Raw genomic sequence first — 72,089 nt, 5'->3', positions numbered from 1 at the left:
GGATTGTATCAGAATCCGGTCCTCTGGCATTGATTGGCCTGTCAAGTAAAGAGCAGATGTTACATGTTAATCAGCAGCGCTCTGCCACACTTCTGTGCACACAGTAAACATATAGCCAGTTTTCTTGACGCCATTTAGATGTTTCTCGCCCCAATGCATTTTATTGGTATGAATGTGAGGGTTGCTAACACTTTAGAACCTGGGGTAATGATTAACCGTGCCCAGAGCTCCAGCACAATGGCACAGCTCAGGGACCAGTTAAAGAACAGCCAAAGCTGGAGAGGACTGCTTCATACAGGACTTCAGGAGTCACCATGATACACTTTTTGCCTTGTTGGTTTTCACCCGGGCACAGACATCTCTCCACTTTAGCTATGCTGAGCTGCATTACATAAACCTTTCCGGCTTTCACAGCTTCCCCTTTTCTTGTTTTCTTGCCACATGTGGCAGTACCTTCTTGGCCCCAGAAGGGAATATATTTGGCCATGCTGTCCCTTAAGGCCATGTCACATTACAACAATAATTTATTTCATGTACTGTATAGCCCAAAATCACACAAGGAATGCCTCAATAGGCTTTAACAGACCCTGTTTTTTGACAGCCCCCCCAGCCTTGACTCTCTAAGAAGACAAGAAAAAACTCCCAAAAAATTACTTGTCCAGCAATTTTCAGTTGTAACCTTCAAAGTCAGAGGCAGTCCATAGTGCACTCCTGCGAAGTCCAGTTGCATAGTCTGACATACCCAGAAACTCAATCCAGCTAATCCATGACTTGCCCGATTTGGTCTTTAATCGTAACGGACAGCTCTGAGCACATGACAGCTGACAACCAATGAGTGCTCATCTGGAAGTCCAATGCGTAGAATGCAGCAAAGAGAAATAAGGAACGTGGGTGTTTTGGACCTCACAAACAGAAGAGAAGCTTGTCTGCCTGAAGTCTTGTGTTTTATGTACCACGATAGAATGGAAAAAAGAAAAAAAGAGAAAAGAAAGAGATTGTGGCCGAATGCACTGTACCTGTTAACCATTCGTGTAGTGCAGCAAATTATTGGCTCCCACAAAGAGTGAGCACGATTGCGCTGGCAGGTCATTAAATATGAACAGCCAGTGATTTTCAGTCACGTAAATGGACATGGTCCAGCAGTGAGATCTGAAACTACGGCAAGTCTGATAAACCCTACGACTAGAAGTCACACAATGTGACATCGGCTTTAGCTAGTGCAGGTAGTTGCACCGGAAGACTAACTGCTTAAAGGAAAATGAAGACTCTGGGATGCACGGACAACATCCATTAATGGGAGACCTAGTATGGCGTTCCTGGATCATGTGGAAAGCCAATTGTGGCTATGGATATGATTTGGAGCCTTGGCAAGAAATGACCCGAGGATGTGAATTACACCCTTCTAGGCAAGGATTTACAGAGATGAAGGAGGAGGTCAGGGTTTAGCAAGAGGAAGAGAGAGAAACAAAAAAGAGAGGAACACAGAAAAGGAGTGCTTTGGTGTAGCAGTGTGGTGGGCAGGTGCCATTGCCACCCCACCAGACAAACAAATGTCCAGGACATGTTGATTAGGCCCAGACAGGCATCAGCTGTCTAAATCGTCTTTGTTTACATGTACTTTGAGTTCTCCCTTCTGTGTATCCCTCCACTGTTGCAATGTTTGCCCTACTGTATCTTCTTCTAGGGACAGCAGACTGCCACAAAGACCACCTCCTATTGCAACAGACACAAAAGAGACTGGGCCTGATATACACACTGACAAGTGTTCAGGTTGTGAACCACAAGACTGTACTGCCACTTGGATAAGAAAGGCAGACCACGGAAGGCAAGAATGATTGGGCTCAAAAGATGAAGCAAAGTCGAAACCCAAAAAATCCTTCAAACCAAAGCATTGAATCCAGAATGTTAAATGGTACTCACAGTCAAACACCTAAATCAGATACCAGAAATGCTTTTAGAATTAATAGTTGTTGAAAGTTTATCCACAATCTCGGACACTGAATGGCACGCAGTGCTACCATTTAAACCAGGGATGTCCAGTTCCGGTCATGGTGGGCCGCAGTGGCTGCTGGTTTTCATTCAAACCATCTTCTTACTTAGTGAGCCGTTTTTGCTGCTGATTAACTCGTTTTGCCTTCGTTTTAATTGATGTGACTCAGACGCCTTAGTTTTTTCTTTTTCGTTAATGAGCAGCCAAACAATAATGAGACACAAAACGAGCTGCCACATGACCAGCTTAACCTGAGAATAAAGAAAGGTGAAGGTCTCTGTCGTGTTAGTCTGCTCAGGTCACCAAAACATCTTGACGGTGATCTTAGAAAGAGAAGAAAATCAACAGTCTGCTGTGGCAGAACGAGAGCAGCAACTAGTCATGATATTCAACAACGACTTTAATTAACAGCTTCTCATTAAGAAACTGGTTGGAGTGAAACTGGTTGGATTTTGGATCCCCGATTTAGCAGGTCATCTGTTGGCTCGTTTCACATCTCATTTCTGTTTGGATGCCATTTGATGAAGAAACAAATCAATTCAGGGGATGGAATCCTTAAAAACAGGGCTATTAACATGAAGGAGGTAATTAGCAGTAAATACTGCTCGCTGATTAGGAAAAGGGTTAGAATGAAAACCTGCAGCCACTGAGGCCCACCAGGACTGGAGTTGGACACCCCTGGTTTAAACCGTTGTGCTGATGACTTTACACCGCGTGACTTCTAAGACACTTCCTTCAAAAGGGAGGGATGCAGGAGAAAAAAAATCTGAATATCAGGAGAAAAACCCATGTGGATAATAGGAGAACATGCAAAATACATACAGAAAACCTCCAGGCACAGGACTTGGACCCCCGAGGAAGTACACTTTGATCTCAACCACTTTGATTTAAAAAGCGAAATCATTATGGTACCCTCATTATCTTAATGAGGACAGAGTAACATGACAAACTCGTACGGCCGTACAGGGTGAGGCAGACAAACAGCTGGGCCAGTTGCTCTGCGGACACCTGGAGACACAGCACTGGGTGGCACTGGCCCAGCGTTCAGTTAGCCTTTCTTTCAGGTAATAGGGATGCAGACTAAACTCGGTTATTTCATATGGAGACATTTGGCTGAGCAATCATTTTATAAGATGTAGAGCATCTGTGTCTGCCAGTGTGCAGGGCGACTTTTCACTTTAAGAGTGCAATACGTTTTGGAACGATAAATGGTTTGTGGTGCGATGAGCACTTCTGCAGTAGAGTCTATACATTCTGGATGGGATGTTTGTGCCAAGAAGAGACAAAGAGAAGGCTGACAAAGACCAGTTAGTCACTTGACTGTTTTGAGTCACCCGGATAAGATGGTTGGTAAAACAACCACAATAACTGTCACATGTCTAAAAAAACATCTACACCCAAGCACTATGAATATCACATACAATAGAAAAGATGTGCTTTATACATTTAATGTTGCTTTGGGCTATCTATCTAGGTGGACAACCGGAGCCTTTACCCAGCCCTAAGTATGGAAGGACCAAGGGAGAGAGTATTTGCAAGACCCTTTCTCCCCCGAACTGACAGAGGGCAGTCCCCTTGGCTTGCAGCGGGGCTGCGGGTTGTGAGCATAGAAGCTCAACCCTGCTGGGGCCTGTGGCCACTGCCAGGGGTTACCTGGATTTTTATAAGGCCCTCTTTGGCAGCACTTCCTTCACACCCAGAAGTGCTGTTGGAAGAAGCTTGCTGGGCACCTGGAGTCCTCACGGGTGCCCTATAAAAGGAACCAGTTACCACCACACAATGGTGTCGGGAGGAAGTGGACAAAGCTCTTGAGGAGGAGTGGAGGCAGAAGGACTGGCGGCAAAAAGCGACTGTTTTATACGTTGGAGTGTTTTTTGTGTAAATAAACCGTGTGCTCCATGGACTATAAACTGTGTCCTGCCTGTCCGTGTCAGGGTTAGGGCAGCTGTACGCACCTGGGCTTTCACACTATCTATCTGGTATACAAACAAAATGCAAATAAGGTTCTAAGAGCTACAACAATTACATAACATTTATTTAAACAAGTACACAATCACTCACATCAGAAAGTAGCTCAGGAGCCAAGCCTGGACAGGACACCAGTGAATAGTCACCTACAGATGAAGAGTCTAAAGCTGGTCAACTAATATTAGCTGCAGGCTGCTGCATTGTGGGAGAAAATCCATATGAACAGGTGAAACGCTCCACACAGGGCTCTCCAAATGGGTGACTTCCAGCATGTAGCCAGGTTTTCTCTACTGGATGTTCCCACTGGTCACAGAGTGACAACCATCTTATGTATATCATGCAAAAGGGAGTGGACGTATTTAATCATAAAAATTCAAACAAAATACAAAAAAGTCCTAAGAATTACAACAATTACATTAACAAGTAGACACTCCGTCAGCCACAACAGAACAAAGTACTTACATTATAGACAACAGTTGCAAGTCTTTGTGTCGATCTCCAAAAAAAGAATGAAAAGGGCATCGGAGGAGTCCGTCTCGGGTCATTGGCTGTTCCCGAGGTGCCAGATGTTGAACAGGCCACTCGCCAAACAGGCTCAGAAGTGTCAAACCTATTGAGCTTGTGAGGAAGGCAACCACCAGAGATGAACAGCCTATGAATTTCAAGACCTACTGTGCCTACTTCAGGGCCAAGGCACGTGGGACTTTAAATCAGTAAACAACCAGGCAGAAACGGAAAGAGAGAAAAAGAACATGAAACAATAATACTCATTTTCAGCTATAAAAATGGATCATAGTTTCAATATTTTTTTCTCAATTGGTCTCGTTTTTCATGCACGTCTTGTACAAAAAAGAACCATAAATCACTGTAAATATTACAACCCAAGTGTATTGTATAAACGACAATAAATAAGGAAATACATTTAAAAGAACATTTCACCCAAAAATTAAATTTTTTTTGAATGTTACTCACACCATGTAGTTTGCACTGGTGGCAAAAGTAAAAATCTTAATCTCATGTTTTTGTGGAGAAATTAAATACTGAATATTCCAACTCAGCAGAGTCGATAGGTGGCCAATGCTGCACAATGCCAAATGGAAAAAGAAAAGAAAATTCTCACGTAACTTGCGGCATAATCCACATGTCGGATATCCATTTGCATTATCAAAATGTACGGAATGTGTGCATTTTTTTGCTAAAAGGTTTGTGGTGGAGTGACGTCTAGCATATAATTTGATGAATATTTTGTATGTCTTTATTGTACTGTAAGCTAGACTAGGCAACTGTAATATTAGCCTGTGTTTCAGGGGACATGTTTTACTTCATTTGCTGAGAGCAGCGGTGCTTTGATGTTTACCTGCCCACACCCCCCCCCCAATAACCCAACAAACCCCCCAGCCCCCCCCCCAACCCCCTCCGAGTTGTTAGGACTGACTCAGGATGAGGAATTTATGGCAGGGGAGATGATGCATCAGACCAGCTTGGCAAGGGGGACTTGTGTTTGGGCTTACATGGGCCTATAAGGCATCCCCTGCAGGAAAGCCATAAACTGACCAAACAAAGCAACTGGGGGAGGCGCTCTCATTGTTAACTGGTCAGGAAGGGACAGGTAAGTTAATTCTGTCCGTCTGAAATATGGTAGTTTATGATTGGTTCTGAATCGGAGGCCATTCTGTACCACAATTGCTCATCACAAACCACGAACCATGAGGCTAGTATGAAGTTGGTCAGCCCACCTTTACCTTTCTTTCTCACATTCTGGCCATGAGGAGAAGACCATGATGAAGACAACTCTGTCTCAGCAGCCTTATGGAGACAAACATGTGTCCATTCTCAACATAGACAGCAGACTGAAGGTGAGCTGAGAGCCGCCATTGGACACAAGATGCACTGCTACTTAGGCTGTAAGGATATGGCTTACTAATATTCATGTAGTACTCTCTTTCCTTAATATTTTTGGGCATTTTATCAATAATACATAATTATGTATAACTTAACTCCTGCCTGTTTCTTAACTCCGTCTAACTGCCTGAGGTTACAGATGTAAAAGGGAAGTGGGGAGGAAGAGCTAAAGTACCTGACCACAGAGTGCTAAGTGTATAGGATTTTCGACATTTCATTAAGCTCTACACAATAAATAGCATAAAAGAGGAAAACAGGTTCACAATAGGACCTTACACAATAAAACAAGATTACTTTCTGAAACGATGCATTGGACCTAAACATTGAAGATGTAACTCCCACAATGCTGTGGGTTTGAATTGAAGATCTGCCGCTTAACCTTTCAATCATTAGTGAAGAATTGAAGGATGGCACATCCTGGCTACAATGGGTTCTAATCCCTTTCCCAGTTGGGGAAACATTTAATGGATGGATATGTTTGGGGTCATCTGCCAAGAACAGTCATCCCTCAATATGATAGGTGGTCTGGCTCCAGTTTGGAGAACACTCCTCCTTTTTATGGCTCAGAAGTGCTCCCTGTGTGCAATGTTCTGGCACTGGAAGTACTTCAGGGTCCGACATACAGGAAACCGCTCCAGAGTCTGCGTCGGGGTAAGAGGAAGGACAAAACCTGCTGAGGGGAATTAATGATGAAGAGGAAAAGAAAGACCAGTGATGAAAGTATCATATTATATTGTGAATAATGGAAGAGGAAGTCCAGAAAAAGGTAATTCTTTATACTAAAAATGTTAATTTCAACCCAGGACTGTTGTCGTGTAGTTGCATCTGAGGTTTGGGGCCCCCTACAGTTCACTAGGCGTTTATACAATATACGTGATAGGAACTGTCCAATGATTTATGGTTCAGTTTTGTACATGAAAGGCATGAAAAGCAAGATGAATTGTGGAAGAAATGTGCTGAAATTATTATTTATGATTATAGATAAAAATGAGTATTATTGTTTCATCTTCTTTTCCCACATTTCCATTTGTACTTGGTTGTTTACTGATTTATAACACCACACGCATGCTTTGGCCCTGAAGGAGACACAAGATGCCTTGAAACGCATAGGCCGTTCAAAGAGTTGCCTTCCTCACAAGCTCCATAAGTCTGAGACTTCTGTGTCATCTCCTAGCTGTTGGCCAAGTGGCCTGCTCAAGACTGGCACCTCGGGAACAGCAAGTGGTCAGAGACGGACTTCTCTAGGTCTCTTTTTATTCCTTCCATTCCTTCCCTGCAGATCAATAAAAAAGACTTGGAACTGTTATCAGTAATTTAAGTGTTTTGAACTACTCTCTGATATGGCTGACTCCTGGTCTACTTATTTATTTAGCTGTTTATGTAACTGTTGCAGTTCTTAGGATTATTTTGTTTGAATTTTCATTACTAAGCATATCTACTGACCTTCACGTGATATCTACAAGATGGTTGTTACTCTGTGGTGACTGCCAATCCTAAATGGCGCCCATTGGGTGTGCCCTTGTGTGTAGCATGTCACATGATCAGGTGGATTTTCTCCCACAATGCAGTTAAGATTTAGCTGACCAGCATTAAACTGTTGCTCTCTTGGCGACTACTGACTGGTGTCCTGTCCAGGCTTGGCTCCTGTCCTGCATTCAGTTCTTCCCAGATAGTTGTCAGCCCCCTGCCACCTTCAAAAGGTGAAAGGTGAAGGTCCTGAAAATGGCAGTGAAGGTGTAAACTAATATGGCACTGTCTGCCTTTTGCACCATCTTACACAGCATCCTCACAGGTCTGCCTCAGGGCCTTCTGGCAAACGTCATTTCATGCAATGCCCAGGACTGTTTCTTGGTGTTTATCCGCTGGTTTAGTGTAAACACTGCCAAGACACAGACAGACACATCCAGTGGACCATCTCGTATTGTCAGGGTTCGCTTTTTCTCAGGGCAACATGAGCCAGTGGTGTTCTAGGGCAGTCATTCACTTCAATCAATCTGCGTTAAATTTAGCCTCTGATATCGTAATAATTATAATTCTTTAATTTTACATAGCACTGTTCTCACTACTCAAAGCAACTACAGTGAGTGGGGGGGGCCACTTTAACCACCACTAATGTGTAGCATCCACCCGGATGATGAGACGGCAGCCATTTTTGTGCCAGTACACTCACCACACATGAGCACTTAGGTGGTAAAAAGGTGACAGACAGAAGTAGCCAATTAGAGACAGGGGATGATTAGGGGGCCAGAATGACTAGGCTATGGTGAGCAATTTATCCTGGACATTGGGGTACACCCTGCTCTTTACGAAGGGTGCCCAGGGATCTTTAATGACCACAGGCAGTCAGAATGCCATTTTAAAAATCTCACCCAAATAAGATGGTACCATTTTTACAGCACTGTGTCCCTGTCACTGCACTGGGGCATTTGGATCCAAATTCAGACCACAAGGTAAGCAGGAAAGTGGGGAGGAAGAGCTAATGTACCTAACCATAGAGTGCTAAGTGTATGGGCTTTCAGACATTTCATGTAGCTCTATCAAATAAGGAGCATAAAAGAGGAAAACAGGTTCACCATAATATCTTACACGATAAAACAAGATTACTTCCTGAAACACTGCATTGGACTTAAACAGGGAGGACATCATTCCCACAATGCTGTGGGTTTGAATTGAAGATCCACCTCTCAACCCCTCAGTCATTGGTGAAGAATTGAAGGACGGCACATCCTGGCCACAATGGGTTCTAATCCGTTTCCCAGTTGGGGAAAAATTTAATGGATATGAGGGGGAGGGGGGTGGCTTTCATCTTCCAAGAACAGTCATCCCCCAGTATGATAGGTGGTCTTGCTCCAGTTTGGAGAACACTCCTCCTTTTTATGGCTCAGAAGTGCTTCCTGGGTGCAATGTTCTGATGCTGGAAGTACTTCAGGGTCCGACATACAGGAAACCATTCCAGAGTCAGAGTCGGGGTAACAGGAAGGACAAAACCTGCTGAGGGGAGTTAATGATGAAGAGGAAAAGAAAGACAAGTGATAAAAGAATCACATTGTATAGTGAATAATGGAAGAGAAAGCCTGGCAAGGTAAGCGCCCCCTGTTGGCCTCACTAGCACCTCTTCCAACAGCAACCCAAGCTTTTCCTAAATGGTCTCCCATCCAAGTACTAGCCGGGCCCAAACATGCTGAGCTTCAGTTTGATGAGCATTTGAATTTTAAAGACACTTCATTTCTCATTTGCAAAAACATGCAAAATCGTCTAAGCTTACATGTAAAAAAATCTGTCTATGTTAACATTTCCAGGGAAGTAGGTTTTTCATTTGTTAGTATAAACATGAACTCATCCACCTCCTGGCATACTATGCTACCTTCATGAGGTCAGAGCCAACGTTTAAAGCTGCTTAGTGGAAAGAAAGAATGACTGTCCTGGAACACAGAAGCTCATGATGGAACAACAAGAACCTGATGATAATCTGACCATCCGCTGTCTTCGATTCACATCAGATATGCCTGAATGTGCATGCAAAGCAGGGCCATCTTACTAGCATCATAGGCTCCCCTGGGCAAAGTAATGCGCTGGCACCCCTGTTTTGATAATAAAACAGAAACGTACATAGGCATCAGAAACATTGTGGGCCCCTATACACCTGGGGCCCAGAGCCAGTGCCCACTGTGCCCACGCGTTAAGATGGCCCTGAAAGCAGACTGGAGCAAATAGTGGGTGAAAGTAAAAGACCTTTTCTGAAAAAAGGAAAGTTACCTTATGTTCTACTGAAAATTACCTGTATATCTTAAACAATAAATTTCATTATTTTTTACAGCCAAGTTCTGTAAAATCGATATTTTTCTACCTTCAAAATATGCTAAATACCGTTTACCTGATGCATTACAATTACACTGAAAAAATCTGTTAATTTTACAGTGTAAAACTGTTAAATAGCGAAGGTAAACAAACGTAAAACGGTAAAGCACTGTTTCAGTAAAACCGAAGTTACGATATTTGCATAAGGACACGTCCCCTTTGACCATATTGTTCCTGGTGAACCGCAGACCTTTGAATAGTAGGGAAAAAAACTTAAACACAGTTAGCAGACGTATTTTTCCCTGCGTGCTGAAGGTTTTTTGAGGTTATGGAAGCTGATTTATGGTTGCTTGTATTCGATAAGCTGGCACACCTGTAGGACACCATACACCACAAAAGCAAACTTTTCTTCCCCACCAGACAATGTGTCATAGTTTTTTAAATTCTTTTAATTAACATCCATCCATCCATCCATTGTCCAACCCGCTGAATCCGAACACAGGGTCACGGGGGTCTGCTGGAGCCAATCCCAGCCAACACAGGGCACAAGGCAGGAAACAATCCTGGGCAGGGTGCCAACCCACCGCAGGACACACACAAACACACCCACACACCAAGCACACACTAGGGCCAATTTAGAATCACCAATCCACCTAACCTGCATGTCTTTGGACTGTGGGAGGAAACCGGAGCGCCCGGAGGAAACCCACACAGACACGGGGAGAACATGCAAACTCCACGCAGGGAGGACCCGGGAAGCGAACCCAGGTCCCCAGGTCTCCCAACTGCGAGGCAGCAGCGCTACCCACTGCGCCACCGTGCCGCCCCTTTTAATTGACATTCTTTTCAATATGTATAATTAAATGTTTTTTGTTTGCTATTGGTTGTTGTTACTTTACTGATGCAAGCTGTGTACTGGGGTTTGGCCCTGACAATACTTTCAAATGGTTTATTGATTGGCATATTTATTACAATACATGAATTTCTTGGTATGGTTTAACATTCCTTTCTGTTGGAATGTGTTGCAAAGAAAAAACAGTTTTTACTACAAAGTTATACCGTACACCTAAAAATATTGTCACCTTATTAATTACAGTAAAATTTTGGCAACCCAGCTGCCAGGACTTTACCGTAAATTTAACATTTTTTTTTAAAAGTGTACCGTGGACCTAATAATATTGTCACCTTCCTTTTTACGGTAAAATACTGGCAACCCAGCTGCCAATATTTTACCGTAAATTTAACATTATTTTTTTACAGTGTAGGCAACAAAGATCCAGAAGAAACCCCTAAACACTAACTTGCAAAGTTTTGGTTATTTAAAAAAAAAGTATTTGTATGCGACATTAAAAATTATCGTTAAGTCTGTGATGGGTGTTTCTTTGTCAGTTTATTAATTATTTATATATTCCTTGTTCCAATTAAGCTGTTGTAAGAAGCACTAATATAGTGCAGTCAGGGAGCGGCGTGCAGACTGGATTGGGGGGGGGGGGGGTCGGAGGGCTCAAGGAGATTCCGCTTAAGATCCCACTTTGGACTGTGAAGGGGGTCACGGATGCATCGAGGGTCTTCACTCTGGCCACTTCACTTCACTCACCCGAAGGGAGTATCGCGAGCGCACACGGTGGACGGACCGAGAGTTTTTACCGATAAACAGACGAGCGCACAAACACATTGCCCATATGCCGTTTCGGAAATTTCGTAATGCGGCCAGAAAGCAATGACTGTACCAGTTTCCATTCGTCTTTTGCCAACCAAAGAGAATGCGCCATTTCCCGTCATGGGTCTTAAAATGCCCAAACCCGATCGTTAAATTGATTTTATAGTGAAGTTTCGATTTGTGCCACAGAAGCCGATTTGGAGCCGAGGAGTGGGATGAGAGTTACGGGATGACGGAAGATTTGCTACAGGCAGAGACTCTCCTGATGCCTGTCTTTTGTACACTTTTGCAGTGTTTGTGTAGTCATCCCGCTGAATAACGTGAGCTCTGTCCAGTCCCAAAAAAAGAACTCCACCCTAAAATAAAGCCCACCGCAACTCCGAGCCCCTAACATGCAAGTCCGCTTCTCTTTCTTAATGGAAAACTTTTATTTACGACACTGAATGGCATCATGCGGCCATTTGGAAAAGACGACTGGAATCCACTTCGAAATCTTAAAGGATCATTGGGTATGAATCTGAAACCAGTGGTCGATTACATTGTGCACCACGCAAGGCGCTATATACACTATGAAACAGGGGCTTTCTGAATCGCACTTTGTTAATTGCCATCTTTGCTATTTGTTGTATCGTTAAAAAAAATTCACATCAGGCAGGTCCTCAGAAAACATCACCTCATCATTTTCTCCGAACTTGATTTTTTTTCGCATTACAGGGTCGATGACTGGCTGCCCCACCCGAATACAAGTCCAGACGGGACGCCATCACCGCTAATCAGATGTTATCCGGGCACTCTAGTCTTTACTTCGCCGAAACACTTTCATTAAACTATTTTTTAAAACACATTCAGAAGACCACCGGCAGTGGAGTGGCAACCTGCCTTAAGGGTTAGGCTCAAGATAAATGGGATGGATATCCCACCGACTAAACCATTTTAAAAAAGTGATGTATTCATGGAAAAAATTCTTCCAGCGTTTTTGCAAATACGGGCATTTTACATTGTGCAAAGTAAACTCGTCATTCTACCCATGTGAGCGTTTCTCAATCTTCTTTTCAAATATGTTACAACATCATGCATATCATTCATGCAGCCCAGCCCTGTAGTGGGCTGTCTGTGCCGCGGGCTAAGCCGCTTTACTGTGTCGGCTTGATGTGCAGGGGTCCGTCCAAAATGACGACTTTTAATACGCTTCCGTGCTTTACAGTAAGAATACCTGACTCTGAAATTTAGTATTTACTGGACTACCTTACGATTCGTTGTATAGTTGCTATCATCACGAGTCCCGTATTAAGTGGCACTATGAAAGGTGCTATATAAAATTTAGATCGATCAATTTGTATATGGAAACTGCAGTTCTTTCAAGAAAACCCAGCCGTGAGTATAAAGCATATGATTTCTAACGTAACTCACTCATATACGACGAAGATATTAAGGATGAATTGTATTTAGTAAAAACCTCGGTTTTTGTAAATAGGAATGTGCTTCTCAGATTAATGTATGGAGATTAAGTAAATCTCCTTAATCCCGAATTTAATTCAGATTCTTGCAACTCTTTTTGCAAAGCCTGTCACCAGACGAGGGGTTCCGTGACAAGAAGTTTTCCTTGGGTGCGCCCTTCGCCGTAACTTCCAAAACGCACCGTATACTCTCAGGTCAGCTTTGAAGCCATCAGGTAGTGTATAAAAAGATGTTTCAAATCCTCACTGCTACATTCTCAATGAAGAAGGTACAAGATCCCCGACACAACAGGCTAAACAAAACACTCACTTAGTAAAAACTTGAATCTGAAACTCACTTGAATGAGAATCCCTGGGGAAGACGAGCAGCTCAGAGTCGACTGTAGCCTGGAATGAGTGAGACTCACAAACAGACTGGGCGCTGAAAATTTCCTGCAGAGCATTCATTAGGCGCGTGGCCACGCCCCTTAGTGGGGGCGGAACTGACGGCGCCGCGCAGAGGCAGACTCTCCAGCGCCAGCAGACAATGAGGTGTACAGATGTGCGGGCAGGCGTCGACTTCCGAAATCGTTCGACCCCACGTCCGCAATTAACTTAAGTCGCGTTTGTGAAACTTCCCCATTTACGTGGGCTGATCACGTGGAAACGTAAGTACACCCCATAGAAATTGTTGACTTTTTAAACATATTTGAACAAGCAAACAGTAGACATTCATGCAAACAGTGCCTACAGGTAAAGGTGATATAACTGAACAAATGGTACAAAACTGACATGGTGTATTCATTCTCATAATCTAAATTAATAAAAATGCAGATTTGTCACATGGAAATAGTAAGTGCATCCCTGCATTTATCATCGCTTCAGATCCATAAAATTAGAATCAGGTGTTCCAGATGTGAAAAAGTAAGTACACCCCATGGGCATTGTTGACGTTTTCAACATATTTGAACAAGTAAACATTAGATCTTCATGCAAACAGTGACTACAGATAAAGGTCAGGTCAGGTTGGGGAACATGCACTGGTACAGCACATTGCCGCACCCACCACATGACGAAACATTTCGGGATCCTGGTTGGCAACCCCCCAGACAGAAACGCGGTCCAGTCCCACCCTCCGGAAAAGACCCTCTATCTGCCGCAGCCAGGTGTTACGTGGGTGTCCCCTTGTCCTGGTCCAGCCACTCTGCGAGCCGGATCACCCTCGAGGAATCGTGCCACATGTGCCTCACTCGGGACTCAAATTACATCTTGCCTGAAGAAGGGGCCCGAGTTGCCTCGAAAGCTTGCATATTGTAATCTTTTTAGTTAGCCAATAAAAGGTGTCATTTTGCTTGGCTTTTCTCTATGTTGTTTCTTTGTTATTTTAAGGCTTCATCTGAGAGGATTTGATGCAGTGGGTGTCACATTCGAACATCACAGGTGGCTGCACGTGTCTTTGGATTATTATTGTGTTTAAAGGTCCATTTCCGGTTCAACTTCCCCTTTTGTACAGATGGCCTCACATTCTCCTCAAGCACGCTTTGCACAATTCATAGTTGACTCGATGACTGCAAACTGCCCAGGCCCTGAAACAGCAAAGCAACCCCAAACCAGAGCATTTACATCACAGTTAGCATGAGGTTCTTCTCCTGAAATGCTGTCTTTGGTTTGCACCAAGCATGTCTACTGTTACTGTGCTTAAATAACTCCATTAATAGGCGCTTTTCCCTCGCAGGAACATTTTTCAGGAACCAGGAACAAAACTCTGGAACCTTTGTAGTTTTCCCACTGCAGGCATTTGGACCATTTGGAGTTCCTGGTACTTTATTTCTGCTCCTACTGCAGGGTGTGTACTAGGGAATCCTAATTGGGAGCCGGAATTCCCGGACATTTTTTATTCCCAGAAACTGCTGTAATTCCCAGGAAAATGGGAACGGTCAAGCTCGCATATCTAGCGTGTAAAAGTATAAAAATCGATCGTTATAGTTGAAAATAATTAAGGTGGCGCCATTGCTGCAGCTTGCACTTCATCAGACAACAGCTTTGAACAGCAACTTGAAATTGCAATGCGTCAGTGTGTTGCATCCGCATTATCTGTGCCAAGAAACTTGCCATCACAGAATGATGACAAGAAACTGGATGCATCAGTAAAAGTTGAAATGGCGGTGTTTCAGCGTAACGGCAAGCGCGGGCGTTGTTTAGAACAAGTGTATCAGTATCTGATGACTGTGCTGCCTACTTCAGTGGAGGCAGAGTGTGCTTTCTCAGCAGCTGGTGTACTCTGCACAAAGGTGAGCTCTCGCATGGACGATCGCACGCTGGACACGTTAATAATAATTCATTACATTTATATAGCGCTTTTCTCACTACTCAAAGCGCTGTCCACACAGGGAGGAACCAGGAACCAAACCCACAATCTTCCACAGTCTCCTTACTGCAAAGCAGCAGCACTACCACTGCGCCACCTCTGAGTACGATGTGCGTTCTACGCTGTTATTACCACAAATAAAGATACATGTACTTCTATGACAGCATGAACTGCTTGTAGATAAGGTTAGTCTTTTATTTGTGTCAACATATTGCAGTAGTTTTATTAAAAATAAGTGTCGGTCGTTCTAAAACCATTCACATGTGAGATGCCCGGGAGCCCGGGATTCCAGGGAATGAAATGCAGGATTCCCAAATTCCCGGGAATGGATTCCCTAGTGTGTACTTTTCGTTCAACTAGGAACTATCATGGGTGGGGCTCTGGCGATGAATTGTGCTGATTGGTTGACCACAAGCACTGGCGCCATCTTACAAATGTGTTACTAGTTTGGACTTTGGAGAGTTACCTGTGAAGATGAAGCTCCACACTTCACACCACAGCACTCATTTCATTAATCATCTGTCCAGAATGAATTGTTCCAGAAGGCCTGGTCTTTGCTTGGATGTTCAATGGCAAACTGTACTTGTACTCTGATGTTTTTTTTTTGTTAATCCCCGGGGGACATTGTCTTTTCACATGATCATTAGGGGTCAGAGTGCAGGGTCAGCCATTGTACAGCACCCCCGGAACAATTTTCAGATTAGGTGCCCAATGGAGTAAGATCCCTTCTGGCAGTAATGGGATTTCAACCAGCAACTTTCCGGATTGGGCTTTTTCCTCGTCCAACTAGGATGTGGCTCAAATTTGTGAAATCTAATTGTAATTGTAGATGCATGAACTTTAGTAAGAGTTACCTGAATAGCCTCTAATGAAATTTTGAGGTTCTTGCAGAGTACTTTTAGTATCAAACAGTCAGCTGAACCCTGCAGGGCCAGACAGTCCTGGACACATTAGCAGTCATTTGAAATCAGCACCAATTGTGGATGACTTTCCTTACAGTAGAAAGATTGATTTCAAATGAATCGGCAATCTTCTGAAATTTCTCGACAGAGTCTTGCCCTTCCACAATGTCTTTCTGAGACCCTTAAAAATTTTTTTATGATGACACCACACGTGTCAATAGCAAAGAGAACACCAAACCCCGGATATCTGTGGTTCCAGCTGCTCACTCCCTATGGAATTTCTCAGCACTGGCACTTCATCTGGAACACCTGATGGCTTTTTGTTAATTTAGATTATGAAAATAAATACACCGTGTCAATTTTAAACACTGTTTTCATGAAGATCTACTGCTTGCCCATTTAAATATGTTAAAAAAGTAAATAATTTCCAAGAGGTGTACTTACTTTTTTACATTTGCACATGCCAAATATACATGTGATTTTTTTAGGATCTCTCAAATTAGCCCCTACTGGGTTTGGGGTTGGGGGGGTCATTTGAAGAACTGGCATTGGTTTTTGATGCCCCGTCCTGAGTTGGTTCCTGATGCCCAGGCTTTCCTAGATTTACAGATAAAGAATGGCTGGAATTGCAGTAAAAATTATCCACCCACACTTTTTTTTTCAGTCCCCTCATTCCATTACAGGGCTGGAGACGAGCGCATCACGAAGCCCTTTACTTAGCCAAACCTCAGCTCTGGTGGAGGATGACAGATGTAATTATCCATCACGTGTGTGTGTTTGTGTGTTTGTGTGTTGCTGTGATCAGGAATGTCAGGTACCTTATTATCAAAAAAAGCTCAGCCTTTTGTGGTAGTTCAGCCCGGACACAAACAGACAGACACAGAATGTCCTGAAAACACACACATTTATTTACAGTTCCAGCACACAGCACAGTGCCCACGCACCAAACACCCTTCAAGAGTCTGTCTCTCCCGTTTGGACTTCCTTCAGCCGCCTTTACTCCTCTCCTCCCAAGCTCCGTCTTCTTCCTCCCGACTCCGGCTCGTCTACTCGAGGGAGGCGGACTCTTTTATAATCACCCGGATGTGCTCCAGGTGCTCTGTGACGGTCTTCCGGCGGAACTTCCTGGTGTGGCGGAAGTGCTGACATCTAGGGCTCCTCAATCCTCTGGGCACCCCCCTGTGGTGGCCACGGGCCCCAATAGGGTTGAGCTTCCATGCTTGGTTCCTGTGGCCCCCATACAGACCAGGGTGGCTGCCCTCTCATGGTCCGGGGGAGGTATAGTGACTCTCCTGGTCCTTCCAGGCGTCCCGGCTGGGCATAACCCCCGGCCGTCTGCCACACTTGATTTCTCAACATGGGTGCAGAAATTGTTTGTTTGCTGTTGCCATAAAAGATTGTGGGGTACCCATTCCAGGATGATCCACAGATACCCAGTGAAACTCATGAGAGTGAGTCCAGTACATGAATGGGTGGCTGCATGGTCACACAGAGACATCACGAAGATGAAGATTATCTTACTCAATACACCTTTTAACAGTTATATCATAACAGTTTTAATCGCACCCCCCTAATGTTTTTTTGAAAGGAGCCCACTAATACCAATTTGTTCTTTTTTAATTAATGATATATCATAGATGTACATTTTATTATACCTACTTAACTTTTATCGACATTTATCTAACTCTATATTTATTTTTCTAGTATCAGAATGTAGTTTAAGTTAATTTGTTTTGGTTTCAATAGATGTATTTTTCATATTTTCGATTCTTGTTTTCTTTTTTTCACATCTTTTGTTACTTCATGCCCCCCTAGGGGGGCCCGCCCCACAGTTTGAGAACCACTGGTGTAGGGAAAGGCATCAGGCGATCTCCTCACAGATCCACCCTGCTCGGTTTGAACCCTGAGGCCGGTCACTGTCCGTGAGGAGCTCACATGTTCTCCCCATGTTGGTGCTCTGGGTTCCTCCCATATGTCCAGATACAGTGCATCCAGAAAGTATTCACAGCGCATCACTTTTTCCACATTTTGTTATGTTACAGCCTTATTCCAAAATGGATTAAATTCATTTTTTTCCTCAGAATTCTACACACAACACCCCATAATGACAACGTGAAAAAAGTTTACTTGAGATTTTTACAAATTTATTAAAAATAAAAAAACTGAGAAATCCCATGTACATAAGTATTCACAGCCTTTGCTCAATACTTTGTCGATGCACCTTTGGCAGCAATTACAGCCTCAAGTCTTTTTGAATATGATGCCACAAGCTTGGCACACCTATCCTTGGCCAGTTTCGCCCATTCCTCTTTGCAGCAGCTCTCAAGCTCCATCAGGTTGGATGGGAAGCGTCGGTGCACAGCCATTTTAAGATCTCTCCAGAGATGTTCAATCGGATTCAAGTCTGGGCTCTGGCTGGGCCACTCAAGGACATTCACAGAGTTGTCCTGAAGCCACTCCTTTGATATCTTGGCTGTGTGCTTAGGGTCATTGTCCTGCTGAAAGATGAACCATCGCCCCAGTCTGAGGTCAAGAGCGCTCTGGAGCAGGTTTTCATCCAGGATGTCTCTGTACATTGCTGCAGTCATCTTTCCCTTTATCCTGACTAGTCTCCCAGTCCCTGCCGCTGAAAAGCATCCCCACAGCACGATGCTGCCACCACCATGCTTCACTGTAGGGATGGTGCCAGGTTTCCTCCAAACGTGAAGCCTGGCATTCACACCAAAGAGTTCAATCTTTGTCTCATCAGACCAGAGAATTTTCTTTCTCATGGTCAGAGTCCTTCAGGTGCCTTTTGGCAAATTCCAGACGGGCTGCCAAGTGCCTTTTACTAAGGAGTGGCTTCCGTGTGGCCATTCTACCATACAGGCCTGATTGGTAGATTGCTGCAGAGATGGTTGTCCTTCTGGAAGGTTCTCCTCTCTCCACATAGGACCTCTGGAGCTCTGACAGAGTGACCATCGGGTTCTTGGTCACCTCCCTGACTAAGGCTCTTCTCTCCCGATCGCTCAGTTTAGATGGCCGGCCAGCTCTAGGAAGTGTCCTGGTGGTTTCGAACTTCTTCCACTTATGGATGATGGAGGCCACTGTGCTCATTGGGACCTTCAAAGCAGCAGAAATTTTTCTGTAACCTTATCCAGATTTGTGCCTCGAGACAATCCTGTCTCGGAGGTCTACAGACAATTCCTTTGACTTCATGCTTGGTTTGTGCTCTGACATAAACTGTCAGCTGTCTGACCTTATATAGACAGGTGTGTGCCGTTCCATATCCTGTCCAATCAACTGAATTTACCACAGGTGGACTCCAATGAAGCTGCAGAAACATCTCAAGGATGATCAGGGGAAACAGGATGCACCTGAGCTCAATTTTGAGCTTCATGGCAAAGGCTGTGAATACTTATGTACATGTGCTTTCTCAATTTTATTATTTTTAATAAATTTTCAAAAACGTCAAGTAAACTTTTTTCATGTTGTCATTATGGGGTGTTGTGTGTAGAATTCTGAGGAAAAAAAATGAATCCATTTTGGAATAAGGCTGTAACATAACAAAATGTGGAAAAAGTGATGCGTTGTGAATACTTTCCGGATGCACTGTACTTGCAGAAGAGGACAGGTTCGGGTAATGCGAGACACACAATTGACTCAAAGCCCAGTGTTGCCAGGTACTTCCATCAAAATCTCCCCATCAGTAAGCCAATCCTCCTACATTTTCTGAAAAACTAAATCTCTTAAGTATTGTTTATTACCTAACTGAACAGATTACAATATGCCAGCTTTCGAGGCAGCTCAGGCCCCTTCTTCAGGTATGTTGTTTAGTAATATACATGCTTAATAAAGGCTGTTTCATCAATCGGAATACTGATCTGTTGTAAAGGAAGATGTTGTCACCTGTACAAGTAAATTATGTTGTCCGCACTGGTTAGCTAACTCACTCAGACTACAGTTGTACTAAAACTTTACTCCGATGAGAAATGATTACTGAATGCAGTCTGCTGCAGTGTGAGAAACATATGCATCCACTTATGCATCCACCCGTCTACCAATCCATCCATCCATCTGTTTTCAAACCCACCTATTCTGGGCAGGGTCATGAGGAAGCTGAAGCATATCCCAGCAAGCAACGGGTTAAAGGCAGGAATAAGCCCTGGGCATTGCACCAGAATACCGCAGGTTGTGAGAGTGTTACTTTGTTGTCTAAGCATTCATGGTATCCCAGTTTAGGTTTCATCTGTTAGTTCGAATTCTGTTATTATATTTGTTTCATCTCTGTCATTTGTTCCACATTATTAGAAACATCACTTTATTATTTAAGGAATTCAGCCCAACCTCAGCCATCTTTGACCGTGGCAGATGCTGAATGTTTAGCCCATCTACACTGTAGTGCCTTACTATTACGCTTTGAGTACTGAGAAAAGCGCTATATAAATGTAATGAATTATTATTATTATTATTATATAGTATTTCTAAGTCTGTTCTTAACAAACTGCAATATATTCAGAACACTGCTGCTAGGGTTCTCACTTTGCACCAAGCCCTGGGCACACATTATGCCAACTCTGAGGGAACTATACTGGCTCCCAATCAAATCTCATATTCATTACAAAATGCTTCTGTTAATTTACAGATCCTTACATGGTCAAGCTCCATCTTATCTCTCTGACCTCCTGCACCTGTATGTTCCTGCCCACCAACTCCGATCATCTCAAATTGGTCCTCTGCTTACCATTCCCAGGACTAGGAAGAGTGCAATGGGTGACAGAGCCTTCTGTGTCTCAGCTCCAGCCTTGTGCAGTGCTCTTCTTCAGAAGCTCAGAGACGTCAGGTCACCACCAGTTTTTCAAAATAGATTTAAAACATATCTGTCAACTAAATGCGTGGTGTAATTCCGTTTTGTTATCCTTTACTGGTAGCTTTATATGTATATTTGTCATGCATTGTACCCTTACTGTATCTTTGGGCTCTGAAAAGCATGTTGTTATTATTATTATTATTATTATTATTATTATTATTATTATTATGAGGGAAGTTCAAAAAGTTTCTACACTTTTATATTTTCGTTGGAAACGGTGAAGGTGGGAGGAATAGTAGTTGGTCGTGTCTGAGAGTGTCACGTGACTAGTTCTGTCTGGCAAGCCGGCCGCCCTTGCAGTTTAGTATAAGAGTTGTCACCCTGTGGTGAAGTTGGCTATGAAACTTATAAATTGCACCAAAGAGAAGCAGCGCTTTTTATGGGCAGAAGGTGTGCCAGGAGCACAAATTCATCTCCGCATGTGTGCTCAGTGTGGGGATTAAGTTCCCTCTTGTAGAGTCGTCTATGAGTGGATTAAAATGTCCAAAAATGGCTGTACTAGTGTGATGGATGCAGACCGCTACAGACGTCCAGCTACAGCCACGACCACGAGGAATGAAGAAAGAACCCTGATGTTGAAGCAGCAGTGCATCAGTGGCTACTCACTCAACCAAAAACATCTTTTGCTGATGGCGTTAAAAGGTTGGTACAACGCAGGAAAAATTGCATCTCGGAGGATGGTGACTATGTTGAAAAGTGTTGTAATTTGTTTTCGAAATTCTTAAAAAAAAGTGTAGAAACTTTTTCAACATCCTCATTTTATTATATCTGTTATGTATTATTATGTAATTATATCACTATCACTGGCCTTCTTCATGGTGTTTGGGAATTACCTTTACAAGGTATTCGATTACCAGAGTTGAGCTGATCACAGCTACTTTGCCACCTCGTAGGGCATCTGTGATTGGTGTCTTCCTCTTGTATGTGTTTGGCTGTTTCTTCAACTGCTGTCTGATTTGTACAACCTCTGCAGATTACACTCAAGATGGGTGGGGCTGGATGTATGATTGACAAAGACATGTCACATGGGTACATGGAGCGCTGCATTCCATTAACCTCAGGAATATTTGCAAAGCACCTTACACACCAGGGAAGGTTCAAGAACAGATGGAGACTCACAAAGCAGAGAACAAATCAAAGCCCTCACAGAATGTAGGGGTCTTCAGTTGAAAGCGGAAAAAGAAAGACAGCATGATAACGGAAGATGATTGGGGATGCCGGACGAGCCAATGTGATGTGCAAGAATAGCCATAGCTTAGTTTCCAGTGGATGTTTATTATTTTATGGCAGTAACAGTGGAAAGGTATACTTCTCTGAGTACAGGGTACAATCTTTCACTGTTAAATAAATGCACCTATTCTTGGGCTTTGTTATGAACTAGGAGTTCCAAAGCACATAAGTCCCAAAAGTACTTCTAAAAATGCCTACTAGAAGAAAAAAAAACGCTCTTCAATAACAATGGAGCTGTGTGGGGCACATAAGCAATAGGATTTGCACAAAACAATAAAGTCACAAGAACAGTCAAAATACAGAGCAAAATGTTAAAAATCACTATGCACATTAAATTCACAAAAGCACAAGAACTTGCCACGCCTAAGTCCATTGGACATGAACCACCAGGAACTGTGGGAGACCTGGATTTATAGGGAGGAGGGCAGCTCCAGGTGATGATTGGCTAGTGGCTCTGCCTCTTGGGTGATCACCCACAAAGGCTGCTATCACATATAGACAAAATAAAAAAAAAAAGAATGATGTATATAAACAACATACTGTAAATAGCAGAATCGAGAATGAACAAAAGAGACATAAAGCAGGAATTAGAACCCCAGCCAGTAGAGGAACCCTGGCTGAGATATGACAAGCTTAATTGTGTGTTGGTCTTTCCATCTCAGCATTCATTACAGTATCATTTTTCTCTTACTAACTTGCTCACTCTCCATTGGTTTCTCACAATCGTATAACAATGGCTTCCCACATGTCCATATTTCCAGCATTTCCTTCCAGGGACCTCAAATGAACTCTCAGGCCATCCAAGAGACATGTAGGAATGCTACCATGATGTCCTGAGTGTGCACCAACATCACGTTCAAATGTTCTGGGTTCAGCACATGTACCCTGGAGATACACACTAGTGGTCACCCTCACTAAACGCTCATACCATTTCAGACGCCTCAGTCTATCCGGGAGAGTGGGCCCAATGACCCTGTGCCAGAAACTCATTTCTGCCACTTGCAGTTGCTACTCAGAGCCTAGGAACTCTTACCTTAGAGTGATGCCTCAGATCATGGAGAGGGTGTGGTATTGTCACATCAATGGGAGATGGACGTGAAAAGCTAATTTAGGCTCATCAAGTTGAGTTTTGAAGATCTCCTGTTGTCTACCACACTTCCAAGTATCTATGGTTCTCTTGTGTACAATTTGCCCTAAATATGTTTCCAACTCTGTCCCCGTGTTCTTGACGAACACATTTTAAATTAATAGTCTCGATCCACTAGACTAATTTCCTTCATAATATTAAACACTTCAATCATGTCTCCTCTTAATCTTCCTTTGCTTAAACTGAAAAGACTCAGCGTTTTTTAATCTTTCCTCATAACTCATCACCTGTGGCCCTGGAATCAACTGAACAAGTGTGAAGAGTCCAGGACTGGCTACCAATCCATTGAGAACCATAGTCATTGAAATAGGGCCAATTTAGAGCCTCCAATCACAACTAACAGGTACTTTGGTTTTCCACTAACAGTCCTTCATTAGTTTAACTGGCAATTCCACATTGGACCTTTATGAGGACATACATGTTAAGTTAATTGGCAACCCCATATTGTGAGTTTGGGTGTCAGCGTGATTAGGCCTGTGATGAACCAGAGCAAAAAAAAAGGAATTCTGCAGAGGTTATGTGTGTGTGTGTGTGTGAGACACAGGGACAGTGAGAGGTACTAGAGCCAGAGGGACTAGTGACTCCTACGAGATCCACACCTCTGCTTAAATCCATTGGACTGGTTAGGTGGCCGCTGATGAGCATCAGGTTGCATTCTGGCTTGGATTGACTCTCAGGAGTGCAGATGGAGTTACCTCTGATCCCAAGTGAGCGGTTAAGGGCAGAGATAGGATCATGGGAGCAGTGAAGAACCAGTATAGTAATGAAATGTCAGATGAAGAATGCATAACAAAATCCAACAAAATGAAGGTAGAACAACAAATTATATTGTCAAACAGTACAACAACCAAAGGACAGTATTTAAATTATAACTCAACATATACAGTATCAGATACTCAACACTGAAAGCAGAAACGCAGAAGACTACTTATTCAGCCAACAGCGCACCACACAGCTAACACAGAACAGTCTTCACAAATTCAGACCAAGAATGTGGAATATAATTCTTTAGGCTGATGTGGTTCTAAGCATTTAATTGCTGATTTTTGTTCAGTAGGCAAAATGCTAAATCGGGTTGTACATAAATAATCACCGTGAATCATGACAGTGATAACAACTTCAAAAAGCAAGGTGTAGCTTTTAAATTACATCACAGAAAATTCAAGCAATGGTTTCTTGAAACCATCCTTCAAGCCCCAAGATGGCATTGCTGTACGTGTGTGAAGTTATGCCAAAACACTGTGCGGTCCAAGGGCCTGAAATGGAATAGCAGCTACAGGAACAAAGAAAATTTCTCAAACTCCAAAAAATAAATATTTCTCTTGATAAAAAAAATGCATTCAGCATATCATGAAAAATTGGAAAATAAATCATTGTGATGACTAAGTTGGGTTAGCTAATAAACATTTCAATAATATTTAAAATTAAAGAGGTGAGTTTATTGTGGAGGCACCACTGCATTCTGGGTTGGTTCCTGGCTTGTTCTCAGTGCTCCTGCCAACTGCCACCCTAACTTGGATTATGACAATCTGAGAATGACATGTCTTTGGAATGTGGAAGGAAAACCGGAGGACCAGGAGAAAAATCTGCATAGACTCATGGAGAGCAAGCGGATGTGGGCTTCAGGACGCTGGAGCCATGAAGCAGCAGTGCTAATTACCTGGTAAATGAACGATAAAGCAAATCATTCTCTTTGGTTGTAATATAAGATGAAATCAATGTCACTGGTTACATTTTAAAGAAAGTGAACTCATTTCTGTTAATGTCACAGTTGTGATCTGGCCATCCAACAACAGAGGAGAACAAAACCTCCAGTTAAGACTTTTGAAGAAGATAAACCTCTGAGGACAATTCAGTAGGAGACACACTGTATGTGCTCAACTGGAACCAAATGCCCAGCCCTTCTACAAATACCACACACAATTATTTTATTTTTTTGTAAAGAATAGCAGCTGCCAGTGAAGCGTGGCACAGCCACAGCACTGGGTTTCAGTGCCGGTTAAGCTGCAGGTTTTGGAGGTCGACGATGACAGAGTAGGCTGAGGTGAGAGCACCAAGGACAGTCTTTACCAAAGGAAGAAATCAAGAAGGGAAAGTAAGTAACAAAACCAAGGTGTGAATTGCTGGGGGTCCTGGGGTGTCTGGGACCCCCTAATTAACCCTTCAGACCCCCTGAAAGTCAAAACATCAAAATAGTGAAGTTTCCCAGAAAATAAGTTTTTTAACTTTTTTATGTTTTTGTAGTGACGTTGCTGAACAAATAAGATTTGGGGGGCTAACCCAGACAGAGATCAACTAATGTTACTGGGAAGTGATCAGAGAGGGCCTTTGCATGGCTGACTAATGGACTTAACTCCTTTAGCTTATACTGTAAGGAAATCACCTCTGACTACCACAATGTAGATCTTCAAACTGAGAGGCTTTGGGGTGTGAGTCCATGGCAATTCACTTGGAGACAAAGTTCGGATTTCTACTGTGGACTGGTGGAGTGTAATGGATGATGCTGTGTAAAAAAGATGGAGGCTGATGCAGGGAGAGATCAGTTGATGTCACCAGGAAGCACTCCAGTGTTCAGAGATGGACCTTGAGTGTCTGACTAATGCAGGGTCTCTCCTTTAACTCAATGTGATAAAAGACTGCTTCTGAGAGCCTTTGTGATCCCTACATTATGAATATGAGGTTGGCCATCTGCAGTTACCACGCTACAGATCTTCAAATTGAAATGCTTCATGCTTTGGGTCCACTGCAATTCACTTGGTGGTGAGGATGGGATTTGCACTGTGGATAAGTGGAGTGTAGTAGCTGATACTTCACAGAAAAGCTGGGATACTGAAACGGAGAGGGATCAGCTGGCGTCACCAGGAAGTGCTCCACTCGCAGTATTCAGAGGTGGTCTCTGCATGACTGAGAAATGGAGACTCCCATTTAGCTCAGGTGGATAAGAGACTTCTTCTGAGAGCCTTTGTAACCCAGATGTTATGAGTTCATGGCTGGCAACAAGCAATTCGCCACAGTACAGACTGAGAAACTGAGAAACTTTGAGGTGTGAGTCTGCGGAAATTTACTTGGCAACGAGGATGGGATTTTCACTGCGGATGGATGGAGTGTAGGAGCTGATGCTGCACAAATAAGGTATGGTCTAACATTGAGAACAGTTGACATCACCAGAAAGTGTGTCCCTCGCAGTGTTCAGACGTGGTGTCTGCATGGCTAACTAGGAGAGATACACCTTTAGCTTATGCTGCAAGGAAGTCATAGATGACCACCATCAGGTCACCACAGTACAGATCTTCAAACAGAACGCTTCATGGTGTTGAGTCCATAACAATTCACTTGGCGATGAAGATGGGATTTGCACTGTGGATGGGTGGAGTGCAGTGGCTTATGCTGCACAGAAAACTTGGGGGCTGATATAGAGAGAGTTGAACTGACGACACCAGGAAGCGCACCCATGTCCGAGACCATCCTTGTGTGGTGACCAAGGGAGGCTCACGGTGATAAGACTACTACAGAGAGCTGTTGAGTTTGAGGTCAGCCACCTGCAGTTGCCACAGTGCAGATTATCAAACTGAAGTGCAAGTCCAAGGCAGGTCACTCAACACCCATTAAGGGTTTGTGAAGAAATAGGCTCATGAATTCCAAACGAGATCATCGCTAGGGTTTTAGTTTGTACCTACGACATAACATGACATGACACGACATGCTTCTGTTAGATTGCGTGAAGTGTGCATCGTTTTCTCCAGGCACTCCACCTTTATCTCACACTGCAAAGACATTCATCCATCCATCCATCCATTGTCTCCCGCTTATCCGAGGTCGGGTCGCGGGGGCAGCAGCTTGAGCAGAGATGCCCAGACTTCCCTCTCCCCGGCCACTTCTTCTAGCTCTTCCGGGAGAATCCCAAGGCGTTCCCAGGCCAGTCGAGAGACATAGTCCCTCCAACGTGTCCTGGGTCTTCCCTGGGGCCTCCTCCCGGTTGGACGTGCCCGGAACACCTCACCAGGGAGGCGTCCAGGAGGCATCCTGATCAGATGCCCGAGCCACCTCATCTGACTCCTCTCGATGCGGAGGAGCAGCGGCTCTACTCTGAGCCCCTCCCGGATGACTGAGCTTCTCACCCTATCTTTAAGGGAAAGCCCAGACACCCTGCGGAGGAAACTCATTTCAGCCGCTTGTATTCACGATCTCGTTCTTTCGGTCACTACCCATAGTTCATGACCATAGGTGAGGGTAGGAACATAGATCGACTGGTAAATTGAGAGCTTCGCCTTGCGGCTCAGCTCCTTTTTCACCACGACAGACCGATGCAGCGCCCGCATTACTGCGGATGCCGCACCGATCCGCCTGTCGATCTCACGCTCCATTTTTCCCTCACTCGTGAACAAGATCCCGAGATACTTGAACTCCTCCACTTGAAGCAGGATCTCGCTACCAACCCTGAGAGGGCACTCCACCCTTTTCCGGCTGAGACATTCATGTTAAGTTAACTGACGAATCCATACTTACTGCATGTGAGTTTGGGTGTACGCATAAAGCACGGACTGCAGAAAGCACCTTCCTTGGGTGGGTGGGCACATGGTGTTAGCGGAGATTGATTACATCCTACTACAGGAGATGGCACCAGAAACTTGTGACCCGTATCATTCAGCATTGCTACAAATCACAACCCTACATGGATTTGAATAAACACCCAGTGACAAGAAGCAGTAAAAGTTACTAATTACTAATAAAAGTTAACAACTACCTTGTTGCGGTCCAATGCCACTAAGATTCACACCATCAAAGAGATGGTGATTTATTTATTTTTCTGATGGGGATTCCAGGGATGCACCCAGTCTTGGCCTGACCCGCTACACACTCACAAGCAGAGACACAAAACCAATGAATGAATAATGAAAACCCAATACAAACCAACAACATTCAGACAAATCTCCATTTTCCCCTACGGCGATACAATTGTAACATAACAATGAACAACAACAGTAAACACTCACAACAACTTTACAGTCCAATACCACAAAAGCAGGTGAAATGGTACGGTGTGAAGATGAGAATCCCGAGAACGGCGTCCGTAAAAAATGAGTGAAACAGTCCTACCGATAGTCCTGAGCGGTGAGGGGTGAGATTTGCTGGTGTGCTCCTTTTGAAGACGCACGACGATAAATCCACCACTATACACATGACAGGCAGGCACGAGACAGTCTATTCATCCTAACGATCCAGGGCAGAATTGACTTTTTAGATGACACGTTGGACTGGATACACAGAAACACCAATCCCCCGTTGCTCCGTCAGCCCCCCCCATTTCAACTATCCCGCTGGCCTCTTTCATTCCCAGCAGCCCCTACTTCTGTGGGTAATCCCCCTTGGGCTGCTGGGAAATGAAGTTCTTCCCAAGATAGCACTGCTACAACCTTTACTCACTCAGACACACCGCCATCTGTCCTCAGGTGTTCCCTCTCTTTCCACCATATTCTCAACAGGAGAAGCAGAGCTACAGTGGATTTGTAATAAATTCTGAGCACAAACTCCAGATGAGGCCTCACTAGTGTTTTGTTGGATTATAAAATTCTATCCACAGTGGGAAAAATAAGTATTGAACGCATTGACGTTTTTCTCTGTAAGTATATTTCTAATGGGGCTATTGACATGAAATTTTCACCAGATGTCGGCAACAACCTAAGTAATCCAATCATACAAAGAAATCAAAATTAAGTTATGTGTAATAAAGTGTAGCAACACAGTTAATAAGTATTGAACACATGAAGAAAAGGAGGTGCAAAATGGCAGGGAAAGCCAAGAAACCAGCTGACATCTGTCAGTATTTACAAAGCAATCCTGATGGCCCCCTGTCAGTGCAAATGAATATCAGCTGGTTTAGGCCTAATTCATGGCCTTTCATTACCAAGGTGTCACATAAGAAGCATCTCGTGACGAGTAAAAGCAAAGAGCTCTCTCAAGACCTTCACAACCTTATTGATGCAAAACATACTGATGGCATTGGTCACAGATGTATTTCTAAACTTGTGAATGTTCCAGTGAGCACCGTTGGGGAAATGGAAATGGAAAGAATATCATGTCACCATAAACCGGCCACGGCCAGGTGCTCCTCAGCAAGATTTCTGACAGCAGAGTCAAAAGAGAACCAGAAGAGATGTTCAAGAGCCAAGAACCACTCGCAGAGAGCTTCAGAAAGACGTGGAATTAGCAGGTCCAGTTGGTTCAAAGAAAACAAGAACCGCCATGGCCTCTATGTATGCTCACCATGCAAGACTCCACTGCTGAAGAAAATGCATGTTGAAAGTTTGCTGCATAACATTTAGATAAGCCAATGAAATACTAGAAGAATAGAGTCTGGTCAGATGAGACCAAAACTGAACTCTTAGGATGCCATTGTTTGGAGGAGAAATGGCACTGCACATCACCCCAAAAATACCCCCAAAATACTGGCAGACTTCATATAATTGAAGGAAGGAAGGAAGGATGAATGGAGAAATGTACTGGGACATCTAAGAATCTACTGCCATCTACCAAGATGCTGAAGATGAAACAAGGGGGGACATCTCGGCAAGACAAGGATCTCAAACACACAGCCAAGGAAACTCTCCAGTGGTTTCAGAGAAAGAAAATAAAGCTGCTAGAACGACCCAGTCAATCACCCGACTTGAATCCAATTGAAAATCTATGGAAAGAACCGAAGATCAGAGTTCATAGACGAGGCCCCCAGAACCTTCAAGATTTGAAGCCCGTTTGTGTGGATGAAGGGCCAAAATCACACCTGAGCAATGCATGCAACATACAAGGAGGCTTCTTGAGGCTGTCATTACCAACAAAGGCTTTTCAACTAAAGTATTAAATACATTTCAGTTAGCGTGTTCAACACTTATTCCCTGTGTCATTCCACTTTATTACACATAATTTATGGACTTACATGATTTGAAAATTTCACATCAAAGGCTCCATTAGAAATATATTTATAGTCTGAAAAACGTTGGCACGTTCAATACTTATTTTCCCCCGGTGTATCTGTCCACCTCACTATCACCTTAACTGGCGTAACAATGTTTAAATGTTTATCTTTCCGTTAATGTTTTACAAAGTTTTAATTAACACAGAGAACCACAGACACATAGAATAGGTGACCATGTAGTGTGGCAGACGGTAGGACTTTAGGGATTTTCAAAACCCGACTTGATGTTCTTTTGGAAAAATTGAGTGGATGGGACTAGTGAGCTTTGTTGAGCTGAATGGCCTGCTCTTCTTGTCCGGATTGTTCTGATGTTCTTTGTTCCATAACACATGACATTCTCAAACACATGTAACAAATGTGAAGGTTACCAGGAGTAGGACTGTATCCTAAGCAGGAGAAAACCTCAGATGTGGGCCCAGCCCGTGGCGGCGGCCATTTGTATCTGCACACCTAGTTTTCATATAACACACATGTCTTTGGGGTATGGGGAGACCTAACAGAATAGCAGGAAGGACATGAAAACTGCCTCACAGGCCCATTGGACCACCTTGCTTGTTTCTCTGTGTCTGTGTGCATTGTGTCGTGTCCTGCAGGAGGAGGTGTTAGCTCCACAAATGGAGCAGGTTCCGTTTTTCAGAAATTCCCTCTGGAGATCCTCCCGCTTACGATACTGCAGTTCAGTGCCTGAAGGAGCCCAAGCCCAAGTCTCTCTAAACAGCATCAGGCCAACCACGGCCAGAGTGGCACCATTGTGACGCGAGGCCTGTCAGTGCTGCGGCCATCTTTTTCACCATGTGCAGATGATTATGGAAAGCTGAAGTTGCAAAGTCCTCAGGTTCAGCAGGTCAGCTGTGTGTCCACTTGAGCAGCTGTGGAGGTTATTTGTACTTTAAAATAAAAGTTAAGATAAGAATATTTTAGGAGCAGGTTATGAGGGCTAAGCTTATTGAACACTCAGACCCCTGGGCAATTCTGGATAGCGGGGGCACAAAGCCTTTCATGGCAGGCAGCACTGAACACAAGGCAGGAACCAAAAAGGACGGGGTGCCAATGCAGCAAGGGGTACACTCACTCACACGCAGCCACAGGGACAGTTTGGGAGGAGTAGTGGGGGACGTGGGAGCAAAGCCACAGAGTCATGGAGAGAACGTGCAGACTGCACACATACAATGACTGGCTGTGAGGTTAGCAGCACAACCCACTGAGCCGCCATACTGCCGTAAACAAGCATAGTAACCGAGTACAAACCCCACGCGCTTGACGGTTTAGTGGACTTGTCTCATGAGTCCGTCTTTCTCAAGTCCCGTTTCATTTTTCTATATTAACAAATTCCTCACCCTAGAAATAGCAACACCTCCTTGGACCCCAAAATGATCTGCTACAGTGGAAGCGAGGGGTATGCATGTGTGTTTCTTTTGTTCAGCAACCCGGCTTGTGTGCATTACATACGGTGGGCCTGATGTGGAAGCGGCTGAAAAGTAAAACAAGTGACGCATCCAAAAGTAAAGCAACGGGTTCAAACAAGTGACATGCACAAAATGAGGTGACACCTGCAAGTGTCTGCGGGCGGCCAGCTGTAAAACGGTGTACTTGTTTTTCTACCATCATTTAAGTGCGATATTTAGTTAAGAGTGACATTTAACAATTAAGTGCAATATTTAAACATTTACAGTGCATCCGGACAGTATTCACAGCACATCACTTTTTCCACATTTTGTTATGTTACAGCCTTATTCCAAAATGGATTAAATTCATTTTTTTCCTCAGAATTCTACACACAACACCCCATAATGACAACGTGAAAAAAGTTTACTTGAAGTTTTTGCAAATTTAATAAAAATAAACAAACTGAGAAATCCCATGTATTTAAGTATTCACAGCCTTTGCTCAATACTTTGTCGATGCACCTTTGGCAGCAATTACAGCCTCAGGTCTTGTTGAATATGATGCCACAAGCTTGGCACACCTATCCTTGGCCAGTTTCACCCATTCCTCTTTGCAGCACCTCTCAAGCTCCATCATGTTGGATGGGAAGCGTTGGTGCACAGCCATTTTAAGATCTCTCCAGAGATGTTCAATCGGATTCAAGTCTGGGCTCTGGCTGGGCCACTCAAGGACATTCACAGAGTTGTCCTGAAGCCACTCCTTTGATATCTTGGCTGTGTGCTTAGGGTCGTTGTCCTGCTGAAAGATAAACCGTCACCCCAGTCTGAGGTCAAGAGCGCTCTGGAGCAGGTTTTCATCCAGGAGGTCTCTGTACATTGCTGCAGTCGTCTTTCCCTTTATCCTGACTAGTCTCCCAGTTCCTGCCGCTGAAAAACATCCCCTCAGCATGATGCTGCCACCACCATGCTTCACTGTAGGGATGGTGCCAGGTTTCCTCCAAACGTGACGCCTGGCATTCACACCAAAGAGTTCAATCTTTGTCTCATCAGACCAGAGAATTTTCTTCTCATGGTCTGAGAGTCCTTCAGGTGCCTTTTGGCAATCTCCAGGCGGGCTGCCATGTGCCTTTTACTAAGGAGTGGCTTCTGTCTGGCCACTCTACCACACAGGCCTGATTGGTGGATTGCTGCAGAGAGGGTTGTCCTTGTGGAAGGTTCTCCTCTCTCCACAGAGGGACCATGGGGTTCTTGGTCACCTCCCTGATTCCCTATGTGGGTGTGTCAATGGGCTGTATCCGCTCTGCTCCTAACCTCCGTCTCTCTATATTGTGCCTACGTGACCACACAGTAATACCAGAAGTGTTCAGAAGCAACGTTTGCAGTTTTGTATCTCACACCCTCATGCACCTTTAGCGTAAGAGTATCCCTTATCTGCAATGGAGAGTTCGACAAGAAAATATGAAAATGGTTTGAAACTAAACGTCGTCATAGTGAAAGAAATTTGTAACTACGCTGTAGCAACAAAATTCGATGCGTCTGAGAAACTGATGTGAGATTGGAGGAGGCAAGAAGATATTAAAAAACTCTTTTGAACGGGTGTATAAGTCGGGTCTGATTTTCAGGTTTCAAGACCCGACTGATACGCGAGTATATAGGGTAACTGTAATATATACTAATTTCCTGTTATTTTTATTTTGTAAAGCACTTTCAGCTACATTGTTTGCTTAGTACATTGTAACAACCGCACTTATTTCTATAGCACATTTACAGTTACGGTATATGGGAATAATGCATTTTCCCCCCTTTTTAACAATATGTACATTTTAATTAGAACACCAGGAAAAGTAGAATGAAAATCGTTTCATGAATCCATTGTTTACTAATTAGTGGGTCTGACGCTAAAGTAGTTACAGCCTTTCATCATTCAGTATTGACTGCCAAGGTGTCAGCTCTGCTCGTTTTTAATTATTATTAGGATACAATGAAGGGAGCACACTGCGCAAAGAAAAGCTAAAATAATGAAATCAACAAAAGACAAGCACTTAAAACTTAACAAAAATAGAAATATTTCTTAATGCCTTATAAATTTAAGAACCATGCTGCTGTGCTTTTCTGAATATAGAAATAAAAGAGGAAAAGAATAGCAACTAATTAAATGAGATCAGTGTTATCAGTTGTTGTCACGGATTATGAATCACAATGGGTCCTCAGGATAGACTTTGAGATCCCCTGATTTAATTAAATAACAGCATTGTCAAAAGCAAAACTGGTAAATAACAATCAATTTGTCTTGTAATACCACACCAAAAGTGGAATCACCAGCATAGGACATCTTTGTTGTAGTAGAAACCAACATCTTAAAATTAAGAGAAACTTCAAAAAGGTTTTATCAGATTTACATCTTGCCGAGTCAGTAAGCCGATCCATCTGCGTCATTTATTTTCACCTGCAGCGCCAAGCCATCACTCACAGCAGTTTGTTACAGCACGAGGTGAATGGTCACAGAACCAACGTTTTAGATTTGTTTTAGGAACTATTAAATTTACATACAGTGTCAATCAATGCATATATTTTACTCTGATTGGTTAAAACAAATGGTGTTTAGCAAAGAGCAAAACCAGCCTAAAGTAAAAATGCTATATCCATGGGATGTATTTTCTGCCAAAAAGGAAATTCAAAATGCAGAAGATTGCATTTTCATTTTTAACTTTTCAAGAAATGCTGCAGAAATTAAAATTCAACAGAAATAACCCCATTTGCAACTTCATTTTCTGCCTGAACAACAATGAAGCTGCAAAAATGAAAAGTAAAATGCAAATAAGCGCTGGTGCCACCTGCTATTCATTGAATTTTTATTTTCAAGATTGCAACATGCAAATAAATAGCGCAGGTCAATGGGCAGCGATACGACTTCAACAATTGACAGAATAGTTTTTGTAAGGTACCGGCAGATTCTAAGAAGATGGACAGTAAGTAGTGTACAAGAAACAAGAGAGTTTGAGGCTGGCAGACTGAGGATGAAAATTTTATATCACTAAGGCTTGGAAATGACGGGGCTATCTAAAGTCAATTCACATCTTTCACCTACACGGGTTTGAATGATATTGGATGGAGGAATTTATGCGAGGTTGTACAATCACCTAAGTACGGCATCAGTGGACATGGCAACCCACGCAGCGCCAGGTCAGTCTCGGCAGGACATTACCGTAGAAGTGACAGAAGTATCTGCTCCAGGTTATTCAGATTAGTCAGAACAGGCAACATTCTCCTGGGGACGGCTCTGTGCGCACACGCAAGACAACCAATGAGCACCAGCACACATGAACAATGCATACAATAAATACAGTGCCGAAGAATGATTAATGCAAAATGTTTTGGACCTCACAGAAAAGTAAAGTAAAATGCCCATCCAGCAAGTACAACCTTCCGAAAAGTTCTTTTAAGTGAGGAGGTCACTAGAAACATTTTACTCAATACTGTAAAGCATTATATACATACACACACACACACAATCCACTCATACTGAAAACTTCATATTAAAGGGCTGAATTACATTTCACCATTTATATATTAAACAAAGGCACAAATCTGCACAAAAAATTAGTAAAACTTTTATTTCTTATCAGATCAAAAAAAGAACAGAAAACGAACACGTAGAAGAAATGGAACAATTCTATACAATGGCAATTTTTAAACAGACCCTGTCTTAATTACAACTCTCATGCTCATACACACCTTCACAAGTGCCCACCCTCAGCATTACTTGGGAGTCTGAAAAACCTCACACTCAAAAGTAGAACACCATTAAATACAGCTGTACATGGATTTTAGTAGAAAACACTGATTATCTTTTTTTTCCATTTTCAATAAAGCAGTGCACTTCACATCAGGTTTGGACTGTAGTGATCAGAGGTGGAGAACAGAGGGATCACATACCCTTTTTTGCAGACCCCCCCCCCCCCCCAAACCCCACAGGATTTTAGCATTTGATACCGATATTTCACAGTTTTAGTCTTGTGTTCCCATCGCGCTATAACCTTTCAGTTGAGAATCTCCACCTCTAATTGGCACAGTTCATGCCCCTTTGAAATGCATTACCCACTTGAAATCTTTGGAAGCTACAGGGTAAGAAGAAAAAAGCTATACAATTTTTTTTTTTTTTTTAGCAAATAGCTTTTATCTGACTGTACAAAAAAACAAAACAAAAAATCTTGATAGTTAAAGGCAAACTTATTTACCCAGTTTTCCATAAAATAAACCCACTGATTCCACTGTATCAAGAGAGTTTCACTTCTCATTACCCACCCACCCCCATTGTTCAAATATATTAACCCAAAAACTCTTGTAAAGGATGCCCAACCTCCTTTATGGCCTTCCCTTCCTTTACGTAACCAACTCAAGCTCATGTCATTTTGAAGGATTACAACTATGATGGGGCAAACTGTAACTAGGGTACTTGGATGAGGCTACTTGCACGCCCCACGCCCCCCCAGCTTTCAAACACAAGACATCCAGCCACCATTAACAGGTTTTGAAAGCTGGATTAATTCACAAGCGCTTCTTGTCCAGATACAATTGGCACATAAAACTACTAAAAGGTACATAAGGCTAGTGAACAACAGGCATCGCCTGGACTGTAATGTACAAAAGGACTCATTAAAACCTCCCTTAACACAAGGGACCTCATTTTTAAAGTTACATTTTCTTTTGGTGTAGTTTTACATGGGCAAAGATTTCTTACAAGGGCATCTCACTTTAGCTCAAATTATACTTTACATATATATATCTATTATATACAAAAAGAAATGAAAACTGACAAGTTTGACTCGTCCAAAGAAAAATGGGGCAGTTCATTTTGAGGTATGTCAAAATGTTGACGTTCATGGTGTAACTAAGCATTAAACTCACTATTACAAAGCAAAGGAAAATGAACAAGTTTATGATCAGGAGTTCCTAATTAGTATCTTAGAAATGCTTGATAAAAACTGTTTATATTGGAAGACAGACACCCCCAAACCTACAAAATCACTTTCAACTACCCACGTAAGACTGCTCTTGCTTGACACAAGCAAGGGCCCTTGTAAAGAACCGCTGGGTTGAAACAAAAATGTAAATTATAGGTAGCATGGGGCAAAAAAAAAACAAAAAAAAAAAAAACAAACTTGCATTTCACTGTTGAAATTTCGGATGTGCCCCATTTCTCTAAAGCAGATCCATTTACAGAATAAATAAAATTTTTGCCCCGTTACAACTGCCATGGTTAATACCTGTTAAGAGATTTTAAAGGGGCTTTGGGACTGAGTATCAAAGAGACTCCAAAATTTAAGCAGCATTGCATTATGCTCTAGTCTTTGATTTACAGTTCAGATCCATCCTGCAAAATCATATTCACATGAAGCAAACATGTTCATCTCAGTCATTATAAGAAGAAAATAAATGAGCCCCCTATAGAATTGGGAGCCTTTTTTGTCCTCTCCTACCAGCAACCACAGAGGTTAATGTCTTGCCCAATTCATAGCTATCAGTCAAAAAAAAAAAAAAAAAAAAAAGCCAAGAAATGGAACAGGAATCGTTGGTAGTTATATGCAGAAACTCCGATGTCAATGCACTGGATTATCCGGGCTTTAGATGCGCCTTCATGTAACTCTTCAGTCTTCCTCATCACTGTCGTCTGGACTGATTGCCGGACTTGTAAGGCTGTACGTTGGAGAGGTTGGGCTATAGCCAGGAGAGGTGGGAGAATAGGTGGAGCCCTTGGGACTTGTCGGCGAGTAAGTTGGAGATGTTGGGGAGTACTTCGGAGAGGTAGGCGAATAAGTGGGAGAAGTAGGGGAATATTTAGGGGAGGTGGGCGTGTAACCAGGGGATGTTGGGGAATATGTTGGACTAGTGGGGCTGTATTTAGGTGTAGTAGGCGAATAAGTAGGAGATGTAGGAGAATACTTGGGAGAAGAGGGGGAGTATTTGGGAGAGGTAGGGCTGTACTTGGGGGAAGTTGGGGTGTATTCTGGAGAGCTGGGGCTGTAGGAGGGGCTGGTTGGGGTGTATTTGGGACTGGTTGGGCTGTAACTTGGACTGCTTGGAGAGTAGCTTGGAGAACTTGGGGTGTAGGTGGGAGATTGTGGAGTATATCGAGGACTGGAGGGCGAGTAACTGGGTGATGTAGGAGAATAGCTTGGAGATGTAGGAGAGTAAGATGGGGAAGTGGGGCTGTAGTTGGGAGATGTTGGAGTATAGTTGGGAGAAGTTGGGGAGTAGGAAGGAGAAGTAGGGGAATAAGAAGGAGATGTAGGGGTGTAGTTGGGGGACGTAGGCGAATAACTAGGGGATGTAGGCGAGTAGCTGGGAGATGTAGGCGAGTAGGAAGGTGAAGTGGGACTGTAGGAAGGGCTGGTTGGAGAGTAGGAGGGAGAAGTGGGAGAATAAGATGGAGATGTAGGGCTGTAACTTGGCGATGTTGGAGAGTAGCTAGGAGATGTTGGAGAGTAGCTAGGAGACGTTGGAGAATAAGATGGGGATGTGGGAGAGTAGCTGGGCGAGGTAGGAGAGTAGGAGGGCGAGGTGGGTGAATAGCTAGGTGAAGTGGGCGAGTAAGAAGGAGAAGTTGGAGAGTAAGACGGGGAGGTAGGAGAGTAGGATGGTGAAGTTGGAGAGTAGTTGGGACTAGTTGGAGAGTAACTGGGACTAGTTGGAGAGTAACTGGGCGAGGTAGGAGAATAGCCAGGGCTCTGTGGTGTGTAGCCACCTGGTGAACGGGGTTCATAAGCTGGAGAGGTTGGAGAGTAGCTTGGGGACATTGCACCACCTGGTAGAAAAGCAACATTATTACAAGATTAATTAAATTGCATTATTGCATACTGAAGTAATCAAACCCAAAGTGAGGGCAAGGGAAAGAAAATGCAAATTTATATGAAAACATCCCCAAATAAAAACAAAGGCCACCAAACACCGACTTACCAGGAGAAGGAATGTAAGGGCTTGCTGGTCCTGGTGATCCAGGAGACCCTGGAGTAGGTGACCAAGCAGGAGAATAACCAGGGCTAAAGCCACTTGCATCTGATGCAGCGCTAGGAGAAAACCCAGCACCTCCTGGGGTCATGCCACTCCCTAGGGATGGGGAAAAAAAAATTCAAGAAGCTGAAAAGGTTTAAGAGGTTGAAATGGACACATTATAAAATGTCTATATTGCCTTCTACCTTTTTGAAATAGTAAAGTATACAATAACATAACCCTAACTGTATAACTTCAAGCTGGAAGGACATACTTGCTGCACATAAAACTGACGTGGAGGGAACTGAAACTTGATGTCTACAGATTTAAATAAACCACCACTGCCAGAACTAGACATTAGAACACTCTAGATGAGAACAGGCCATTCAGCCCAACAAAGCTCGCCAGTCCTATCCACATTTCTTCCAAACATCAAGTTGAGTTTTGAAAGTCCCCAACGTCTTACTGTCTACCACACTACTTGGTAGCTTATTCCAAGTGTCTATCTTTCTTTGTGTAAAGAAAAACTTCCTAATGTTTGCGCGAAATTTACCCTCAAGTTTCCAACTGTGTCCCCGTGTTCCTGCTGAACTCATTTTAAAATAACAGTCTCGATCCACTGTACTAATTCCCTTCATAATTTTAAACACTTCAATCCTGTCACCTCTTAATCTTTTGCTTAAACTGTAAAGGATCAGCTCTTTTAATCTTTCCTCATAATTCAACCCCTGTAGCCCTGGAATCAGAGATGAGATGAATAGCTGCGAAGACTAACACTGGTACAAAACCTCAGTCTCTGCATAATCTGCCTATTTACTTGATGCCAAATACACAGATAAGGAAACATGGAAAATATTGAGAAGGGAGTTGGAGGGGGAAAAAAAAACACAATTTAGCTTGTTTCACTGATCAATTTTGAAAAAACAACATACTACTCCGGTGCACTGAATAGGTTAAGACATCTTCAACACAGCTATACTTACCAACACTTGGTGACCAGGCTCCATAAGCAGGTGTAGCACCCTGATTCCAGGGGGTCATGGCTGGAGACATGCCACCCATAGGGCTAGGAGCGGAGCCAAAGAACATGCCAGTAGCTACAAAAGAGGGAGCAAGAGTGGTGTTGAGTGAGAGAAAAACACTTGATGTGTTAAGTGTTTCTTACTGTAAATTAAACATGCACTATCCTTCTAGATCAGGCTAACAATCAAATTGGACACACTACTTCAAACAATTTGAAGTGCCTATTTTTAAGGTCAAATGAGTGCATCAAGATTCAAAACAAAATGTTTTCTTATGAAGACTACGGGTCAAATTACAGTTTACTTCTTTGCTACAAGGTGGACAGAAGGGGAAGCATTACTCCTGCTAGAGAAAGGTCAGTCTTTAAAATTGAAGCACAAGATACCTGTAAAGAATGCTAGAGTATGGTTTTGCTAAATATACAAACAAAAACTTACGCCCTGCAACACTGATCCCAGGTAAATTGGTGGGGATCTCCATCCCATATTTGCATTTCTCTGCATCTAACAGTAGATCAAAACAGCCCGTCCCAGCAGGAGCTAACTGGCCCAGCATAATGTTCTCCGAAACACCCTTCATGGGATCGCATTCTCCGTGAGCTGAAGCTTCCATCAACACATCAACCTTAAAGTGCAAGTTGGAAATTCAGTTTGTGAATGAGAACCTTTTGAAATCCTCAACATTTTTGCCAGTAAACTTTTTAATAACGGACCAAGATGTTACTTTCATGATACATGCTTTGTAATACCGATTCCAATCATTACAAGGTATCACGATTATGTCAGGAAAATTGCCACTGGCTGAATTAATCCAACACATTTTCCAGATGAACCCCACTCCCTTAAGATGCTTACCGTTTCTTCAAAGGAACACTTCATGAGAGGCCCCGTGTCCTGCCTATTCACACCATGTCTGGTGATGGCCATCAAATGGCCTCTACAAGTCATGGTGTCACAAAGCAGTGCCAAATGTCGGTAGTTGACATAGGACCCATCAAAGGAGATGACATGGTACAGCTCTCTCTCTAGAGCTTTCCGTACAGCTTCAATACCCAGAACCTGTCAAAGACAAAATGAATGGTCAACTCTGGCATAAAAATAAAAATGGAAGTTGGGTTGAAGGGTGTAGTGTGGTTGTAAGTGCCAGAGGTTTTTTCTAAGCTTCAACTTCTGTTTAACAGTAAAGCCTGCTACAAGCCTGCACAAGCTAAGCCACTGCATTCACTGTGCATATACCAGCTGAGAAATATGGCTTGTGAACAGGCCTGATGACTTGATACTCATCTTAATAAATGGAATAAGGAGTGTAACCATAATGAAATGTATTATCCACATTTTCACATGCAAATGGAAATGAATAGCTCCAGAATCAAATGAAATACAACATTAAAAGCAGGAGACAGAACTGGAGGTGGCAGAGTTAAAGATGCTAAGATTTGCACTGGGTGTGACGAGGATGGACAGGATTAGAAATGAGTACATTAAAAGGGTCAGCTCAAGTTGGACGGTTGGGAGACAAAGTCAGAGAGGTGAGATTGCGTTGGTTTGGACATGTGCAGAGGAGAGATGCTGGGTATATTGGGAAAAGGATGCTAAGGATAGAGCTGCCAGGGAAGAGGAAAAGAGGAAGGCCTAAGAGGAGGTTTATGGATGTGGTGAGAGGACATGCAGGTGATGGGTGTGACAGAATAAGATGCAGAGGACAGAAAGTTATGGAAGAAGATGATCTGCTGTGGCAACCCCTAACGGGAGCAGCCTAAAGTATTATACCCCAAACAATAAAGAGTAAACATGAATTTGAGTTGATTCTTGCGTTCTATTTGTTAACATTTTCAAACCCACTTACACCACCTTATTACGGTAGCACTGGGAGCAAGGCATGAACCACCCCTGGACAGGGCACCAGCCCATGGTAGGGCTGACACATGCACACTCTCACTAATCCAATTTGGAGATAACTTCTGACTTTGTGGTAGCTCCACCTGAAGGCAGACTATATTATCCATCAGGCTATGTAGCCACTGAGGCATCAAACTGCTCTGATAAACAGTTAAAACATAAGTAGAGCAGTTTCTTTGTATATTTAATTTCTGTATAGCACACCTGGCAAGAGAACTTTGGAGCAATGCTCAACTTGTGTGAATATTTAAGAATGTAAGAACTGAAATAAAAGTACATCAGGTAACTCACCGTAAAAATTTCCACAATGTCATTAGAGGTTGTCCTTACAGGGTCCACATCCTTTTCACTTAGCACCCTCATGAGTCCTACACCATCTGTCTCCAAAATCCACTCCTGCAAAGCTTTGAACTCGCCATCCTCTGTGATGATAATCTTTTTCTTGTTGTCCGTCTGAGGCAAGTGCATATAAACCTACAGCAGGATTGGGGAATGTTATCACTTGTCCTGTGCCTGGTAACATTTTCAGGTATAACCAAACATTTTCTATCAAAGCAGCAGAATGCATTAATTTTTGAGTATATGACTCCAGGATGCCACCAAATCAATGAAAGGATTTTTAAAACTAGGTATCTTTAAGTTACAAATTTTAATATAGAAAAAGTCAATTTAAGAAACAAAGTGATGTAAATTATCTTATATTGGCAGATCTGAGCCACCAGATATGGGCTATTTAAAGTTCAGTTCTGGAACACCTGTTGAGTTTTTTCATTCATTAGAATCAACTACAACAAAGTAAACTAAACCATTAATTATAAGTGTTCAATGAGCACAAACCAGTATCCAAGTTAACTAAAAATGCATGCATGAAGCAAGATATTCACTGAATCATGAGTCAGTAACAGGATTGACCTAGCTTAGCCAACAACAGAATATTTACATTCCTTCTTTTGATCTCTGCTAACCCAAGATTGGGTTTACCATTACAAAAAAAACACCCACTGTAGCAAATGTGAAGCCATTTTTGACAAATCTAATAAGCCAGTCCAACTTACCTTGCTGATCTGCTCAATCCCCTGAAGAGTCATATCTGTCAGCATATTTGATTCAATGCACCTTAGGAACACATCGTCATCCATCTTGTCAACCACTTCTTCATCCTGCATTGTAAAACAATTCAGTCAAACAGAAGTAGGAGAGAGACCAAGTAGCTAACAGTGTAAAAGTACAAACAGTTGTATCCAATATCTAAAAGGAGTTTCTCTGTAGACATTAAGCAATACATTCTAAATTTACTCTCTAAACATACATAATTCCTATCCAAAAAACACAGACTCTGCAAATGTAAATGTATCGGGTGCTTACCACAGAAAGCAACGTAAAACAAAAATTTAGTTGTGTGGGCCAGCTGACTACAACGTTAATGATTGCTCTGCAATACAATTGAAAATCTGCTTGGTTCAATTTAGAACACGGTCACCAAAAATGCCTGCCTACCAAATCAGTATTTTGGTTAACATTGTGGAGGCTTTCGGTTAGTAAGATTAGTTGAGATATGTAGTTTTAAGATGTCAACTAGGGAAAAAAAAAAACGAGTCTTCAGACACCAGCTTGTATCATGGATTATATTTGGTCTACAGGACCTCTAGGCAGGAGATCTTTAAGGGCACTTTGAATCTGTTCATAATTGTTACACCAATAGGAAAGGTATTGTCGGTAGCAGAAAGGCAGCTGGACAGTAAAGTTCAGTTTTACAGATTTTTTCAACTTTACACAGCTTTGCCATAAGCACATCACTTGATCTACAAATAAAAGTTACAAAAGATACAATAAGCTATCAAATGAGAACATGAAGGAGAATGGTGACTCGGCCACTAATCTGCTGCTTCAAACCTCATTTCTGCTGTGTCTGGGCACTAACCAGTGACTGCATTTTGCCCCAGTGCCTAAGTACTAGAATATTTCCCTTAAATCCCAAATGCATGCAAATTAGATTGTACTCAAACTCAACACAAGTCAAACAGATTCACTCGAAAGAGGCCCCAAATATTCTGTAATGACTCTCGCTAGGACAAAGCAACGGGCAATGTGCTCCACAGTATATGGAGCTTTGAACAAGCCAGGATGCCCCTGCATCTGAGCGATGAGGTAGGCGGCGGACAGCCTTTGTGACGTTTAACCTCCATTTGCAACTTCTGGGTGCATACCACCCGTACCCCTTTACTCAGTCACTCAACTTCTCATCAGGATGGTGGTGTACAGTATTGAGCATCATAGTTTGAACCTATTGGGTCACCAATTTGTTTAAGTGATGTCAGAATCAACTGGATGATCACGAGTTAACGTAAGGTTACCTCCAGCAAGATGGACTAACGTGTCACACAATGCATCAGCAAGGAGCATGGCAGAAACGGAGTCCTTTTTTGGCAACAGGGTAATTTCAAAGTGGCTGTTGGCCACCACGGTCACCAAATCTGACACCATCGGACTTCTTTTGGGGTATGCTCAAAGGAAAAGTCTATCGGAACACACCTCTCACTGTGGAAGATTTGAAGGAAAACATGCAACATGAAATTGCTGCTATTCCCCGCCCCCCCACGAAGACGCTCGCCATATGTTCAGGAACATGGAGGGGTGCGTCAATGTGTGTGGCAGAAAATGGAAACCACTTAAAGCATCGCATGTAATGCAACCAATTACACAAATGTCAAGGTATTGTGCGTACTTTTTTGGTTCAGATTGCTTCATCCTAATGGGAGCTACAACAGAATATTAAGGGGCCTCTTTCGAGTGAATCTCCATGGACAATATACACATGGCTTAAAAAATGACACCCTGTCCTCGAATGGTTTCTGTCTTGCACTTTGCAGTGCCTACAATAGGCTCCAGCCCACACAACACTGAGCTGGATTAAAGAACTTAAGCAAAAAAGACTGAAGGTGTTGAACTCTAGATCTCCAGAAAGCAGACAAACTAAATACTAGGTATTAACTGTTTGGATATTTCACATTCCAAGTAAAATATCATTTAATAAGCACCCAAAAAAATCCATACATTAAAAACACACTATAAACAAAGAAGCAAGTAAATAATCCAATGTAAAAAGTCTGCAGTACAAAAATACCAATTACAATTAAAGATGGAGAAACAGCCTACAGAGGAGAAAAAAATAAAAAAAATAGAAAACTACCACACACACACAGGCTCAGATGTGAGGGAAAACCAAAACAAAGACACTAAATGAAGAGTTCTCAACTCTGTCATTACCTCTTGAAATTTATTCTCATCACTATTCATGATTCGAATGCGCAGAACCAGCTTCTCTGCATTATCGTCATTGAAGATGCAATTCAAATCATCTCCAAAGCCTGTACAGAAAAGTTAAAGTTAAATAAAACGGTTCCTTCCAAAGAACTTAAACTACTTATTGGAAAACAGAATAAAACCGAGGCAAAAATTATGTTTTTTTTATCAGTTTAAGCTACCATTATATAGACTGAAAGGTAATTACAAAAGTTTGTTAGGGCATTTAAAGTTAATGCAGTTCTAATGATACACCCCAGTCAGTGAATTTTCCATTCAGAAAGATGACAGCAATAAGCAGAAAATTCCAACATTAAGAAATTTAAAGTTTTAAAAAGCTATTGCCTGCTTAAACCTTAAGGTTTTCAGGTAACAATAGGCACCAACTTCCATTAATCAAAACTCAGCAGCACAGAGCAAGGCTGGATACAGATGATATCCAAATGCATTACTACAGTCATTGACTTTTGAAGAATATATTGCAAAAGGATTCCCTGGAGGATTTTACCGAAAAACACTAACCTGCGTTGATTTTTTCAGCAATCTGTTCCATGGTCAGCTTTCTGTCAGTCATATGCTTGCGATCAAGCTCGATGCGCAGCAGCCAGGGTGAAATGCGAGTGACATCAAAGTCCGGCATCTCATAATAGACATTCACCCACTCCTGGTCCTCTGCCACTACTGTGTTGTGAGGGTTTGGGTCATAATAAATAGCGGTGTTTGCTGTTACCTTCCTCAATGTTGTATGTTCCAGACGACAAAGGATATCCTAAAGAGTAGTGAACTTTGGTCAGCTCAAAATAAAATTAACAGAAATGCCTGCTTCAACTGTAAAATGGAAAAAAAAAAATTCTGGGTCCAAAACAAATTCAAGTGTGGTACTGCCTAGTACTACACCTGCCACCTTATACCCAAACACATTTAGCATTACCCCTTGTGAATCACCTTGGCTCTCTCCGCATCCCGTGCTGCCTGTCCAAGGAGGAAGACAGTTAAAGAGGGAGTCTTGGGTCGTTTGGAAATGTTGATCAGCTCCTTAAGACGGGGCACTCCCAGCGTGACATTCTTAGCAGACACACCAGCATAGTGGAAGGTGTTCAGAGTCATCTGTGTGGCAGGCTCTCCAAGTGACTGAGCAGCAAGAGCTCCTACCATCTCCCCAGGATGAACCTAGTAATACAAGACAAGAGACATGTTTGTATTCTTTTTCCACACCCTCTCTCAATTCGCAGTTTCTCAGAATAGTATGGATTTAGCTCCGTTGTACATTAGTTGGTATGCCCATTAAATTATGGCCAGAGTAGGTGGGGAAACAAAAACAGAATACAAAAAGTGCAACCCAGCTGGAAAATTTGCCAGGATGCAACTCAGACTTGAAAGTTTCAGAAGTCAAATCAAATGGAATGATTTGTTTGAATGGACATTAGTTATGATAGCCAACACTTACAATGGCCTGGCTGAACTTGGCTTCTATCTCCCCAAGCAGCCAATCAAAGGCCTCTGTGCTGAGCCGGAACTCTTCGGTCATTCGACGGCTACAAAGAGTTGAGCGTAGGTGAATATTGAACAGGAGAGTGGCATTCTCCTGTGCCTGCCGGCTCAAGGGGTCGTCACCATTGACAATAACAAGTCTCTTACTTAGTTCATGAGCACCTGAGGAAGAAAGCAAAAAAATATTTACAAACGTATAAAGAGTGTGAAATTTAAGAAGAAAGCACAATAGAACTGTAAAGCTTGATAAAATGCATGTGCTAATCAAATACCAGTTCTATTCTGTTTATACAGGAAAGTCAAACATACCTTCAACAACTCTGAGTGGGTGCAAGTCAGTTGGTGTACGAGTATTAATGCGAAAAATCTTCTGGGCATTCCAGATCATCCTGGCTAGATTACAAGGCAACACCACCTGGAAGTAAAGAAAAGCAATTATTTTTCATCTGCTACAAAAAAATGTGCTTTACCAGTTAATTATTTAAAATTACTTATAATGGCGATTATTTGTACCCCTTGCTTTATACTCTATGGTCACCCAACCCAAACAAATCCCACACAAACTTGCTGGCAATTTCAGGATTTTAGGAGACCCAGCTCTTCACAACAAAAAAAAAAGTGTCTGAGGATGATTAACCTCTATAGCAGTAGAGTAGTAGGGTAGGCTTTTGCGAAGTGATAAAAGGGCTTAGATGAAGCTAAAATGGCAGAGGGTTTAAAAGTTCCCTCAAACGTATACATATTGAGCTGTAAACTTGGTAGTACAGATAGGGCAGAAGCTCAACTTGTTAAAGAGGTGTCAGCTTAAAAACACAAAGATCTGAAGTGCTGCCTTTGTGATTCTACCAGATAGATGGAGGTCAAAACTTGATTACATTAAGCTCAGAAAGATGACAGCACACACCCAATTTTCATGGTTATTTTATCAAAGACACAGACATTAAACTGGGAAACGAGTACTGCAATCATGGCCGACTCCCGTTACATAATGTATTGTAATGGTTGTGAGGCAGTGTTTACATTGTTAAGTGGGGTTGGAAATGCTCACCTACATATCACACATTTGAATGCTACAGATCAACACTTTTAAAAAAAGAACTTTGGTTAACAGGTCCCAGAACTGTTAAGCAGCCATCAACAGGAAAATTGAACATCAGCCTAACAGACTCTGGCCTTCTTTAACTTACTTTACTGTCTCCAGTAGGGAAGATTGTTCTCAAGATTTGTCGGTCCTCTCGCATCTTTTCAAACTCCTTCTCTAGTTCACTCTGCACATGAGCATTGGTCATTACATCCTTGACCACTTCCTCCTGCAGTGTGCGCCGAAGTGCTCTCTCATTTGTGCAGTCAAATTTGAACCTATCAGAAACAGGATATGAGAGTTACAAGGTTTTGGGAGTACCACAGAATATATTATGTCCCACTGTAATGATGGTCTAAGGAGGCATTTCTCAGTTTTTCCACTAACCATAGCCAAGGGGTTGCTCATAACATCTGAACTCAAAAAAAAAAAAAAAAAAAAAAAAAAAAAAAATTGTAAAACACAGTATGTTGTGTGTGGTGATGCAAGACTCAACATATCAAGTAGCATTAGGCACATAGCTCACTAAAAGTTGCAGCTGTAGACAAGCAGAAAGTTTTTGAAACTCACTGGCCCATGTGAAAGTAGCAATTGTAGCCTTAGTAAATGCAACTAAAAATTGCGTATTGATCTGTCTCTCACAGCACTATGGCTAACATATTGGCATTTATTTTAACTACATTTGAAAAGAAAGATTACCTGCCTGTTCCCTGTACTGCATAGGCAAATGCTGCTAGTCTTGCTTAAGTATAAACAACAAACGTACACACACACACACACACACACAGTATGAGGTCTCATTGTTTTCTTGTGGCAAACACACAGACAAATAAATGCTAGAAATACAGTATTATTTAAGCATCTTATTATTAGTATTATTTATACATAAATTAGATGTAAACTAGGACTATCAAAGTTAACGCTTCATACTTCTAAAACTGATCTCGTGATTAAACACTTTCTCCTTAACCATGTTTAGCCCCCTTTTGAAATTCACTAGCTCAGATGAACTGGGGCACAGGAGCAAGAAAGGCGGATATTAAGAAACAAGTTCTATTTAAAAGCCTGTTTTTAGACTGCCTTGTTTTAAAACAAACAGATGTCTATGGTACATAGCTACTTGTATGTAACAGTTGACAATTTTCAGTGTTCCTCAACCAGTGCGATCGATAAACAACTACACAGGTGGTACTCGAGGCAATAAAAACCAAAGATAAAGACTGCTGGTAACAGAGTTCGCAAGCCCGACTCTCCAGACTCAGCTACGTGTTGATTAGTCAGACTAAAACTACTACTGATGTGCAGCTCCACTCCCATCTTTCCCACCCCAGTACTCCTCCACCTTCATTCATCTCCCCTGCCAAATCAATGTTTCTCAATGTTCAAATTCACTCTGAGAAAACCACTCCCACTTAATCTAACACCAATTTGAGCCGTTCAATAGCAGGATGGAGACACAATTCAGGAACCATGCATCAACTGTAATTTGAATTTTTTGACAGTGTCTTCGGCATGCACTCTCTCACCTCCTCCACCTATATGTGCAGTCTGCCAACTGTCTGCCTCCCTCTCAGGTCTGGTCCTCCGGTTTAAAATTTTTAGTTTTGGTGAACTTGTTTGGTTCCATGACTTTACAAAAGTTTTAGAAATTGGCAGATTAAAATTATTTATTTTTTTTTTTTTTATTGTACACATTCTTCTGTCTTTAATAATAAAACATACCGAACATTGCATGGAGTAATTATTAATCAACAGCTATTGCTTCAGAGTTGCCAATTTTGTTAACAGTGATTCTTCATTTAAGGGCAGCTCTGCTTCTAACGTCAGCCTATTTGTATATTTTTGAAGTTATCAAAACTGGAACCTGACATGTTTTACAGGTTCTCTCTTTACACCTGAATGCATACAGTATGTAACAAGTTGTGATTTTTCTACTTATTTTAATCTAGATATCCCTATATAAAATTTAAAATTAAAAATATGGAAATTTTAGGCTAATCTCTTCATTTTCAAGTGATAAATTCTTAAAAGCAAAGGTGCACATAAGAATAAAAAAAAAGGTGTACACACAACATTCTAAGCAATTCACTTGTTAAAAATCCCAAAATTGGATTATTGGGGGCAGGTATGGTAGTTAATGAAATCTCGCTTTTAGTTCTTAATAGAAAGAGTTCAGTACTTAAGACAAAGAAAATGTTGGTACTTCAAAATATTTAAATTCCTAGAGGAGCCAAGACAAGAAAAATGGTTATATATCAAAGCCTAGGAGATTCCAGATTACATTTAATCATATAGGTGTCAGTCTGCTGTAAAGTATTTGTAAATTTAAAAAGCATTTTAAAAAATTTTATTAGTGAAGGCCTTGACTAACTGGTACAACATTTGGGGTTAGGGGTCTCTCAAGTCAAGCCCATCTAAGGTGTTCCATTCTCAATTGTTGTCTGGATTTAAAATTGTCCCAAACAGACAACCATTATTAATTTCAACTCAAAGGACAAATTGATAACTTTGAAAAATGTAGAGCTGGCAAATTTAAATATCACAGAAGTACAGCATTTAACAGCAAAACATGCATAATACCACGGTTAAAAACTTTAATGATAGGCAGCAAAGTCTGTAGCAATCTGTGAATGTACAACTCAACTTATCCAAAAATGAAGCATTAACTACCACTACTTACTGCAAAATGGTTAAAAATTAGACTACATGAGGACACAGTGCCGAGACATAATTCCGGGAGGTCTGACAATTCTTACACATTACTATTGCATGGGATAATTTATATGGTAAGGGCTTTTACGAAAGGCACAAGTACACGAAGTCTGAGCAGCAGTGCCATCTACAGGGGACTACTGAACACTGCTAAACTACCTTGATTAAACTAGGTATATACTAAGTGATAAAATTGTCAACAGCAGCCAAGATGTATTGCGAAGATCACTAGTGTTGGTAGTATCTACAATATCTACAGTAACATTTTAAAGAGGCAAGAATTACTGAACACAAAATGTGCCATAAGAAAAAGTTAACATCTCATAAGAATCTATTTTCCTTCGGTGAGGAAAACTTACTTCTTTTCAAAGGCTTTGTTTGATGGCTTCAGGGTGGCCACATTCTGGAACTCTACTGCCTCACCAGCCAGTCCATCTTCACCATAACGCAGCTGCACTACCTGATTGATGGAGTTACGCACTGTAGCATCATATTTCACCATTACAGACTCCATAGATTTGATAAGTCGTCTCTGGATATAGCCTGTGAAATAAAAAAAAAAATAAAAAAAAAAAAAAATAGGTATTTTACATAAATGAATAGCATAATAAACAGAACCAGCTACAACTGCAAATCATCACTTTTTAAAGGCTAAGGCACAGTCAATGGAAGTCTATACCTACAACTTACCTAGATCTATATAAAAAGAGATGGAAGGAACAAGCATAAGTCAAGCACTTTATAATGCAGTAAACTCAATTTTCCAAATTCTAAGTAGAGATATGCACCCACTTCTAAACAAAACACTAAGTACTCGCCTGTCTCAGCTGTTTTGACAGCTGTATCAATTAAACCCTCTCTTCCACCCATAGCGTGAAAGAAAAACTCAGTTGGAGTAAGTCCTGCCAAATAAGAGTTCTCCACAAAGCCCCTGCTCTCTGGCCCATAGTCATCCTTGATAAAATGTGGAAGGGTACGGTGCTTAAAGCCAAATGGGATCCGTTTTCCTTCAACGTTCTGCTGACCCACCACAGCAATAACCTATAGCAAAGGAAACACACGTTTACCATACAAAGTGCTGGAGGGAATTAATTGCATAATTCCATAAAAAGTGGATAACTTAATTTGTATCTGCAACGAACTGGTCAGCTTACCTGAGAAATGTTAATTTTTGAGCCCTTGGACCCAGCTACCACCATGGATTTGAAGTTGTTATATTCAGATAAAGATTTCTGTGCAGAAGAGCCAGTCTTGTCTCTGGCATCATTCAGAATCCTGTTCACCTGATTCTCAAATGTCTGACGTAGTGTGTTACCTGGAGTGGGCTCCAGCTCATTATTGTGAGCCTTCTCAATGACCTATAGAAAAAGATAGTGTTTTTCTCTCCAGGAAAGCATTCTCACTTCACTTTCCTCTAACAATGGCAAATATTCCTGGTCTCCTTACCTCTATTACATCTTGTTTGGCCTTCTTAATGGTGTTCTGAATATCCAAGTAAGTTTTAGCATCAGCAATTGAGTCTCCAATACCAATGGAATGACCTGATGAAGAAAAAATATATTTTGAAGACCTTGCCACACATGCTGGACAAGAAGCTATAATCACTGAAATCTTTCAGACTTTAACAGATTTAGCCAATTCAGCAATGCCATAATTGTCTTAGAGATCAAAAAAAAGGATCATCTGCACCATTAAGGAGTCAGACTGCCTCCATCACTGCCTAACAAGACTAGCATGAGAGTCCTTTTTCAAGACGAGCATGTGGCTTTCAAACTCTGAAAAGTTACTATTTGGAGTGACAAAAATACAGGCAGTAGTCACAGCACAGGATTAATGTGAAACAGTATTTAAAAAAAATGACATTACTACTCAAGAACACATTCTTTCCTTGAGAAGCTCTGCACTGTCATTTTTTAAAGAGGAACAGCACAATACAATGTCTCCACATAATGACCAGAGTGGCACTTTCTTCAAAAACGGAATATATACATTTGTGTTGTATCTTTGTGTGCAAACTCCAAGCATATTTCTCCCAAGTTACTTTCTCTGCTGAAATGACACCATAATACTATTGTGGAATAAGCAGCTCAAAAACAAAACAAATTAATTCACTCCATGCAAATTTTGCATGTGTTTAAGTCTGGAATAAATTTTAGTCTTCATTCTAATAATATTTCCTGGATTAAACATAATTCCAAAAAAAACAATATAGGGAAATAAGGCCCTCTTGGTAGATGTGCAATCAGTATCAACAATAAACTAGTCATCTACATCAAATCATTGACAACAGAATCTAAAGGATGGAATGGAAAAGTGCAGGCAGTAGATTACCCTCAATGAGCAGCCAGTTGTTAACAACTGTCTGGATGTTGCTATAGAAGAGGCGAGTAATGTCATGACCCATCTCAAGGTAGGAGATGTGAACCAAGGAGCCAGCAGATGTTCCCAGAGACTTTTTGCATAGGATGCCCATGATCAACTCTCCATTTTCCACAATGACCTACAAGACAGAAGGTTTACTTCTCAAACTCAAGCTGGATAATTAACAAGATTAAAATCATAAATAAAACCCTTCTAACAAACCATCAGAAGTCGTCTTTCTTGGTCCAAAGAACTTTAAATGGGGGAAGAAAAAAATGTCACAGTGAAGTACCACTTCTACAATGTTGGAAGTTATATTTATCTGGGACTACAATTCTAAACCTGATGTATTTTGGAAACTTTAGTTGTTGTGTGGCTATGGGACATTTAAATTGTTGTCCTAGCAAGTCACTTCATTGCTACCAAAATACTTTTGCTAAATCATGTAAACACATTCACACTAAATCAAGCACCAAATATTTATAACTCAGATGCACTAGAATTGGCTTGTCTGCTTTATAAAAAATGCTACCCAGTTTAAAACACACATGCTCCAGTGTGTATTCCAACTGTTATACTACACATTCATAAAAAAGTGGTGAAATTCACAGTTTAAAAAAAAAAAAAAAAAAAAAAAAAAAAAAAAAACTTGTGTAGGTTTGTCCCCCCCCCCCCAAGATAGATCTAATAGGAAGAAGACCTTTCACGAGCTTGGATATAAAAACTAATCTTCACATGGTTTACGAGCAAACAGAGAAGCAGTTGAGACAGACCTTGGTGTCCCCTGGAGAAATGTGTTTGTATGGTCCACTATCCTCATCGTCTGGGTGAGTGCTGTGTGTTCGAATTACATTGATGTGGCCAGGGATAATCAGAGTAAAGATCTGCTTGCCAGTCCAAAGTGGCCGGGGTTTCAGAATTGCAGGCTGGGGCACTTTCCCATCCCATGTAGACAAGAACATAAGAAGATTCATGACTTCACCCTGGCAAAAGAAGAGACAAGAAAAAAAAAAATTTAGTACCAAATTTAAAAAGTAATAGGGTATCTGTAACCTGTATTAGCCATTAATACCCAATTGGAGGACCCCTACAAAAAAGTCTTACAAGCTACAGCTTGCACAGTAATAACTGCAAATGAGAAAACAGTCTAATCAACTAACGTACTAAAAGTAGGAGGTTTACTTTCATTTAACAATTTTATAGAAGTACATCAAAGTGAACAAATTTAAAAACTACTGTAAATGCACTTCACATTTGCCCAAAACATCTTTCAACTTCAGGCCTAAAGCAAACCATTTGCTCCCTGAGAAGGATGTCAGTTGTTTTTAATCGTATCACTGCTGTCTCATAATATTTAGCCCACCTTACCCAATTTCTTACCCTTTCTAGGAAGACATCTCTCTTGGTAAACTTGCGTACTGCTGTAAGAGTATCCTGCACAATACCCATGACAGGCCTGTTGGACTGAGGTGTGACTATCATTCTAGGGACCATGGCTAGCTCTTGAATTTCCGCCCTTGTTTCCAAGGATTGTGGCAAATGGAGATTCATTTCGTCTCCATCAAAGTCGGCATTGTAGGGGGTTGTGACACTGTTGGGTGTGAATAGAGCAGAAAAAAAGATGCATATTTAAAAAAGTAAAAATTAAAAGCACATTCATTTAAATGTATTAGTTAAACACACAATCAAAGGGTTCTATTAGCTGGGCAAGACTAAAGGTTTTCCTTAATTGCCACCACAATTGGACTCAAACTCTTATTACTAAAGTACTTTCTACTGTACATTCTATTGCTCTTGTGTTTCATGTTAAAGCCTCAAATTTTTGTTTAAAAGAGGTAGCTGAAATGTACAATTGTGTCCAACTGAAGAAAGGCTGTGTGCATCTCTCTTTTACGAAGGACTGCTACATAACTCACTTTTAAGTGAGACAAGTTGTCGTCAGTGAGCAACATTACACCACTGAAGCTAAAACGAACGGCAGCAAAATTTACCACTGCATGAACTATAAACCAATGCAACCCAGAGCCCAATTTATGTCTTGTAGTTTAATATGGGGGAAATAAAACACTATTAGTAGACTGATTATGCTGCATTAATAGAACTACACCAAATTTTCCTGGTAACCTCCATAAAGCATTTTTGAACAATTAACCTCTTAAATTACCTGAAAATCCTACACCAGAGTACTGTCACCACAACCTACTACTCTCTGTCGTGCATTCAGATTAAAATGCCAACAGAAGGTCAAACAGTTGAGATGGGGCTTAAATGTTGCTTAACTTTGAACAGACAAGATGTTTTAGACATAATATGCCTTTGTCATTTCTTAGTAATGCCTATATCTTTATCTAAAACACTTCAACATCAAAATAGATTAACAATCTTGTGCTGGATATGGAAATGTATAAGTGAAACCAATACGAGTCAAAAGAAACTTAACCTCAAGGTTTTTTTTTTTTTTTTTTTTTTTAAATATATAAATGGTATGACCTTTCCAGTTTTTTTATAATCACCTGAGATTAAGCCTAAAGGTGGACCAGGGCAGAATTCGCACCCTGTGCCCCATCATAGACATTTTGTGCAATGTGGGCTGTCGATTAAAGATGACAATATCACCATCACACATGTGTCGCTCAACCTAAAGTAGGGGGAAAAAAAAAAAAAAAATTATACATACATATTTAAATACCACTACATACAATTCCAAACAAAAAGTTGATACGCCAGCAAAATTTTTATCCTTCAAATGTCAAATTATATTAAGTGCAAACAAACTAAAACAATAGCATCTGAAAATATTTTATGAACTAAAAAAAGAAGTTAACTTGCATTACAGAAAAAACTTAAGCATGCCTGCATGAATGATTTTTAAAGTGTTAAAGGTAATCCAAATCACTTACCTTATATCCAATCTGTAAATGGAGGTCACTTGGTTTTGGATGAAATCGGAGATCTATTCTATCTCCATTATCACGGATGATGTATTTTGCTCCTGGATACTGGCTGTTACCTCTTCTGACAAGCTCCTGCAATCTAAACAAAAAACCCACATACAGAAAAGTGAGTACTTGGCAGTATTAAACAAAAGAGAGACAGTAACCTTACTCTAACTCTAAGTCATGTGCGTAAGTGGTATAATTACAACATATGGACAAGTGTAATATGGTGCATTTTTAAGATAGGGACAATTAGAAAATGTTCTAGACAATGCAGTTAAGCAATTGGTGTATGAATTGTATGGTTTTTATTATAATAATGGTGGCACAACTAGGAGTGTGCAATATATATAATCAATGGTAATATCTTAATTGTTGTTTTAACAATGTACAAGCTGAAATTAGAGTATGTCACTCACTTTACAAAAAAAAAAAAAAAAATATCCCACACCACACACCTGGAGAATACACACATTCACTGGCTCATGCAACCTTAACCTAACAGGATAGACCACAGTGCATGCACAATCAGCACACCACATGTCAAAATGAGTAAGGAAACAGCACCAGGCAATTTTTATATTATATATATATATATATATATATATATAATATATATATATAATATATATATATATATATAAATAAATAAATAAATAAATAAATAAATAAAGTCGCACAATCTACATCGTTAAGATTTCATTGCAAGACAGAAATAATTTTCACTCGTGTGGAGGTGGTTTGGCTTTGGAAAGACTGATGTTGCTCAAAGGACAGCAATCTGCCAAATATGTCAAAAATCAGTTGTTTTTTTTGGATTTTTACACTAGAGTACGTACAGTATGTAAATTTTTTCTTCTTGCTTGTATGCTGCACAATTCACTTTACAGTCTGGATAAACAAACTGCTGTGCTCTGTTTATGCTGTGTAGTTCAGTTATGATTAGTATTTTATTCCCTTTGGATTCATATCTTGTTTACATTAAAGGCAAGTGTGTTTAAAATGCCCTCATTATAACAGTCTTGCTGCAGTTTGTGCAAATCCTTTAGGCCACTTTGAAATGGTTATACACAATTGCACTGTTTGATCTCAGTAAAAGTGACTGGTGATTTTAATGTTGTTTTATTCAACTTCAGTTTGAAATGAAGACCCATTTTCCTTAAAATGTTGTTTCCATTAATCTCATTAGTAAGCTACAAAATAACGTCTTATTAACAAGACCAGGCTTGATCAGTAAGACTTACATTTTTAAAGGACGCAAAAATATGATCTAATTATCGTTATCGTCAAAGTCGCAGAAAATATTGAGATATTATTTTTTGCCAATATCACACACCCCCCCCTAGGCACAACAGAGGCTTGGAGGCTGCACTACACAGAAATAAGATATCCTGAAATGCCTGTTCCAACAGTAGTGATTTTTAAAAATATTCAATGGTGTATCACAACAGAACAAAGTTTTAATCTCTTCAATCATTTTATCACAATGCAACAAGATCTGTGATTTTTTGGGTTACATTTTACTGTAGTATCTACACACCACATCCAGGACCCATTCATTTGTATAACGGGAATGATCTGCCTTTAAAAAAAGAAAAAACCTAAATACAAACACTTCAAGATTCCCAATCTCACCTGTCAATGTTGAAGGGCGTGACAATTTCTGGGAAAGTCATGTTAGCAGCAATGGAGCGTGGAACCCCAACCTGGTCGATGGACAAGTTAGGATCTGGAGTGATGACTGTTCGAGCAGAAAAATCCACACGCTTCCCCATTAAGTTGCCTCTAACACGACCCTCTTTTCCCTTTAATCGTTGTTTGATTGATTTTAGTGGACGCCCAGACTTCTGCATGGCCTATTGGAATAATGCAAGAATCACTTAAGTTTCACAGAGCAGACTTAAAAGCTGTTGTAATGTAAAGCTTGCAAGAGGACACTGGAATGCATATACTGAATGCAGTAGGATCACCATCCTAGAAGTCAAGGAGAAGGACAATCTTAACTAATTATTGTTAAAACACACGTTCTTTAACTGTTATTGTTCATCTGATGGTGTCATTTTCATTCACATGGACCATTTTAAAACAGATTGCTCATAGATGACCACTCTACCACTAGAAATAAAAAAGTGGCAAAATAGAATGCCTGCTTGTTTGCAACACAGTCTTAAGCTTCACTGAGTTTATGCAGCACCCCAAAATCTGGTCATTTGACAGGAGGAGAACAGTTGCTGTAACCACATAGATTACAGGACACTACACCAATTCAATCATGAATGAATCATGAATGTCAAGGCAAGAGTGGCTAGGAACAAGAGTGCTCCATTCACTATTTACACCTCAATTGAATGTGAAGTCAACCATTTCTATAAAATTTTCTAGCATAACTGGCTTACTGAGGCAGCACAGGTCACAAGACTGCAACCAACCATAGAGAGCGTACACATCCTCAGCAGGGGACACCCAGAGCCATACAACTTATTGCCAGTTTAAGTATTGTCAATAATCCTTAACAGAAAGTCTTTGGGAAACAGGACAGATTAAATTATTTACTGGACAATTTTACTCACAAGCCAGATTTCACTGTATCATGGTGTGTAGTAAAGACAGCTTGGCCAAACTAGTCTTTCAAACTTGGCCAAGGTACACCAAGTTCAAGCATCATTAAAGTCTCATTTCCTTCCACTCCCCTAGAGTCCATCTATTTAATAAGAAAAACACTAGTAAAACTAGTACACTTACTCTGGGCAGGCCAGGAAGCTCATTGTCAACCATAGTAGCCACGTGAAATTGTAATAATTTGACATCCTCAGCAATGACATGAGCAGCAGCACCACTTTGCTCATTACGGCGTAACTGGTTGTTGATCTTCACAATGTCTGCAAGTTTGTGTGTCAAATCATCCTGTTTGGGGGGGGGGGGGGGGGGGGGGGGGGGGGGGGGGGGAGAAAGCATTTTTTCAGTATTGTATCTTAAGACATATTGACTTTTTGAAACCTTGCTTCTAAGCCGATTTCCAATTTTACCTGATTACGAGCACAGCCCTGCATTACTACAGCAGGCCTGACTGACAAGGGTGGGACAGGAAGCACCGTCACAATCATCCATTCTGGACGTGCAAACTTTGGGTCCATTCCTAAAATGATGTCCTCCTCATCAGAAATGCGTTTGAAGATTTCATGGACACGTTCTGGGCTAAGTAGGATCTTCTTCTCCTGAGAATCTTCATTTACGTGCTTCCACTCTGCATACAGTTCCAGGCCAGAGCGGCGGATACGTGGCTGGTAACGTCCACAGCCTCCATGACCCTAGGAGAGAAGCAAAACCATAAATGACCAGTACTTACTGCACATAGGTTCTCAAGTTCCAAACAGACAGATAAAACTGCTGTATTTTGGAAATATTCTTTTATAAACTCATATGAAAAATACCTGATATTAAGTGACAATATCCTGGGAGAAGATTCAGGCTACAACAGATATTTGAAGTAAAACAATTACGTATAATTTTTATTTATATAAAGGGCAGAAAGCACTACCCTTCATTCGCACCCTGCCCTCTCAACCTCTAATCCTACCAGGAAACTGCATCACCCCATCTAAAAACCTTTATCATAGCTTCACACAACACTTTCCAACCTACTCATCCCAGAAAGCCAAGTATTCTCCTAGGCAGCACTACTCAATGTTCTTTGCTTATTATGGTGCAAACCATCAATCCCTGCTTGAATATTCTAGTTATTTATTTTATTTAAAAATTGCATTTTTTTTGAGAAGCAAAACCAACTCTGCACAATACTATGTAGATATCCAAGTACCTTTTCTTTTGTGAGGTCTTCATCACCCTCTGTCTGTTCCACACCAAACTTGTTATCCATCTCTTCTCCACCTTCGCAAATGTTTTTCCCTTTGCAAAGGTCATAGACATGGGTGAGGCGCTTACGAGGCTGACCTTTAGACTTCGACAAGATGTCTTTGATTTTGGGATTATTCTACAAAGAAACAAGACAATATTTTTTTTCAATTTGTAGGAAGAATAACAGCCACAGTAGATGTGCATAGTTTTATGACACATTACACTGATTACACCAAACTGCATAAACGTGCAATGAGTTGGAGAACTAACAGGCATATTATAGAATGGGCAGAGCTGTTAACCTGTTAGACAATCCAATTACACTCGTGCAATATTGGCCTCATTTTTACATGATTGGACAATGAACCCATTCACACGTGCATTTAAAAAAAAAAAAACCACACTAAACAGGAGTTTTCACAGGAACATTTGGTAGTATTTACACAACACATGAGGACACACTCCTTTAAAAAGTAGTGCAAAGCAGAACAGTTCATGCAAAACTAAGTGCTATACACAATTTTTTTTCTTTGCTGTGTGTGTATATAATGTTCATTAGCACTGAAACAGCTCATCTGTATTTCTTTAATCATTTCAAAAGCTGTAGTAGCTATATGAAACGGCACACTGCTCTCCTGTTCAAAAGGCAGCAGGAGGTGTTACCCCATGATTTTGTCTATTGCAAATAGCTTAGTTTACAAGAACATTTTCCAAAATTAACTGTTCTCTCCCTTACCTATACAAATTTTTTTAATAAAAAACTTAAAGCTGTAATTATGAAAAGAGGTCAACCAGTCGTGTACATCAGAAGAATTGCCAACCAACAGCTGGATTTAGGGCTCTGAACAGAGCAATCATGGGTAGCTTCTTAACCAAACTGACATTATCTAGTTTTGATGCATTATTAAGATAATTTACTGGGAAGACAAATTTCCAAGAAGAAACACTAAGCAAATAGAAACTTGAAACCCAAGTAAGTAAAACAGTATGTGAACTTTGCAATTTAAGGCACAACATTACACACAATCCCTTGCAAAAGTATAAATGCGGCACTCAAATGTCTTTATTAACTACAGTAGGCAGTAAATAAACTGAACATATATTGATCTGGACATTTTAGCCCTGGAGGGCGGTATCCATAGGGCGTTCAAAAGCAACAAGGATGTCATCACAAGGTACAAACTTCTAGCTAAAAACATTTTAATGTGTAGGGGTTTGAATTTATTATTTAACAGAAGCAGAGAAAACAAAAATCCAGATTTCTACCAAATGTTTTTAACTTTTTAACCCAATGTAACTACTGAAAGCTTAGAAAATAGACTGTAAATTATCAATCTTCCTGGCTTATCCAACAATACACTTTTCATACAAAAAAAAAAGTAACGTTTGTGATATATTTTTGCTGTTGAGTTTTAAGTTTATATTAACATACGGTGGCGACATTAGGTGGCTGATAACAGAGGTAATATTTAAAAGGGAAGCCAAATTTAAATTTCAAATGTCACAACCGATGCTTTAGTTTTTGAAAATCCTCCCCTCCATCATTAGATTTGCCCGAACTTTAAGACAAACTTCGCGAAAATCACACTTAGTTTAATATTACTTCAGAGATCTAGAAAAGAGCTTTTGTTCTGTTTTCAAGTTGTCTCACATAAGAGACAAGACTTTAATTTTGCACTACTATACAGGTGCAAGAGATTACAGTTAACGAACTGGACTGAATGCAAGTGAAAACGTGTTGTAACTGGAGATAGCAATGCAATCACTCAAATAACCCTGCCCAGCTCTCTATGCCTGATGTCATTCTTCCCCCTCCCCTAAGCCCACAGCCACTGTCTCGGATTAGCACGAATATATTTCGCTCCTACAAACGAACTGATTCTTAGCTGAATGAGAACTCATAAAAATCAACCGGAATATTCAAGCAAATTATAGAAAAGAAAAAAAAAAATGAAATCCGTTAAGTAGTTCTCTCGTTCGCTAACTAAGCGGAGTTGAGGTTACGCCCTGAAAGTTGGTTTGGCAGATGTTTGGATATATGCGAAGCTGGTACTTGTGTCTAAGATGGAAACTTGTCTCTACCAAGGAATCCAGTATAGGCCTTCACTCAAATCAATGCAACTCATGAACAGTTTAGAAATTAGACAGTTGGACAGACAACTATAGCCGCGTTCAAAGATAGCCACAATAGAAAGAACAGAGGTTTTGCAGTTATGTATACGACACTGTACTAAAAAGCAAATGTTATCAAACAACCTTTTAATAACATTGCACAAACTGGGTACTGTGTATACCACTGCAAGAAGTACACTTCTACACATTTTGTTGTAAATGAGAGTTTAGTTTGACTTTTAACATGCATAAAAATTCAAAAGAAAAAATGACCGCCATAGGCAAGATTTGTTTGCTTGGCCTCTAGCTCTTAAAAATTGGTTTTCATTTTACTTATCTCACGCAACACACTTTAATAAAACTAGGTAGGTAGGTACAGCACCTGATACAACTTGTTACCTAAATAACTTAAAATCAAAATATTATCTCAGTGTTTTGTCTAGTGCTGCAGGTATATTCTCACACAGCTATTTCTCGATGCATTTTTGCCAAAATTTCACAAGTGTAAAATGAACAGCCTTAGAACGTGGACTTAAGGTTTGAAATCAATAAGTAATACAAGTGTACATGGTCACCTACTCAAACTTATGTGAAAATAGAAAATCTTTACGGGGGCATCTCTTTGTACAACACTGATGGCTACACAAACCTTACAACTCTGATTTAGAATATTGAACAAGGAATACAAAGTTTAAAAGATACAGAAAAAATTGAATCAAGGGTAAAACAAGTATGTATAATTAAGCCATTAACAAAATGAATCAATTAAAGTCAGGAGAATTTCAGCTTAATTTCACTTTTTTGAGACATTAAAAAAAAAAAAACACACACTTACTGCATCAACCAGAAGTTTGGAACAGAAGAAGCAGACACAACGCAGAATTTTCATGATCTTCGTGATGTAGCCAACATGAAAAACAGGCTTTGCCAACTCAATATGTCCAAAATGTCCTGGGCACTCTGTCATGTTACCTAAATCAGGGAAAACGTTCCAAATGGCTGGTCATTACTGATCTATAATGAGTTCTTAATTAGCTAAAATAAATCCACTCATTGAACAGCGATATTCCAAAGCATTAAACACGATTAGTGATGAGCAGGTTGGCAAATTCTATAAAGTTAACTTTTACGGCGCTTGAAAGAAGTCAATTTGGTGGATCGTTTACACAGGGGGGTGGACAAAAAAAAAAAACCAAAAACACACTTATGGACATGTCCCTGGTAACTAAACAGACTCATCCATAATTGAATTGCAAACAGTAGTTTCTCTTTGTAATTAAATTGGATTTCCAAATATTCAAGGATATGGGGCTCAAAATATGATTTGCTCAAACACAAAAAAAAATTTCAGCTAGTTAAAAATCTAATCTTTATTCAAACAAACACTGAAGAGTAAAAAATTAAGATGGAGAATGTTTTAGTAACAATAATAATTCTTTACATTTACATAGTGCTTTTCTCACTACTCAAATTGCTCTCCACGCAGGGAAGACCCGGGAAGTGAACCCACAATCTTCTTACTGCAAACAGGTAATATAAATGGCAGTAAACACATCTAATATTTTATTTAAAAGAATATATCCAGGAACACATAAATAAATCATGAATCTAAACATGAAACGTAGCAAAGGGAGCTTGCATGATAGACAAAAGTGTTCACAATCATGCATTGCAGTTAAATGTGATTTTAACCAAGGTTATTATAGTTTTGCCTTTTTATATAAGATTTTATTTCTATATTTTTCTGACCTTACTTGGAAATTTAGTTTAGTTTTAGTTTTCCTTCATCATGTATTTTTAGTTTTAGTTTTTATTTCACAAAGACATTTCTATTTTATTTTTAGAGAAAAGCCAAGCAAAATGACACCTTTTATTGGCTAAAAAGATTACAATATGCAAGCTTTCGAGGCAACTCAGGCCCCTTCTTCAGGCAAGATGTAATCATGTACAGTGATCCCTCGCTATATCGCGCTTCGCCTTTCGCAGCTTCACTCCATCGCGGATTTTATAAGTAAGCATATTTAAATATATATCGCGGATTTTTCGCTGCTTCGCGGGTTTCTGCGGACAATTCCTCAGTAGGTTTGCCCAGTTGATTTCATACAAGGGACGCTATTGGCAGATGGCTGAGAAGCTACCCAACTTACTTTCTCTCTCTCTCTCTCTCTCTCTTGCGCTGACGTAGGGGGGTGTGAGCAGGGGGGCTGTGTGCAGCGGCTTCCTGAAGGACATGCTGCACGTTGCTTCGCATACTTAAAAGCTCAAAGGGCACGTATTGATTTTTGACTTTATTTGTTTTTCTGTGGCTCTCTCTCTCTTCCTGCTCCTGATAGAGGGGGTGTGAGCTGCCGCCTTCAACAGCTTTGTACCGGCGGTGCTTCGCATACTTAAAAGCCAAAAAGCCCTATTGATTTTTTTTTGACTGCTTGCTTTGCACTCCTTTGAAAAGGAAGATATATTTGCATTCTTTTAATTGTGAGACAGAACTGTCATCTCTGTCTTGTCATGGAGCACAGTTTAAACTTTTGAAAAAGAGACAAATGTTTGTTTGCAGTGTTTGAATAACGTTCCTGTCTCTCTACAACCTCCTGTGTTTCTGCGCAAATCTGTGACCCAAGCATGACAATCTAAAAATAACCATATAAACATATGGTTTCTACTTCGCGGATTTTCCTATTTCGCGGGTGTCTCTGGAACGCAACCCCCGCGATGGAGGAGGGATTACTGTATTTTATTTTTATATATATTAGTTCAGTTTTAGTTTTACTACTTACGAGTTTAATGTTAGTGGAAGCTTACTACACTGCATGGTTTACTATCTGGTTTTGTTTTTGTCTGATAAAAACAAGCAATCAAAACTAGACACTTAATATGAACAATTTTACACAATTTTATAATTTTTAAAATATTTTCTCATGAAAATCACAGGGGCTTAGGAACAACAGGACTCTTAGACTTGAATGAGTGTGCAGACCCCACCAAGCTGTATTGAGGGAAACAACGAACAACAAGCACGTAGTGTCAAGGTTAGGGGCAGTGAGTCTTGAATAGACCACCATAAAGGACAGTAAACCCAAAATGAGCAGAGCAAGAGCAGGTAATAGGAGTACGGACAGGCATAAAACAACAGACAGCATCTGAGATTAAGAACAACATATACATTATCTAAACTTGTTTATCCAGAGTAGGATTGCAGGAAATCTGGAGCCTATCGCAGCAGGTTTGGATGCAAAGCAGGAACAATCCCAGGTAATGTAATATGTATGATAAGGCTGATGTTAGGAACAAAAAGAATGATACTTTTAACTATTTTTGAGAGAGAAAAACATTGAAAAAGGTGAGACAAATATTTTAAAATATAATTTTGACTTGTGAATATGAATTAAAGATAAATTAATAAATATGGAATAAATACAAAAACCCATTAGTATGTTTAGTTTTTCATCACTTGTCACACTCTCTACCTTTGTTTGTATAGCTTCGTTGTTAAACAATGTTTTTAAAGCAAAAGTGATTGGTCAGCAATAATATGCTGATCTTGTATGATGACCTAGTCAGTCTCTTGATCAGTGCAGTTTTATTTTCAAAAACAGGGAGTACCCTCCCCTCAGCTTTCTTGTATACTCAGATATGGGGATGGATATTTGAGGAGTAAACCGCAAGACAATGGATTATATTTTTATATTATGTACACTAAGGAACCATCAACAACAAATCAAAATAATATATCGAGCAATTATTATAAAAGTAAACTTGAATAAATCTGACTGCAGCTGTAAATTAAAAACGAGTATGTGTTCAGGTAAAATTACCACTTCCGGGTGATGGATTTGACCCAAAAGTTATTAGATCTACAATTGCGGTGTAACAACCACATGCCGAATTTCATCCATCTATCTAGTTGCGTTTTTGAGTTATCGTGTTTACACACACACAATTCCAAAAAACAGTATTGTTGGACACAAATTAGAACGTCAAGATTCATCAAAATATCGAGGTCGAATTTTTTCATGATTACTATACTTTCTCTATACTTGGTATATGAGAAAGTAAAAACGATTTCTTCTGTGCGAAGTGGCAGGTGAATTGCCATCAACAAAAAGCAGACACCTGAGAAATAAACTGGAACGTTACTCACTCGTGATTTTTCTGTCCATATGGTAAACGTTTTGTTGGCCAGCACATTCTGATTTCAGCCGTTTAAATTACATCTTGATATACAACAAGCATAAAGAAAGGCGGCACGCAAATTGCTTTCTTTCTCACGCACCCGCACTCAGCTTGCTCTGTCACTGCAAATGCTGTGTGAACAGCCGCCCTCCGTTGCCAGCCGCCATTCACTGGATGAATATATGTAGGCAGCTTGTGGTGGATGACTTTCTGAATTAGAGAAACCTTACAAGGGTTAAAGACTAATGGCAAGAATATTTTAGTAAATTATTATTTTATTTCAGTTAGTCTTTCCAGCTACTTTAATAGTTTCGTTTAGTTTTTCATTTCGGTTCTGTTAATTATTTCATTCAGTTTATGAAAATGTTTTTGTAATAATAGTTTCATTTTTGATTTTAGTTTTCGTTAACTATAATAACCTTGATTTTAACAAAACAGTACATCTGTTATAGGGAAAATTCTCTGGTTTCCATAGAGATGCCACTGCCTGTTAGAAAGTTATGACTCTAAAGGCTTTAAAAGTTACTCTACATACAACAATTAACACTCGAGATACAATTTGCTAATCACCACTACGCTGTATTGTTGTTAACAATCATACACAATTATGCACTCACCAGCACATGTCTGACATCGGCCTGACCGTTCTATTACACCCTGCCGGGGGTCCATCAATCCCCCAAGTTTGGGACGGCCTCCTTCTGTGGTTTCTGGGTACTTGATGCCTCCCTCTGTGACGGACATCCTTTTCTATAGATGTTTTAAAAAATAAATAAATAAATAAAAAAACCACAAAAGTTAAGATTTACAGGCAATGAACTACAGCTTATTCTTTTTCATTATAAACAAAAATCATTAGTTTGCAATACAACCTTCTAGGTCACATTACCAGGTAATGAAAATTGAACGAGCACCCCTATGCTTTTCAGTCTAATGCATTAGTTTGCTGAAACATACTGGAGGGGTAAATGTGCTTGGTGATGTGGTGGCTAGATGGGCTTGATACAAGTAAAAGTGCTCTACAAAGGGCTGAAACATGATGGGAGAAGGGGAAAAAGCTCTGACATCCCTATTTTTTGTTTATGCATATATTATACTAAAAGTTGTCAAGTCATTCTAAAAATGTTTTAGGATGGGTAAACATCAGATATCAACAAAAAGTTAAAATTTACATATATAAAACCTAAAATATCTTTTACAAGCACTCTTATTTAACAACTCCACATTAAATTCTGGATATAAAGATATATTGTAATTACAAAGAGCACTTTAGTTTTCCAAACTAATTCAAAACAAAAATGGGGTGAAGATTAAAACACCTATTTCTACAAAAGACAAGATGGTATTACTATTAGATTGCATCAGTATACCACTCACTGGAGTAGTGCTCCCACTAAAACCTAAAGCTTAACACTTGAAATTAACTATAGAGGTTATTGGAATGCATTTAAATGAGGGAAACATGCAAACCAATTCGAAGATCGCCAACATTTCCCCATAAACTTTTAGTCTGTGGACGTAGAACATATTGAAACCATTTATACTGGCTTTATTCATGCTTTGGTCCTATACACTTCATGACTACACAAAGTTAATAGGGTCTGTGTTTATGAATTATTCTATAATCTACAATAAAACCCAACATTTGTTCAAGTGTAACCTGTTAGTTAGAAATTTATTTATTTATGTATCATAAAACAATGGCTAATCCTAAAAACACTACAGGTTACTAAATAAGATTTTTTTCCTCTGATATTAATTCAATTTATTATTCTGAATGACAGTTTACAGCTACAAAACAAAGCTTTGGCAGTTTTAAATAAAATAGGTCCAATCATTGCACATTACTCTAATTTAATCGCCAAATCTCAAACTTTTAGCACTCTAAAAATGCAAGAACAAACTTTATTATAAAATTTGAAAATGCTGACAATTTAATCCCCCACGTTACTAGAAATGTTTCATACAAATTATCAATGTTGACACATTTCTCTGAACACATCTTTTTCCACAAGGTAATTAAATTTTATTGGGGCAGTTGTTTAATTATCAATATCCATAAGCATAGCCATGCCAAATCCCAGTTTATAAAAAAAAAAAAAAAAAACCACACCTACACACGTCAGGAACAAACTGCTTAATTTAGAAAATTTAAACAACTGCAACATACTTTTAATCGCCAATATGCATCGCTTTTTTTTTTTTTTTAAACTGAATTCGAACATTAGTCGACTTTATAAAAGATTTCACGAAAATAAACATTTCATGATGTTGCTTTTAATGGAGTCTGTAGAAAAAGATTCCTAAAATAAAGTTAACTGGATGAAGGTATACTTTACACTTTGGGTTTAAAAGTTACATAAATTAGACGTGCCTATCTAGAAGTAAACTGAAAGGCACTCAATGAAGAAATGTTAGGAAATACCGGAAAGAATGGCAAACGCGTGGGAGACACAAGGAAATGTATTTATGATAGGAGAGCGTGGGCATCACGAACCGAGCCTGATGACCCACAAGTTGAGTCAACACTTAAAATTGGCATCCACGCGGCCAAACAGGTGAAAGGTTTCATACCCACTGTTCTCTTTCACTTTCCACAGCGACACTTGCACATGCTTTCGCGGTCTCAAACGAACACTTCCGCGACATAGGTAATCAATCAGCAGTGCGCGTACGTATAGTGGATCAAGGAGAAAACAAACACAAACAAATAAAAAAAGCTTTAATTTCCATCCCTCCCACCCACATCCATCAAATTAAAAAAGAACCTACAAGTTCATCTGGACTGATGATGCCAAACTGCACTCTCTTGATGAGGCGCAGTGGGCATGCGCTGTCGCCGGAGGGCGGTCCGTGCATCTTTCCTATTCAAACAGACGCGTCTCTGTCGGCACGCCGCTTTGAAAGGAGGAAGAGAAATAGAACGAAGAGGACTACCACCAAAACTCCCTCTTTCTTCCAGTGGTAGCCGGAATACCTCGGATAGCGGTTTCTCGCGTTCACCCGCCGAGAACTGCTTTTCCAGAGAGTTTATTTTTGTTTATTCTTTCTCATAGAGTTTAGGCCCTCACTCCCCTCCCCTTTTCAGGTCTGTCCGCCAGTGCGCCCTAAGCGCAACTGAGTGTAAGCGTCTGCTACACGGGGTTATATAGACTCCCGAATAAGCTACGGGTTCGCCCAACTAAATTCAAAGGGCTTCCCTCCTCAGTGGGCGGAGAAACCGTCTCTGTAACCGGCCGCTGATTGGTGGTTCTATGCATAACATGTACTCGGCCATTCGGCAGCTTATTTCGGTAGAGAGAAATCACTCCACACTTGATGGGCCATGTTAATGAAGGGGGTGGATTCGGCGGATTACCTGTAGTCAGTGACGATTTCCCTTCCGTTTAATTAGTATTTACGTTTAGTAGCTTCCGATTGGGTACCTAGTATGTATAATGAAACTTTATTTGATAGCTAGACCAATGGCTACTAACGTTTATGAATAATTCAGATAAGACCTTAGATGCTGCCCATACTGTAGCCACACCTCCTAGGCCGAACATTGTCGATCTTTGCCGAACTGCTTGCTTTTTTTACTTTAAGGTAATGCAAAAAAAAAACTGCGCTGCCTCGCTTGTCGCAAGCTGGATGAGCCTCGACTCCCGAAAAAGAAGAGCTTCGCAGTCAAGGCCTAACGAAAATCCATATGCAAAAAATATGGAATTAAATACGAACTCCGTCGTCAAAATCACCCCACTAATATTATTTTACATTCCCTTTTTAGAAGGCGTCGACGTTTTTTTGAATTTTTCACAGGTTAACGAACATTACGGGACTACGAGCAAAGCCTCGGGATCGAGTGAAGACTGTCGCGGGTATCAGACGCAGGAATGATGGAAGCATCACTAAGGAAAATCCGTTAAGTTACAAATTGGGACATATTTAAGAAAGAAGTATCAGGGCAACAAACTAAGTAATGTACGGTTATCAAAATGTTCACGAGGCTTTGTTGGGCATTTGTTCGAAGGAAATATGGCTTAGAAACAATGTTATTTTTACCGGGCCTCGACTTTCATCTGGAGCCTACACCTAACATGGAGGCGCTTTTACTTAGAGGAAAGAAAGGTGGTATTTATAAACTGTCTTTAATTATGACAATCAAAGATGTTAATTTATCAATATTCAAGGATTTACGGGCATGATCATTTAAACAAAGGATTTAAGGGATCTGAATTAACGCAACTAAAATGACCAGTGTTTTTAAATTATAGTTGATGAGATTTTTTGTAATAAAACAATGTCTACCGGATTAGTAAACGGAAACGGTTTGTTAAATAATTAACATTTAGTGCTGTGGTTTTCTTTGTTTTTAGAGTTTTGGGGAAGGGGCATTTTGAGGAAGTATTTCGCGGACATTTAAGTCGTGGTTATTTTATGTAGACTTTGTCAATATTTTTAAATAGTTTATATTAACGAATCAGACGTTTAAAAAATAATTTCTCAAATGTTTGGGGACTCGGGGATCGTGTCATCAGAATTGTCCTTGTGTGGCGCGCATTTCTCGGTTTAAGATGGAGTCGATTGCGGGAAGAAACGCTCGATTGCCTGTGGCATACTGGACTATCCGTGCTGTTTATTTTGGAGTTTCATTATACAGTGTAAAGTCGATTTTTTGACCTGATTGAGATGAAATATATCGATAAAGAAAATCCCTGAAGTGTATAATACTAACGCCTACTATCGGCTTTCGTGCTCGTTTTAACAGTTATTATATTATATACGGTGGAAAAGAATCCCTAAGGACCTGGCAGGTTAAAAAAAATGGACGATTCTGGCATTGGTGTGCTTGTTACACAATAGTACTGTTAGGAGACGAAAACCCGCGTGGTGTTGCGCTTTTCTTTTGTTAGACACAAAGTGAAAGTCTTAGGATGATTTGGGGACTGTAAGGGAGCGCTTTGATTTACACCTGTGTGTTTGTTTTCGTTTTTTTTTACCTTTTTAGTATGTGTATGTTTTTTGTTAACGGGGGAGGTACGGCGAGGGTAATGCCGATGCTGCCACGTTATGTAACGTTATGTATGGCTGAACCCGCTTAGGCCGCCAGGGCGCTTTCTTTAACACTAAGCCTAAGGTCGCCATTATGTTTGTCAGACTTTTTAGCATGGCGATTACCTTTTTTTAAAAAAACAAGTTACAACCTGGTGTGTTTTATATTGTATACTAATTTCTGGAAATGTCAGCTGCCTATTTTGTGTGTTGTTCCCTTTTATTTTAGAAAATCAGGTAGTCGGAGCACGATACACGAAACAAAAGAATGTGAATAAAGTAGGATTTTAAAAACGAATAACCGCGTTAAGTTGAATTTGTATTATCCATTTTACTTTGACCATCAGTCGAGTTGTAATTTTTTAAACATATGGAGAATGGGAACTTTAATTGACCTCTTCAGATTGCACGGTAAAGTGGAGATTAAACCAGATCACCTTGTGCTTTAGATTCCAACGTCTTAGCCCCCAAGTCACTGCCATATTTGTACACTAAATCGTAGACTTTAAAGTTAACTTGTTTGGTCTGCATTTGTGGTTACAGGCCTCAGTTATTAAAAGCTGTTAGTCGGGTACAATGATTTGTCTTTGCTTTCACATGTTTGTGCCAGGGAGCTTGTTTCAGTTTATCAGTTTTGATAACTATTTGAATCTTTTGTGTTCTTTTCCTTTATGTGGGTACTGTCCCCCAACCAGGTGTTTTAGAGATGAACACTTAAAATTGTTGCTGTTAATGTTTTATATATTTGCTTGGTTACTTTGTCTAAGGTGACTTAGAAGGTCATGATAGAGTACAACTGTTCTCATACATTTCTTTTATATTGGGAGAATGACACCTTTTATTGGCTAACTAGAAAGATTACAATATGCAAGCTTTCGAGGCAACTCAGGCCCCTTCTAGATCTTGCCTGAAGAAGGGGCCTGAGTTGCCTCGAAAGCTTGCATATTGTAATCTTTCTAGTTAGCCAATAAAAGGTGTCATTTTGCTTGGCTTTTCTCTACATTCATAATGGCTAACACGGTACAACACCCTAGTACTACTTTTATATTGGGAGTAATACTAGGTTAAGTGCCAAGCAGCCATACCCACTTGCACTTCAGGATAGGGAATCAACCTGACCTAAATTCTGCACTCACGTACCTTCAGGCAGGCAGTAAATACGAGTTGGAAATTCCATGTGAACACCCTATAAACTCTGAGCTACTGGTCGAACAACTTTGAGAAGCTAATGTTATCTAAATTGTCCGAGCTGTGAAACAATGCTTACCTTTCCATCAAATCTGGTCAGTCAGAAATGCTGTTTTTTGGTTAAATTGCATTTCTAATTGAAGTTTGCTCTTTATTTTCACACACACACAAGCTATTGTTAATTGCTTTTTCACGTAGCAAGTAACAAATCAGCAGTAAGTAACCTTGCAATTCTCCAAACTGTTCAATTGGAAACCCACATGAACACACAAGTGGAAAGGTGGAACATCAGAAGACTGAGTGCACCTGAGCACAGCATAAACCTGTTTGGGC

General features: G+C 40.7%; 2 protein-coding genes across 2 annotated transcripts in view; both read right to left on the bottom strand.

The window, feature by feature from the left end:
* Positions 1–13,262, bottom strand: part of capgb (capping protein (actin filament), gelsolin-like b) — a 38,833-nt gene extending 25,571 nt beyond the window's left edge. The window contains exon 1 of the mRNA XM_028798380.2: positions 13,114–13,262. The gene's annotated coding sequence lies outside the window, so the exon portion shown is untranslated. The remainder of the gene's footprint in view (positions 1–13,113) is intronic.
* Positions 13,263–35,194: 21,932 nt separating this feature from the next.
* Positions 35,195–68,643, bottom strand: polr2a (RNA polymerase II subunit A). The gene is made up of 29 exons (XM_028798376.2): positions 68,310–68,643; positions 66,155–66,287; positions 62,203–62,339; positions 59,218–59,391; positions 58,427–58,708; positions 58,143–58,304; positions 57,036–57,256; positions 55,365–55,497; positions 54,978–55,102; positions 53,845–54,055; positions 53,238–53,447; positions 52,435–52,603; positions 51,550–51,644; positions 51,258–51,461; positions 50,922–51,144; positions 50,463–50,646; positions 47,498–47,669; positions 46,620–46,725; positions 46,267–46,472; positions 45,765–45,989; positions 45,342–45,588; positions 44,784–44,884; positions 42,572–42,676; positions 41,808–41,990; positions 40,473–40,676; positions 40,056–40,242; positions 39,579–39,692; positions 38,563–38,712; positions 35,195–38,410 (listed from the first exon to the last, which is right to left on the bottom strand). The coding sequence occupies exons 1-29, from the start codon at positions 68,394–68,396 to the stop codon at positions 37,254–37,256; spliced, it is 5,907 nt and encodes a 1,968-aa protein (XP_028654209.1). The 5' UTR covers positions 68,397–68,643; the 3' UTR covers positions 35,195–37,253.
* Positions 68,644–72,089: the final 3,446 nt, after the last annotated feature.

Source organism: Erpetoichthys calabaricus, chromosome 3, assembly GCF_900747795.2.
Source record: "Erpetoichthys calabaricus chromosome 3, fErpCal1.3, whole genome shotgun sequence".
NCBI classification, from domain to species: domain Eukaryota; kingdom Metazoa; phylum Chordata; class Cladistia; order Polypteriformes; family Polypteridae; genus Erpetoichthys; species Erpetoichthys calabaricus.
Note: the sequence above shows the minus strand (reverse complement) of the source record. Positions and strands in the feature narration are given on the sequence as shown.

Bases quoted from the DNA above. Each gene is read 5' to 3' on its own strand.
- polr2a (XM_028798376.2), bottom strand. From the start codon at position 68,396: ATGCACGGACCGCCCTCCGGCGACAGCGCATGCCCACTGCGCCTCATC. The intron at 55,498-57,035 runs GTGAGATTGGGA...TTTTTTGTTTAG, and splicing joins ACGCCCTTCAACATTGACAG to ATTGCAGGAGCTTGTCAGAA. The intron at 40,677-41,807 runs GTGAGTTACCTG...TGTCTTTGACAG, and splicing joins ACATTGTGGAAATTTTTACG to GTTCTGGGTATTGAAGCTGT.